At 36.5% G+C, this 72,089-nt stretch overlaps 3 protein-coding genes across 7 annotated transcripts; 1 reads left to right on the top strand and 2 right to left on the bottom strand.

Moving 5' to 3' along the window:
• Positions 1-11,887: 11,887 nt before the first annotated feature.
• On the top strand, positions 11,888-15,051 carry LOC113114297 (D(1) dopamine receptor-like). Its single transcript, XM_026281196.1, has 2 exons — positions 11,888-12,385; positions 12,466-15,051. The coding sequence occupies exon 2, from the start codon at positions 12,762-12,764 to the stop codon at positions 13,851-13,853; it is 1,092 nt and encodes a 363-aa protein (XP_026136981.1). The 5' UTR covers positions 11,888-12,385; positions 12,466-12,761; the 3' UTR covers positions 13,854-15,051.
• Positions 15,052-29,522: 14,471 nt separating this feature from the next.
• Positions 29,523-33,340, bottom strand: LOC113114296 (homeobox protein MSH-A-like). The gene is made up of 2 exons (XM_026281195.1): positions 32,636-33,340; positions 29,523-31,023 (listed from the first exon to the last, which is right to left on the bottom strand). Exons 1-2 carry the CDS (start codon positions 32,931-32,933, stop codon positions 30,569-30,571), a joined length of 753 nt encoding a protein of 250 aa, XP_026136980.1. The 5' UTR covers positions 32,934-33,340; the 3' UTR covers positions 29,523-30,568.
• Positions 33,341-42,375: 9,035 nt separating this feature from the next.
• Positions 42,376-54,597, bottom strand: cpeb4a (cytoplasmic polyadenylation element binding protein 4a). 5 transcript variants are annotated; one of them, XM_026281189.1, is made up of 10 exons: positions 54,358-54,597; positions 52,387-53,562; positions 51,116-51,206; positions 47,886-47,909; positions 47,459-47,635; positions 47,285-47,374; positions 46,935-47,053; positions 46,630-46,744; positions 46,240-46,421; positions 42,376-45,287 (listed from the first exon to the last, which is right to left on the bottom strand). In XM_026281189.1, exons 2-10 carry the CDS (start codon positions 53,497-53,499, stop codon positions 45,060-45,062), a joined length of 2,139 nt encoding a protein of 712 aa, XP_026136974.1. In that variant the 5' UTR covers positions 53,500-53,562; positions 54,358-54,597; the 3' UTR covers positions 42,376-45,059. The 5 variants fall into 5 exon arrangements, with proteins under 5 accessions (XP_026136974.1, XP_026136977.1, XP_026136976.1 ...); XM_026281192.1 differs by lacking the exon at positions 54,358-54,597 and adding an exon at positions 53,951-54,349; XM_026281191.1 differs by lacking the exon at positions 54,358-54,597 and adding an exon at positions 53,955-54,349.
• Between the last annotated feature and the right edge of the window lie 17,492 nt (positions 54,598-72,089).

Genomic DNA, 72,089 nt, shown 5'->3' with positions numbered 1-72,089 from the left:
GCTGATCAGCCCTGCACAACAACTTGTTGGAATTTTAGCCCATTCCTCAGTACCTCCTATGAACTGCTTGCTTCAGGCACTTCTACAACATTTCAATTGGATAAAGGTCTGGAATTTGACTCCGTGATTACAAAACATTAACTTTGTTCTTCTTTAACCATTCTTTGATAGAACGTCTTGTGTGCTTGAGGTCGTTGCCTTGCTGCATGACACTATTTTCTTGAGATTCAGTTCTCAGATAGATGACCTGACATTTTCCTTCAGAATTGTCTGGTATAATTCAGAATTCATTGTTCCATCAGTGATGGCAAGCCGTTCTTGACAACATGCAGCAAAACAGACTGAAACCATGATACTAGCAACACAATGTTTCACAGATGGCTCCTTAGGCTTTTCTTAAGGTAAGGTTCTAAGAATGGAATGCAGTGTTTTCTTTCTCCAAACATAACACTGCTTATTTAAAATTAATATTTTGGTTACATATGATCTTCAGCAAACTCCAAATGGACAGCAATGTTGTTTTTGGAAAGCAGTGGCTTTCTTCTTGCAAATCTGCCATGGACACCATGGTTGTTCAGTGTTCTCCTCATGATGGACTCGTAAACATTAACATTAACCAATGTGAGAAAGGCCTTTAGTTGATAAGAAGCTAGACTGCAGTCCTTTGAAATCTATTGGACTTTTACACGTCTTGCTTTTAGTGACCTTTGTTGGTGGACTCCTCCTGTGGAGGGTAACAATGGTCTTGAATTTCCTCCATTTGTACACAATCTGTCTGACTGTGAATTGGTGGATTCCAAACTCGTTAGAGATGGCTTTGAAACCTTTTCTAGCCTGATGAACAATACCAACTAATTTTCTGAGATCCTCAGAGATCTTAATTGTTTTTGTGCAATGATACAACTCTTAGGAAAATCTGGTGATTTTTTTTTTGGGTTATATTTATGCAGAAATATAGACAATAGATGTAGTAAATAGAATGGAATAAAAGTACATTGGAATGCCCACGATGTCGTTGAACTTCTGAACGTCTGAAATGTGAGTCATATTTTATCGTTCACATTAGGGGTTTGTTCTCTGGTAAGCTTTTTTTTCTCCCTTGCGGAGAAGAATCGCAATGGTACAACCTGGGGTTGAAATTAACACGCTTCTCGTATCACTCACCATCTCTCTTATACATGCAGAAATGCATGCCCTTCCTCAGAATTCACAAACACAGTGTCAACCGCTGCCATCAGTGACATGCACACTTATGTACCCACAAAGTGTCCTGGGACTAGAGCAAGTTAAGCTGGGGATGTTCGGCTGGTACGGATGAGTCGGATTCTTCCTTTTTTAATTGAATGATCTATAGGCTTCACAGACCACATCCACACTGACCACTACATCACAACTCATGAGTCATGAAGCCCACTGACTTAACATCACATTTTTAATGAAAAATTATGAAATGGTAGTGACAAATCATAAGACGATAATGCTTAACAATGGAACTCTGAGAAACGTCTTTATAAAAATATAACGTCTATATATAGATATGAATATAAAATATACATTTGTTAGTAACCATAAGCAGTTCTAAGTCACGTTACAAGAGCAAAACCACACAAGGTGAATTCCACGAATTATAGACTGTGGGCAGACTACATTTAAATATTTTCTTCTTTTTTTTTTTTAAGCACCTGATGGTGTTAAGAGACAAGACAAGTAGTGAAATGTAGACTCATCATGCTGATCACCTGAAATGAGTCACTCTTTTTTTCTCAGATTCATGTGAAGCCCATAAAAATGCAACTTTGCAAAATAACAAAAATGTGATGACACATAGCTATTTTTAACTTCAAGAAAATGTTTATTTTAGTTTGATGATGTTTTTATTTAATTTTTTTTTATTTTTTTTAGATTTTGGTACTAAATGACATTTTTTAAATAGATATGACCTATTTATTACCTGTTTACCAGTTTTTGAGCATAGACCTGAAAATGAAATTTCTAACTTAAACCGTCGTAAATCTTGAATGCTTTGGAGCACTGACTTAAGTTTGGTCTATATATATATTTTTTTTTTTTGAAAGACGACGACACTTGGCAGATTATTGCAGAAGTGAAAAAAGTAACATAAATGTATGTTTATTATTATGAAAAAGGCAAAAAAAAAATTTTTTTAAATAAAAATAAATATGCAGTGTGGTCAATAGGAGCAAATGCAAATGCATTTTACACTGTTGATTGTGTTGTCGCATGCACAAAAATGTAATGTCCCGAAAGACTATATTATAAGCTAATTTGACAATACATGATCCTGAATATTAAATAGCTACTTAATAAATAATTCATAAAAGTACCTGACATATTTATTTGAGCTGAATTTGTTTTAATACAAAGAGACTGAAGAGTAATACAGTATGTCATGAAACTACACTCTCAGACTAAAAGGTACAAGGCTGTCACTGGGGCAGTATCCTAAGCTAAAAGGTCCATCTTTGTACCTTATTTACCCTTAAATGATACAGATTAGTACCTTAGTCCATTACCAGTCCACTGACAGATTTGTGCCTTTTCTTCTAAATGTGATGGAAAACAGTTCTTTGGAAAATAAGCCAGTTATACAGATTAGTGCTCATGATTCATAATGAGTGTGTAATAATTGTGATTACCATAGAAATTAATTTCGATTTTCGTCACTTGTTCCAGTTTCTGAAAACAATATCATTGAGATTTGCACTTACAGTGGAAGTTTGTTTTTCATCTTAAGCCCAAAGAATATTTTACTTATCACAAGTATTCGAGGGTCAGCGTACAGTGCACATAATGCAAATTTAATCATCAGAATAGTACAAATCGCACACACATGCACATTGAATTTGTTTTGCAGTAATCAGTTTTTCCACGAGGTGTCAAAATTTTCCTGGGCTACATTTTTGGATTACTATAGATCCTGGCACTTAAAAGTGTTTACAAATGCCTCAATTTACAATCATTTGTTGTTGTTGTTTCACAAGAGTTTCCCAAAAATGCACTTAACGTAATCACATGTAGCTGTGCTTTAAGTGCTAAACTATTGACTAGAATAACTCTAGTAACTCTAATAACTAATAATTGTAGTACATGATCGTTTATTGAAATGTTAACCTAACGCTGCATTCCAGAGAACTTTGATATAATAGCTATAATAGATTATATTATAATACTTAATAATATGTAATATATTTTATATATACATATATTATAATTAGTGCTGTCAAACGATAAAACCGCGATTAATCGTATCCAAAATAAACGTTTTTGTTCACATATGTTTGTGTACTCTGTATATTTATTATGTATATATATAAATTCACACACACACACACACACACACGCATATATTTCAGAAAAATATTCTATATTTATATATTAAATATATTTATATATAATATCAATTATATGAATATAAATATATATATGTATGTAAATACATGTAAATATTTTCAAAATATATACTGTACGTGTATATTTATACATAATAAATATACATAGTACACACACATATATTATGTAAACAAAAACTTTTATTTTGGATGCCTTTCATTGCGATTACTCATTTGACAGCACTAATTATGGTGTATATAATATCTATATAGAGGCGTTATCTCCGGGTCCAATACTTGGTTGGTCTCCTGCACGTTTTACAAACTTTTTAGACTCACAAAGCTTTTGGGAAATGCTGCTTTGGGCAGTTGTTTCACAGTAGAAAATGTAACTAAAGAGAAGGAACAACAAATACAAAATAGCGGAAACTTCAACAATAACACATTGACAAGCACTTTTGAGCGAGATGGAATGGGATAGACCACTTTTGGTTTAAAAGAGTTAAAAAAAAAACTTTACCTTATGAAACTATTGAAGATGGGTTTCAAAGTGCAAGCTGTTGAAAACAATATCATTACAGTCTACATGTAAACTACAAAAAAACATGAATTTGTGAAAATGGTGACGACTTATGCAAGCTTACTTTCACCATCTTGGGTGTTTTTTTTTGTCATCACTGCAGAAAAATACTTGTGTGCAGGCGTGTGGTGTTTTTCATCGCCAACTACTGGCCTGGCATGGATAATACAGCGTATTAAAGGCTGATCCGGGTGATTGTTTTGCCAATACTGTTGTCTGAAGAAAAAACTTTTATTTCAAAAATTTATTTCCTTTTTATGTATCAACATGAGGTGCACATAAATGTAAATGAAGCCAATAAACTGTGGCATGTTTATTGGCCCTCCACCCCGGAGATTAGGTTACTTTTGGTATGAAACAAAGACTCAGCTTTAAAACATTTTTAAGAAATTCAAACAATAAATACCGTTCTGCGGCTCTTTAAATGCAAGCAGCACATGAACCGATTATCTATTCCTCTTTACGATTTGTAACATGAAATAAACATGAATGAACATCAGAAGGTATTTTGTTCCAAATACATCAATACACATCATTTCCAAGTTGAAGTCCACAGATGTTTATCTACTCTCCTGTTTGGTTTGTTTGTCACACAAAAAATGGCAGATTCAGCATTATGATTGGTCAGATCGCCTGTCAATCAAACTCCCCACAAAGGGTCAATTACATTGATCTTTTAATAGAATGTATTCAAAATTCTACACCTCTTTCCTTAATATTGAAGAAACATTAAGCACAATGAATTTTTCTATTCATTAATTGGCCGTTGAATGTTTTGCACATGAGTTTTCAGAAAGAAGGTTAAGAGTTCAGATATCACTGATGACACAGTGATGAGTCATTCATTTGCACCAGTGTAAGCTGCTATCATTTACAGCTTGTGAAGTTGGGCCCTACTTTATATTAATTATTATTTCATCATCAATGGATTTCCCTCAGTGCATCTCACCTCTTCCTGATTAGATTTGAAATGCAGTGTGAAAGCACCCAGCTGAACTAGCTCATCATGATACAGTGTATTAATATCTCTACTATGACCTTTTGCATACTAATGTAAACTGTGTCTGTACCACAAAAAAGTCTACAGAAACCTCTGACACCCACAAGTCAAGAGATATTGTACATACCCAAGGACTAGTTTACACACAAGAACTGTCATTATTTATTCACAAAAATATAAAATATGAAAGCCATGGCCACACATCAGTTAGAATACTTTTCAGTGCACAAATGCATTTGTACAATGGATTTACTGTAGTAACACTAAACTTACAATTAATACATTATTATTAAACATCACTATAGTTGGGCAATTGATTTCCACTTTTCTTATGTGAAATGTGATGAGAAAAGGAAGAAAAAAAAGTTTGGTAAAAGATTATTTGAATCTTTTACCAAAAGATCCAATGTGATGAAACTAACCTGACACCAGTGTTTATTTACTTCATCCAAATGTAAAAATAATTATAAAATTTTGACTTTTTTTTTTATTTAACGCAACATTTTATTGCTTTTTTCCCCTCTAAATTTAACGAGTTTTTTCACATAATTTAAATAGTTTATTCTCAATATTTTATTTAGACTATTTTTCTCAAAATTAAAAAAAAAAATTCTCAAAATTTTACTTTTTATCGTAATTTAACAAGTTTATCTCAACATTTTACTGCTTTTATCCCCTCTAAATTTAACACCTTTTTTTAACATAATTTACAAGTTTTTTCTCAACATTTTGTTTAAACTTTTTTTTTCTAAAATGTAATTTTTGTTCTCGTAATTTAATGAGTTTATTCTCAACATTTTATTTCTACTTTTTTCTCGAAATTCTACACATTTTTTCCTCATAATTTAATGAGTTTATTCTCAACATTTGATTTCGACTTTTTTTCTCACAATTTTATAATCCTCTTTCTGTACATCTTCATGTGCACAGTATAATTATATAACAAGAAAAATACTTTTACTATAATAAAATGTACCTTTCATAGTTCATATACAGTATGCAGTAACAGTATTAAATATTTCACCCCTTTAACCAATTTATTCAAAATTAGAGGCACAAATCCTTTCTTGTGAAACATAAAATGAATTTTGCATAAAATTAGCTAGTTTTAAACATTAACTGCACGAATCCACCTTAAATAATGATTTTATCCCATTTTGTACCCTGACCCTATTCTTGAACTTTCCAACATTTAAAATCATGCAACCATTATTATTATTTTTTTAAATCACAATTTTTCCATTTCTGAAGACTAAAAAAAATCTAAAACTAAATAAATCAATACAAATGAATGAATGAATAACTTTGTAGTTTGTCCTTCTGAGGTTGATTATTAACGTTTATAGCTCTTACTAAAATACAATTAACCTCATCATAGATTGTGTACTGTACATTGCAACACAGTTTTCCTCTGTGGGCAGTAACAGTCTTAAGTATTTTCCCCCTTTAACCAATTTAGAAACTAGGTTTACATCACGGATATATTTAAGGTGTAAGCGTATGTGGTATTAGTTTCCTGCGTTATGGTGTATATAAAGGGTTAGGGTGCAGAATGCGATCATTATCTCTAGAAAGCATCCCTGCGAACATGAACATGAAACTGCTACGTCTTCTGGTCGTACTGTTTGCTCTGAGCTATGCAAACTCAAATAAGACTGTTAAAACCTTCTCTGAACTTCAGCACAAGCTTGAACATCTTGAGAAGCATCAGTTCAATGTAAGTGAAATATTTTGCTTTTAAAGCATGAGAGAGAAAGACTTGGCACCACTGCTTTGGTAGTGGTTGCATGTCATATTGAAACTTATGGACTAATGGACTATGGACTAATTAGGGTTAATATGTTGCATATATTCTCTGATATCATCTGACTTGTGTTTGGATTTCTAGGAGATCAATATAACAGAAAGTATCCAAACACCTCGAGATGTAAAGGATGCAGTGAGTATTTTTTTGCCATTTTCTCTGTATTAGGCCTACAGAACATTGAAACAATTGCAAAAACAAATATAATAATATATTGCATGTATGTATTCTTACGGGGATTGTTTTGTTTGTTTGTTTTTTAACCACAGTGTGGGTGCAAGGATTTTTTTGCAGAACGCCTGAAGCACTTTCTGAAGACAGTTCAAACCGTTTTACCCATGGCCAACTTAATGAACATTTTGGACAACCTGAAGCATTTCTCTCATCCTGGAGTCAACGTAAGATGTTTGTTTTGAATTATTTGACTAGACTATAGACTATAACCTCTGACCTCACCATGAATTCTTGATAAATAAACGTTTTCATCATTTAACATCTGTTCAATTATAGAAAGTATTCTGTGTCTGAAAGACAATGCAGTTGCGCAGCATAAAAAGATGAGCTAGTTTAAATGACAAGTTTAAATAATGCAATGCTTATGTTTTATCTTTTGGTTTTTCCAGGCGAAAGACCACTGTAAATTCGCAGTGCATAAACCAAAAACACTGACATCAGACGATTTGAAGAAGCTGATTCAGCATTACATTTCTTTCATCCAAAACTGGAATTCACACTGCAAAACAAATCATAAATAACGCAAGTCACAAAAGCAGAACGGACTGGAAATCCTTTAGGGATGGAAATTGACATACTCAATATCCATGTATTTATTTATTCTATTTATTTATTTATTTTGACCAGTCTGTGTTGGTTGTTCTCTATCCTCAAATTTGTTTAGAAAGTTAAATTTATCTAATTCCAAAAAAGTTTGTGACTGCCTTCAAACATAGGAAGAAAAACGACCAGTATACTTTATATTTTTAAAGTTTCGACTTGTATTGTAACAATACGAACATCATGTTACATTTTGATCCACAGATTTTATATGGAATTGATTTCTAAATAAAGGGGATATTGTGTAGATCAACGTTTTTCTGTCTTGATTTCCATGCCAGCTGTCAGAAACAAAATCGATAGAAAAATGCAAAAGATAATTTACAGTTGTGTTTTTAGTTTTTTTTTTACCTTCCATCACATTTACGGACATTTCCTTTAAACCTACTGTACATCACAATGCATGAGTCAAAAACATGCATTTTTCAATCACCTATGACAAATCAATATGGAAAATGTATAAGACTTCAATATCGATCAGTTCATTGGTTTTCCAGGGAATAAGCTGCACTTTTGTGTCCTATTAGTTGTTTTTATTCAAACAGTTTTAAACATTAACTGCACGAATCCACCTTAAATAACGATTTTATCCCATTTCGCACCCTGACCCTAATCTTGAACTTGCTGAATGTTTCCAACATTTAAAATCATGCAACCTTTAACTTTTTTTTTATTAACTCTGCCGACTGTCAGAAACAAAATCGATAAACTGGAAAAGGTAATTTACAGTTTTGTGTCGTTTTTTTTTTTTTTAACCTTCCGTCACATTTACGGACATTTCCTTTAAACCATACATCATAATGCATGAGTCAAAAACATGCATTTTTTAATCACCTATGACAAATCAATATGGAAAATGTCCTTCAAGTAAAAAGTACACTGGACCATACTCACATTAAGTTGCAAATGTAACATATACACTTAGCAAGTCTGTATTTCTGCGGTAGTGATGTAGTCAATTAAACTGACACATCTGTGTCCTGTTCATCTTCTCTTGGCTGTACTGATGGGATGTGGTGCATCTTGAAGGAGGCTGTGTATACAATATTAAGCCTGATGGATAGAAACAGACAGTCCTGCAGCTGCTGGGAGCGTCCTGACGAGAAGGAGCATCCCTAACATCACAGGAATGGAATATTTAGGAGACCGATGGCGAAAAAACACCCAGCTTCCCGAGAGCGCTGCAAGACTGTTCTGCCAGACATTGGACTTCCTGTATATGAAGACTTCAAGATCGATTAGCTCATGGGTTTTTCCCGTGAATAAGCTGCACTTTTGTCTCCTATTGCTTGTTTGTATTCAAAATTAGAGGCACAAATCCTTTCTTGCGGCTAGAACTATTAGACATGTTAAACTAATATCGAAACATAAAATGAATGTTGCATAAAATTAGCAGTAACACTTTAGAATAAGGTTCCATTAGTTAATGTTAGTTAGCTACTTTAGTTAACATGATATAAGCAAGAACATGATCCTTAGTTAATTTCTTCATTTACGAATGCATTATTCAAATTAAAAGTTGTGCTTGTTAACATTAGTTAATGCACTGTGAATAAGCATGAACATTAACTAATGGACCATTATTCTAAAATGTTACCAAAGTAGCTAGTTTTAAATATTTACTGCACAAATCCGCCTTAAATAATGATTCTGTCCCATTTTGTACCCCGACCCTAATCTTGAACTTGTTGACTGTTTCCAACATTTAAAATCATGCAACCATTAAAAAATAAACATAAATAAAAATAATAATAATAATTTCACAATTTGTGAAGACTAAAAAATGTAATCTAAAAAATAGTCAAAAACAAAAAATCTAAAACTAAATAACTAAATACAAAGGAATGGATGAACGAGTGAATAACTTTGTATTTTGTCCTTCTTGAGCTTGATTATTAACATTTTCTGTAGGCTATGCACCTCCTTACACTGACATTCTTTACATTTGCTAAAAAAATAAAATGAGTTTCAGACCATATTTTGCACCCTGTCTGTGGTAAGTGCCTTCACGGCTTTATCTGGACTCTAACATTATGTAGACTTAAACATACAGGCACCTTATCTGGACTCTGTTCACTACCACAGAGAGAGCCATCAGCTGCACTGCAATTACTTTATTTATAAACCCCATCTGGTTAGAACCGGACTAGACAGAGACATGGACAAGACATGCTGCAGTCACACAATTCACTATATACAACACATAGACGCGTTAACTGTAAAATCCATGAATTCCACAATTTAGCTGATCGCTTCCCTATGTTTGTGTGTGTGTGTGTGTGTGTGTGTGTGTGTCTCATTCATACTTGGTAAGTCACAGATGTGATTTAAGGTTATTAGGTTTTTAAAACAGACAAAAAGTCCCATATAAAAGTAGCAAACGATTTGATAAGATGCTACTGTATCTTGACACTCAAGTCAAGAGTGTGGAGAAGAGATGGGTTCTGCTGGTTTCCTGCCCGCCAAAAATGTGTCCTCTACCAATACTTTCATATCTGATGCTTGAGATAAACAGAGTTAGACAGTGATGACTGAAAGAATTCATACATGTTAGATGATGATTTTGAGACTGACTGCAGGAGCAAAAGCAGCTGGAGCTTGTGTAAAAGCTCTCAACTCAGGCCTCGGCGACTCCAGACAGATCGTCTGCTCTGAAGCTGTGATTAATGAGCTGCTGGTGGCCAAATCTAAACTCACAGATCATTGTGTCTTTGAGGATTCTTCAAGTGTCCAGCTTCATCAATCCAACCTGAGAAACCAGTAGAAATGTCTGCATTGGATCTGATCTTGAAACAGACTGACCTTAATCAGGAAAGAGATGTGTGCCAGCACACCTTATCTGTGTCCCTGGAGCACAAAACCAGTCTTAAGTCACTCAAGTATATTAGCAGTAGCCAAAAAACATTATAAGGATCAAAATGATAGATTTTTCTTTTATGCCAAAAATCATTAGGATATTAAGTAAAGATCATGTTCCATGGAGATATTTTGTACTATTCATTCCATTAATATATAAAAACTTAATTTTTGATCAGTAACATGCATTGCTTAGAATTCATTTGGACAATTTAAAGGTGATTTTCTCAATATTTAGATTTTTTTTGCACAATCACATTCCAGATTTTCAAATAGTTGCATCTCAACCATTGTCCGATCCTAACAAAGCATGCATCAATGGAAATATTATTTATTCTGCTTTCAGATGATGCATAAATCTCAATTTCGAAAAAAAAAAAGTGAGTTTTGTGGTCCAGGCCACTTATGGTCAGCTTATACTGATGCATTACCAATCACATTTCTTAATTTATATATCAGTATTTCTATTAAGAAACATATTTTCCTATATTTTCCTCATGTTTTCTTACTGAGTCTAATAATCAGCATTCAGAAACACAAAACACTACAAATCAAGTACATTTGGTTCTTAGGAAATAGATCCTTTCCAGGTTTCAGTGACAGATGTGATTATATAATAATACATTTAAGCATTCAGTGATGGTGCACATCATGCGACTACAAATGAATGTGATATGCACAAGGATCAATATTTAAAATTATGCATGTATGCTTTTAAAAATGTTAAACCTTTTACAATTTATTGTAGAATGTGGCATCAAAAATGCATTGTCACAATAAAAAAAATCACTTTTAGGAAAAACAATATTTATTGGAAAAGAATGTATGTTTTCTTCTGGTAACTGATGCTTACAGGACATTTGAACTCAGTGAACATTTCCCACTATTGCGTGCAAACTGCATTACATAATCATAATAAATCAATACGATCATAACTACATTAGGGACAATAACAGCGCAAACTAATCTAGAAAATAATAAACACTGAATACATTCAGGTCTTCAGTATGACTCACTAGTTAATCATTCAAAGTCGTTTCACTGTAACAAATGACTAATTAGGTGATACAATCTGAATATTATCAGATAAGCTCATTAGTTCAATATATTGCATGCATCGTAATATAAAGGAAATATGCTGTACTGGCTTTTACTCTTGCTACAATCATTTTGCAAACATTTAGTAACCTAATATGCAGAAATTAACATTTTAATAACAGTCTTTGAGGAGAACCCCTAACAAGTGCACATATATTAAATATGTAAAAGCATGGAGAAACGCATTTGGTTAGTATGGCACTCCCCATTAGGTGGCCTCGTTGACTTGATTTTTAAGTTGTAATACCTGTGTTACGACATATTTCCTTATTTCAGGTATTTCAGATATTGGTTAACATCAGTAAATCTGCAGAACTCACGTGAATGAATCATTGATTTAGAAATTCATTCAAGCAATAGCCGACTGTAGAGAGAGAAAAAAGTACAACAGCGATGATCAAACGCAGTCATGCAGTTCATAGCCTGAGTATAAAATAAAGATTTAATTAAAAGCATGGATCATGAATCGTCCAAGTGTGATCGTAGAGCGCGCATCGCGCACGTGCGCTGAGCTCCACTGGGACTCGGTGTTTGTCTCCTTTTTTTTTTTTAAACCGGACCAACTGAGTAATTTCTCAAGCCCCTGGGGGTCTGGCTCGATGCATGTCGGTGTGAAGTGTGTTGGTCATGTCTCTCGGCGTCGGGTCTCACCGATCTCGACGCGCGTTCGTCGCGTTGAGCGCATCCCGAAGGAATAACACCGTCATTTCGACAATTCCGAGGTGCGCGAGAGTCATTCACCGAGGACGCTCACGAAACAAGTTTCCTTTCTTGTTTTTTACGGAGAAGACTGTTCATTATAAGAAACAGTGCAACGGTATTCGCATAACTGCAAAAAGAAGCGCTTCAGTGTCATCTAACAGGTGAGTTTAAATCGATCTGGTTGTTATTATAAGCAGGAATTTGTTCTCTTAATATTAGTTTTGTCTCTTTGTTGACACAGAAATGCAGGAACAGGTTTTTCCACATTGCACTCTGAAAAGTGTCTCACATGATATCATGATATCAATATACAAGGGAACTCTGGATGGATGAGTAAAGACTTTGTATGGATGGATGCAGGATGATATGCTACCACAATATAATTCTGTCAGTATAACTGAACTGAACCTGAACGACTTCAGTGGCACCGGAATGCAATGGAATATGAACTGGAAATATGTATTTTGGTGTGAAAAATGCCCTTTCTTGTGGTGTGACTCAAACACGTCTAGTTCTCATGATGCAGTGAGATATTAGATGGCAGGGATGGCTTTGAACTCGACGACGGTCATTGACAGCGGCTTGGTGGAAACTGACCGCTCCACGCGGGTTCTGACCGGTTGCTTTCTGTCCGTTCTAATCCTCTCCACTTTGCTCGGGAACACACTGGTTTGTGCAGCTGTCACAAAGTTTCGCCACCTGCGCTCTAAAGTCACCAACTTTTTTGTCATCTCGCTGGCCGTGTCAGATCTGCTGGTGGCTGTTCTGGTCATGCCCTGGAAGGCTGTGACAGAGGTTGCCGGCTTCTGGCCCTTTGGTGCGTTTTGTGACATTTGGGTGGCTTTCGATATCATGTGCTCCACGGCGTCTATCCTGAACCTGTGTGTTATTAGCGTGGACCGATACTGGGCCATTTCCAGCCCGTTCCGCTATGAGAGGAAGATGACTCCTAGAGTGGCCTTTGTGATGATCAGCGGGGCTTGGACTCTATCCGTGCTCATCTCCTTCATCCCGGTGCAGCTCAAATGGCACAAGGCTCAGCCGATTGGCTTTTTGGAGGTCAATGCATCTCGCAGGGACCTGCCGACCGACAACTGCGACTCCAGCCTCAACCGAACGTACGCCATTTCGTCCTCCCTCATCAGCTTCTACATTCCCGTCGCCGTCATGATCGTAACATACACTCAGATTTACCGGATCGCCCAGAAGCAGATCCGACGGATCTCGGCTCTGGAAAGGGCCGCGGAGAGCGCCCAGATCCGCCATGACAGCATGGGCAGCAGCTCCAACATGGACTCGGAGAGCTCCTTCAAACTGTCCTTCAAAAGAGAGACGAAAGTCTTAAAAACGCTGTCTGTTATAATGGGGGTTTTCGTTTGCTGCTGGTTGCCCTTCTTCGTTCTGAACTGCATGGTGCCGTTTTGTAAGCGCACGTCGACCAGTCTCCCCTGCATCAGTCCAACAACATTTGATGTTTTTGTCTGGTTCGGATGGGCCAATTCGTCTCTCAACCCCATCATATACGCTTTCAACGCCGACTTTCGCCGAGCTTTTGCCATCCTTTTAGGATGCCAGAGACTCTGTCCGGGAAGCATTAGCATGGAGACACCTAGCTTGAATAAGAACTAAAAAGCAATGTCACACCAATCCTTTGCCGAGGAAGGCTGGAGGGAAAAGGGTTTGGGATTAAGACTTCGGGAAGAAAGCCCTCCTGCTGTGCTGGAGAGCAGGGGAAGCGGCTGCGACGTCCCTTAAGCAAAGCTAATCGCTATAAAAAGCTATACTTCCCCAAAGAATGACACAAGGGAGGTCTGTGCGTTCTTTAACAGATTATTGAATCCACAAGTGACTTGCAGTGTTTTATCAGAGGAAATATAGATGTTTATAGATTGTTTATTCTAATGAAGCTGTACTTTAATAATGTTGAAGTGCTGGGCACAACTGCAATACAGTGGAACAAACGTTGTGTATTAAGTCACTGCAAATGAATGGTGAATATTTTCCTCATTCCATAAATATCACTTAATAATAAAATTCATTGTAATCTGAATCTAATACATCACTGCTTGATACATATCTAGCTCATCCTCTCCACTCTCATTACATTTCATTTACATCTTTCCTTATTCATGAGACTTCACGTTTTTTTTTTTCCAAAACAAGAGGGCAGATGGTCAATCATGAGATGGCTGTCCCATTAATGAACATGTATATTGTTCTGTGGTACTTGTTCTCTTCAAAGCCTCTGATTCATTATTAAACTGTGAAAGCTAAACACCACGACTAGCAGAACAGATGGCTGTGAAATCAAAATGCAGATGTGGCAGAGCATTAATTTACGGTCATCAAGTAATAGATACGTTATTGTTGAGATTGTAATTATGTTCTGAAAGCGTATGGGATTATCGGTCCTGGTACAAAATAACACTGGATGTGATGCAATGTGTCATGTGATAATGTGGAAAATGAAACATTGAGAACCTCTGCGGCGAACTGAATGTAATTAATTGTGATCAGTCTAATTATTTGGTCAGTTTTATGTGCTTTCGCAACACATTATTTGGTGCTGTTACTTGTATTTCAAAGTACTGCATTTATTGTAGTGTTTAGAGAGAGACACTGATTCAGCGATATAGCATTACAATGTTGAAGTAGAATTAAGTGATGTTTAACTTATTTGCCAACTGATGACAAAGTACATATGTAAAGCAAACATTATGGTGTTAAAGTTCTTAACACAAATTAAAAATGTGCTTGTTCTTTCTTTGTGAACATTGTGTTTGTTATATGCAAAACCCGCTCTAGAAAATACATCTCTGGATGATTAACTCCCCAGCACTCCAGCTCTTATTCTTCACTTGATGAAACTTGAATAAGAGACAATAACAGACGGCAGGAACCGTGGCTCTCAACCTCTTAAACTTTCATTTGTTACCGTCAAGCTGTCTTGACACTGTGCAAAGCTGGCATAAATAGAGATAATAAGCTCAGAGGAACTGGGGAGTCAAATTGTTTTTGTTTGCCAGCCTCTGTGAATGTGTAAGAGTCAAGCTCTCACAGCAGGGCCCTCAAAACTGACATCCAATACAACACTCTCAAATCAGACACAAAGGGAAGCATATTGGATGAGTTATTAAACAGTAGACGCTGTGCTTAAGATCCAGAAACAACAGTGCATGAGTAATCACTGTCATTTGTTTCAGTTGTGTTTGGTCTATGTCAGCTGACAGGAAACAGAGGGGTCACTGTGAAATTAGTGTAATGAAGAGCATTAGTACTGTATATCATAATTATTCATACTTAATTAAGATACCATAGGTGTGTACATATATTCAGTTTAACAACCTCAGAAATAAATCCACATATGGGTTTTTTCTCTTTCTTGTACAACTTGTACAACCCTTATATAACCATTCTTTAATCTAACCCTTAAATTAAGGTGTGACATATTGATTAGAGTATTTTAATATTCCTTAATTTATTAATAATAATTGTGACTTGGATAAATTCAATTTAGATGCTACCACTCAAGAGGAAACCATAATAAATATAGTAAAATTATATTTTTGACTTAAAATCAGTTCATTGAGATGTTACCACATGAATGTTTTTTTTATTTTATTTTTTAGACTGGATAAAAATACTGCAGGTGGTCACATTTCATTATTTGATTTAATTAGTCAAAATATTATATAAAAAAATACTAATTCTTAAGTCGAGCCTAATTCAATTGACAACATGCATCATTTCAAAGCATACTTACAGAAAATTGTTTTAGAATGTAGGTTTTAAGAGAGTTTAGTAGCTGTTTAGACTTCAAATATGCAGATTATTAATATAAATAGCGCATATTTAAATTGACACATTAGGAGATGTGAGCTTCAGGACATCAGCATCCATTCAGCACTCAACAGAACACCTCACCTCTAGTTCTGAAATCTGTCGCTGTCTCCGATGTGTCTATAGCGATTAAATATGAGGTGTAATTAGTTTGGGTAAATTTAACCAGCAGTGTTTGGTCTCATGAATTTATTATTTGTTCTAGAGCAAATCTTTTAGTATGCAGTATTGAGAAATGGAGTGTGTGCCAGTGACAGTGATTTTAGTTACATTGTTTCGCCATTAGGTGGTGACAAGAGACTTTTAATGAGTGAGTTATACTTTTATATTGAAAGACCCTGAAACAAGGTTGTAAACTAGGATGTTATTTTACATTCAACCATGCCTTGTAAGATGCAGATAACAAACACACTAAGCAGCACTGTCATCGGAAACTTGAAAGGATAATGCGACAAAGATATCGCTTTCCTCAGCAGACATTCAAACTACTGTTTTATTGTGAATATGAGACTGAATGCTGTATCAGATGCAGGTAATCAAACTCACTCACTCCATCTCCCTCATAAGACTCTGCTCTACATAACACAGTAATAACAATGAAGTAACTAAGCATTCACAACGTTTTCAGATTAGTAACAGAGGTTTGTGCTCATCTGTTAACTTGAGATTTGAATTGGTGGCTGAAGGAAGTATTTCCCGCAAACAAAAGTGTTTTTCAGACACTGCGTGGTTGTTTCTTGTTTATTTACATAAATGTGCATCGATCTGTTGCATAAAGGTGATACTGCTCCTATCTAAAAATAGTATTTCTATGTTGCATAAAATCAAGAGTAAATATCTCAAAAGTATTTATAAAAATTATATAGCTGTTCTAAAAAGTCAGGCACTCATTACATTATCATTAATATATTAGGTTACACCGGACCATACTAAATCTATCGGTCAGCTTAACATCGTTTGTAATCTTAAGAAGTGCAGCAATCTGGACACTTAGGCCACACTGAAAAATGTATGAATGTCACTACATTAGAGATACATCATCAAAGATACAGTGTCTGGAAATAATGCAAAAAAATTAGACTAGACATTTTCTCAGACTGACTTAAATCTTGACTGAAATCAACAGGTTGTTTGTAAAGGGTGTGTGAAGTAATTTCTCCTCAAGTTAACACAGGTGTCCTAACAGAGATGTAGAGAATCATGTTAACTATAATCACGATCCACTAACCCTTCACAGCCAAGAAGTGTCAGAATATGTTACTGAATTAACTTTGAACACTACATTCATTGTTTCAAATGTAACTATCGGTATTTTAAAAGTTTAAATACTTATCTAAAGTGTGTTTGAGCTTTATTTCTCTCTTTAAGAAAAATTCCACTTGCTTTTGTCATCTAATGCCACAACATTCATACATTTTTAAATGTAACCCAAGTGTCCAAATTCTGCTGTGGTCACTGTAGTAGCCTTCAGAAGTAACTGGTTACCAATGACCTCAGAGAGAGAGACAGAGAGACAGAAAGAGACTTGCATAAGCAATCTATTACCACAACTTTCCAACAGTGTCAGATTTTGGGGAAAAAAGGGGAGAATCATAACTGTTTCTCCATGTCCCTGAAGAATGTCCCACAATTTAAAATTGCCGTGCACATGCTGCCTATGTTCACATTCTCATCTGAATGATGGAAGTGCAATCAGTACATTCGATTAATTCTATCCTCTCTCATTTAAAATGTATAGGCTGAATCACAGCTGCTACTGTATGCATTACCAGAACTAATGCATTTCTAATAGCTTGCATACTATTGCTGTGACAGATTAATAAGTAAAGGGTCGCAACCGTATGGCAATACGTTAACAGATCATCATGACGAACGACAGATCTGCATGTTTGATGTCAGAGGCTACGGTGACTGCTGTTCATGCTGATGTCTTAATGCTAGCACACGCCACGAGTGAGTGATGTTTTGTTTTCGCACAGCCGTTTAACCTGTCGCTCAACCTCCACCTTGTTAAATGAGGAGCACTGGATTTGTTAGATAGAAGCAGCGGCCAAGTTCTTATCCAATCTTATCACAAAGTAAAGATGGGTGGGTGTGGCCTATTTATTTTGTACCGCTAACATAAATCTCAGCAGCCATCAGGCAAACTCTATTTTAATCCATCCTAATCCTAGCAGTTCATTCACATGTCATGCCCAAATGGTGCACCCATTTTGTAAAAGAAGCCCCTGACTGGGACTTAAGAGTGTGTAAATTCCTCTTCAAACATGAAAACATGCTTAAGTTGTGTTAGAGACATTATGCAAAATCAACTGACAGAAGACAATAGCTGTAAAAAGTGTGTTGAAAACTGATGAAACTCCACTACATATTACAGTGACTGTTTTTTTTTGGGAGTTTTTTTTTTTTGTCATGAATTAAATAATGGTTTTAAAGATTTACATGATTATTTTTGTTTGTTTACATGAACTCCAGAGTTCAACCAACAAAAATGACTACAATATATAATGTTCAACAAGGAATTTTGCTACAGTTACAATAAATATGATATTGTACATCACAAGATTAGTACATATCATTTTTAATTATATACATGGGGATTATCTCTTAAGGTGAAGACTTAATTTAATAATCTTCATTAAACAGCTAAAGACAGATCTCCTTCATCTACATTTGACCCTTTAACACTTGCACTCTCTATTCTATTTCTATTCTATCTTCTTGTTTTCTTTTTCTTTATTATAACAAACAGTAACTTGACCCTCAAACGCTCTCTTGTTTGAAAATATATTTTATTTTTCCATTCTTGCATATAATATTTTTTTTATTGACCTAAAGAGTTCGAAAAGTACTAGCTTTAAGTTTTTTTTTTTACTTAATTTTTGACCTGAATAGTACATTTTTGATGTTTCATCAAATGTTGCAGTGAGATTTCGTGCCATATAGAGGTTTAGAGAAAAAAGTATTAATAAATAAATGCACATTTTATCACGGCGTTCCTTTAATGCAATAGTTCACTCAAAAATAGAAGAAAATTGCTGAAAATGTACTTAACCTCAGGCCATCCCAGATGTAGAGGAGTTTGTTTCTTCTTTGCAAAATAGAGATCTCATATTTTAACCGTAACCAGCAGTTTCGGTTAAAACCATCTTAATGATGAATTTGTTACAAACACAGTTTTTCACTTCACAGGACGTTAACTGATGGACTGGAGTGGTGTGGATTATTGTGATGTCTTTATCAGCTGTTTGGACTCTCATTCTGACGGCACCCATTCACTGCAGAGCATCCATCGATGGCTAAGTGATGCTAAATCTCTCCAAATCCAATGACGAAACAAACTCATCTTAGATGGCCTGGGGGTCAGTGCATTTTCAGCTAATTTCGTTTTTGGGTGAACTTTTGCTCTAACCCCATTATCTGCTGTGATTTTGTGAGTTAAACCAAAAAACTTAAATGGTATTTTTTTTTTATTATCCCTTGTTGAACTGTGACCTACTTGATACGGCTTGTGCCCAGCAACATGTTAAGTGTGAGAAATGCAGAATGAAGCCAGGCATAATGAACGTAATGTGGATTAGAGGTTGATGGTTTGGCCTTTCCGAAATAGGATTGCCCATTGAAGGACGGAGTCAGGGGAAGCTGTGTCATGTTTGAATGGATGCAATGCTAATGCACAACCCTTTAGGCCTGTTTTTGAAGTGCGGCCTGTCCAATCTGACTAATCTCATCACATCACTGCCATCCGCGGACAGATGCCCTCTATCAACAGAACAAGACTCCCGCCTCACGCTGACAGGATGAGAGACTGAAGGACTTTAGTTGATAAAAGTGAGTGAGAAAATTAGTTTTCTTTGCATTTCCTTCATAAAAACACAAAGTGTCAACATACAGGCAGAACTGAAGTGAAGCAATGCAGTGGTGAATGGTGCTAATTTCCTGATCGTGAAAGACGACGTTACCTCTGGAGCGGTTTGGATGCCATTCAAAAGAGCAGGGCACAATTAAACATGACTGAAATTTCCACTCGCTGCCAACAATTAGACCTCCAACAAGGGCATCCAGCTCTCAAACGATGCTGTGACACGTCCTACTCAACTAAGAGAGCACCTGAAATCCACAGCTGCATGAGTCATGCACAACAAAACACTGATGCAAGTAACAAAGCAACAACACAGATCTGAAAAATATGGCAGATCAAGAAAGATATCACATGCTTACAGAGTTAAACAATTCCCCTCCCCTGCGTTGGGACTTTCCACTTCCATCCAGAAGACTAAAGCTGAGATTTGAGTCTGGCATTCAACAAAACAGATTTAAATAATATTATTGCACTGGTTCCCACGTTGAAGTAGAAATTCTAGATTCACAAAGGAAATGGCAAATAGCGGGCTAAATATGGCCCTGCTAGAAAAATACTCGTGTCAAATGAATTCCTGGGAGCCGGCCGACCCCCGCTGAAAATAAATGTGTAGGGTTTTTACATCCTGAATATTTCATATACAGTGTAATCCAGAAAATGACTTCGTGAACAACAAGGGCTTTTCGTCTTCTTCAGTTTTCCCCTTTTAGATACACTTTTTTTTTTCATGGTTATTTTAAGCAAGTCTAAAAATCTAAAGGTTGCACTTTATTTTAGGGCAACCTTGATACAGTGTGATTATACAGTTAATTACCAAGCAATATTAATTAACAGGCTTTACTTTAAGCATAGGACTAGGGTTTGATTTAATGTTATTTATTTAATTATGAATAATTTACTGTTATCAGTATAGTAAGTGTAAAAAAACACTGTAAAATTAAGTGTCATCTCCTTTAATTATGAATGTCTTTGAGTCATTTTTGTATTATTTGTATTATGTTTTTATTAATACTTTGATTTAGTCTTCACTTTGATATTTCCTGTTTTGATTTTAAATCTTAAGATGACTTTTTTGTACTTTTGTTATGTGCTCTTGTCAGTTTTTATATTGTTTTTGGATTGTTTTCTTTTTTAAATATTACTATAGAGATTTCATGTATTTATATTTCAGTTTTTTATTTTAATTTAGTTAGTAAGTGCTTCAAATTAAACTTATTTCAGTAAGTGTCCATGGCAGCATTTCTCATTTAGCTATTCATCTAATATTTATATTTTATATCAGCTGTATTCCAGTTAACAAAGATGTTTTCAATAGTTTTAGTTATGGATAATAACCATGTTTAATGCACTGGAAGTTGCTGACATACTGAACATTAGAGCGTAAACTTAATGATACATAAAATAGTAATATATCAGAGAGGTGTTTTATCGTGGTTTACCGTCAAAACGGTAATCGTTTCATCCTTAAAATCATGATAAAATGTATTTTTTTTTGACAGATGTAAACTTAAACAGCTAAAATCTAGCCAAACCCCCTTTATTACAAAATCACCACTAACCTAAATCTTATAATGTGCTGTTTTCTGCTATTACATAACCTCGTGTTAAAAGCCATCGGGTCTCTGAACTTGTAACACAGATTAAGTGATCTGCTTTAAAAGTCTAGTCTTCATCCTCAACTTTTAGCTTTTGTTCAACAAGCTTAGAAGCCTTTCCTTTTTGATAAAAGCAAGAAAATAGGATATATCTTCACGTCACATGCACTCTGGCTGAGAAATTGATGACTCACTCGAAACAAGAGCAACAGCTTCCACAGGAGAATTGTTTTTTATATAAAACTGAAAACAGCTGCATGAACCTCTTTCAGTTCAGGCAAGAACAAAGCACACATCTATGCAATTTGTTCTTACAATTTACAAATGATCAAGATGCAGAAACGATCCAACCTGATCTCATGAAAGTTCATATATATATATAGTACACCATAATAAAAACAAAAACTTGTGGTACTGATACGCAAAAAAAAAATTACTTTGGCATGTATGTGCTATGTAATGATTGATGATCATATGAAGGTGAAAACATGCACATGCACTCTAATAAATTTCGTATCATGCACGCGAAAACTGTGTATTAAATGCATGCAAAACACTTTTTGCATATCAATACCACAAGTTTTTGTTTTAATTTGGCGAACCATTTATATGCATTTTCATGAGTCCACACCATTTCCTCAATACTATTCACTGGTCTGATAAATCCAGTTTATCCCATCAGTCAAAGAGAATCAGTATTCAGTATTCTGTCACTTCTCCAACCCTAATACACACACAGAAGCAGATTCTGCAGCGTACAAAATCTCCTCCAGCATTCCCACCATCATCACATTCATCGTGCTGTACAAACACTCCCTCACAGAGAGGACAAAACACACTGTACTTGTTATTCTGACCTTAAAACATACACAACACGCTGCCTTTGGGAACACAGTTTGTATACATTAAATCTCACCCTAAAAATAGTGTTTCGTTGAACCTTTGTCATTTATACAGATGACTTGTTCTCGCAGTGCTGAGGTGTGCACTAAACTAAATTCACCAGTCGCGCTATTTAAAGCTGCTGTATTTTTAGTTCACTGGCTTTTTTTTTTTTCTTCTAGCACTTTTGCATTGCAAGTGAAATATTTATAAGTGGCCCAACCTCTAAGCTAAGACCTCTCAACAACCTTGCACATGAGAAAAAAAAGAAAAGTAAAAAAAAGCTCCACTTCCAGCCGGAGATCAAAGTCACCGAAGTGCAAGCTCTCGTTCAGCCAAACAATGTCCACACCATTGGCATCAGAGGACCGTAACTGGGTTGTACATCCTGTGATGGAGAGTCGTAGGGACGGAGATATAACATTCTCAGACAGTAATAGCCAAGGGGAGAGAGCTGTGATCCACAAAGAGTTGGATGGGAGGATGTTTCTCTCTCTGTGTGTGATTGTCTTCAAATCTGACACACTTCAGCCTAAGGCGACGGTTCTTAACTGGTTTGGCTTCAAGCCCCGGTTTTACATTGGACATTGAGTGATGGTGACCCAACACGGTAACAAAACTGCTTAACAAAAAAAAATGAAGTGCTGTTCAAAAACAAGTTACCTTTAATAGTTGGCTGGAACTAGTGGTAGTTCACTATTAGCTAATCTTTAACTACTTTTAAATACTTCCCCAAGAACTACAGTGTATACAGATTCATAATAATACGTATAATGTAGGGCTGCACGTTCTCAAGTTTTTCATTAACCGTTAACCGAGGCCCTTAGCGGTTAATACTCGGTTAACCATAGAGTGCCATAGTAACCATAACCATAGTAATTTCCGGACATTGGCCGAAAAAAAAAAAGGAATGTCCGACAAAATGTAATCTCTCCGGTCAAATTGTCCTATTAAAACTGCCTAATAATGCCGCCCATTAACACAATCTGAATTTGAGAATAAGCCTAAAATGTATAAGGCAAAAGGTAACAAGCAGACTCCGCGGCCGCCTCGCTAAGGCTATGACTATGACTATGTTTGACACGTACAATATTTGAAAAGCGATAATTATTTATTTATTTATTTAAATTACATTTATATCTGAATTTATGTCAACCTATAGACTTTCAAATATCAAAATGTCATGAATTAATATGTATTTTTGTACAAAATGACATATAAACATATTTTCCTATTATACTTTGCCTGGAAACGCTTCCAACAAGGCGTCGGTTCTATTTCTAGCATGCACGCGTCGAGCCGCGCGTCTCACGCAGGCAGTCGGCAAGCTCTAACCTGTTAACATGGGAACCGAATTAAAAACAGACACGCTACGCAGCTGAGATGCTTTCGCCACGCATCCAGTGTGTCCTGACCGGCCTAATGATGCCCGGGTGTTGGCTGTTGAGATTACAACAACGAGGTTGTACTTGAAGTATATCTAAGCACTGTATTGCAATACTTGCATTTTGCCCCGTCACTCGTATTAGCCCGCTTCATATTAGAAAAATGACTTCTTCTTGTGGACATTACAAATGTCTGGGAGCGCTCTGGCGGTCTCTGGTGGTGCAAAAATGTATTACAACTAAATTCAATGCACGCCATTGACGTCACTTAACCGAGCAAAATGTTTCACTCGGTTACACAATTTTTAACGGTTAATCGGTTAACCGGTTAACCATGGACACCCCTAGTATAATGTGTTCCTGTAGCTCAAGTGGTAGAGCATTGGATTAACAAGCGCAATATTGGGTGTTGGAATCCTGGGGAATGCATGATAGGAGAAAATTGTTAGCCTGAATGCAATGAAAGCGTCTGCTAAATGCACAAATTAAAATTTAATAATGCATAATGTATAAATATATTCTTAAGTGGATGTCATGTTAACCACTAGTAATAACTCAAGTATTACCAATTTCTACAGGAGTTACTTATTTTTGGTCTCAACGTCTATGACTCTGATCAATGCTCCTCAAGGTCTGATGCTAGTAAACTTATCAAACTTGTGCCACCTTTTAGAGCAGCGGAAGTTGATGCTTATTTTGTAGCTTTGGAGCATTTAGCATGCAAGTTAAAATGGCCTAAAGACATGGGCTTTATTATTGCAGTGCAGTCTTATTGTTAAGGCACTGTTTGCTAGTCTCTTGACTATGACGTGTTGAAGTCCACAGTCTTACGTGCGTACGAGGTGACCCCTGAGGCTTACCAACAAAAATTAAGTTTGCGTTCAAAAACAGTCAAACAGACGCACAAGGAGTTTGCAAGAGATCAAATAACACTTTTTGAGAAGTGGTGTATTTCCAACAAGATTGAACGTTTTGAGCAACTTCGAGAGTTGCTCTTGCTGGAAGACTTTAAAAAAATTGCATACCAGAAAGTTTGTAGTCCATCTGAATGAACAAAAAGTCACTTCGCTGGCAAACTCGGCAGTTTCGATTGATGGGTTTGTCCTGACTCGCCAAAATGCTTTTGGTTTCGATCATCGAGATCCTTATCTCTACCCTGCCTCCTGCCAGTGCTGTGGTTTCACACTTGACTAAACGTGCCACTTACTCAGATACCACCTTTATATGTACAGTGTCTGCCTCAGATGACTGATGTTGAAGTGGCAGCTTTTCAACCTTTTATTCTCTCTGGTTTTGCATCTCAGTCTAACTTGAGACCCGTTTCGATTTTAAGAGATACAGGATCTGCTCAATCATTTACTGTATATTGAGCAGTATCCTGCCATTCTTGCCAACTCCTGTGCTAGCACTGATGTGTTGTTGCACAGCATTAAGATGGCATGGTTAAATGTTTGTAGAGACGTTTTCTGCTAATGTGAACCTGCAGAGAAACATCCTTGTGACCTTTGTGGCATCTCTGCTCCTCATTGCATTTCGCCATTTAAATCTTCATCACTGAACCATATCAATTTGCAAGTGTCAATAATTAACTTTTACTATATTTATTGGGCAGTGCAACATTTTTAGACTTAGGGGTTTCAATGCAAATTTGTTTGTTTACATCTGGTGGATTGTAAACTTTAATGGTTAGGGCTGTCACATCCCAGGACGTAATGTTTGTGTGTTATGTTTGGGGAAGGTAATAAGTACTAATAGTATTATAACTACTTCTGTTACCTCTTTGTTCTTACTTAAAATAAAGGTCTACTTTGTTTTATTTTGGTTAATTAAGTGTCTTGGTTAGATTGGATGAAACTGGAGATTGGATGTCCTCCTTGTTTCTCACAAATAATTGAACTTTGTGTTCACCCGTTCCTTATACCAATAGACTAGGAACGTACGACTGGACACACTGCCCTTGATATTCTCTCTCTTAAAGGAGCAGTAAGGGATTTCTAAGCAAAACAGCTGAAAGGCACTTCTAGCCAATCACCAGTAAGGGGCGTGTCCACTGGGGCGTGTCCACTCGTGATAGGGGAGGTGCCTGTGTTGCATTGTAGGTTTGTTAATTTGGAACAAAGTTAAGCAAAAGACATAAAATGTTCAGTTAATGATTTTAACAGCATTTGCACTTAACACTTAAACTAAAATTAGCTGAATAATGACACAATTGTCATCTGTGGAGCTGTTTTACAGCTGAATCGTGAATTATGAATTTTGCAGCATCAACACTGATTTGAATTAACATTAAATTGACTCGAGCTAAATGACGATTCTGTAGCCTTCTGTAGAGCTGCTTATAGCTGAATGTAATAATCGATCAACTATAGTATTGAACTGGAATGAACCAACACTGAACTGCCTTGAGCGAAATTATGTATGTCAAAGAATTTCAATATGTTTTCATCGATTCTGATATTTTCCTGTTTATGTGAAGCTGCTTTGAAGCAATCTGTAGCCTATTGTATAAAGAACTATACAGTATAAATAAAAGTGACTTGACTATTAAAAAGCTACACTACTGTTTAAAAGATTTCTGAAAGAAGTCTCTAATGCTCATATATATATATATATATATATATATATATATATATATATATATATATATATATATATATATTATTTTTTATTTTTTTAGCATGCTTTGGTTAAAAAAAAAGTACCGTTTCTTGATAAATGTATTGCAACCTTGCTGAATAAAAGTATTAATTTCATTTAAAAAATTGAAATATTTGAAAAGCAGATTTTTATGCTGTTTAAATATCAGTATGTAGCATTTTGCTTGGTGTATATAGAAACAGATGCTTGACACAAATCATAAATAGAAGTAATATGTTATTTGTACTAAAGGTAAACTATCTGAGCAATGGTGGGCAGAGTAAATGAAAACAGTCTTCACCAGAAAGGATCATTATTCACACTGAGTGTAAACAGACACTGCCCTACTATTTGCATTAGCATCATTTTCCCCTTCGGCCTGCAATTCAATCAGAACACACCTATGACCCATTTTTGATTCCCAACCCACTGACTAAGAACAATGGATGATAAAGGATGTTAAAATGAACATCTTTAGCCACCTGAGTTTGTGTTTGCAGTGTTTAATGATTGTTATAATGAGCTCAAAATGCAAATAAAGCCAAGCATCGGCGTAACTAGAGAAAGACATAGAGAGAGAGAGAGATCTTCCTGGAGGACTGTTTTCCTTTCAGACAGCCTCATTCCCCTGCCGTTAAGAGGCTGAATAAAGTGATTGTTTCATGAAACACACCTGCTCAAGGGCTTTGAAGCAAGATAAAGGGATTTCCCATAATGACACCATCTAAAATAAAAAGACTCTGGAGTACTGGAGTCACCGTGTGCTCAGATATGACTCTTTTTATGCTCTGCTGTAGCTGAAAGATGATTTCCATTGTGCAAATCTATCTTCCTCCATCTAAATGTGACATTTAATCTCACTGGGACGAAGTGAACTGTGTGTTTTTGCCACATTGATGTAAACAAAGAGTAGAAAAAAGGACGTGAACTGTGTGCACGTGCATTGGCTGCATTGCCTGTAAAACATTGAATCATTCCGTATTCTTGCAGGGAAACACAAAGTCTGAGGTTTGTTTCTCTCAGACTGGTTTTGCTGCATGCTCTGCTGAGCAGAGAGATGTTATGTTGGCAGGTGTGTGGAGCTCAGCACAGCAGCATCGGCTGGCATCTTTTCCTCCCCATCACAGCCATTGTGCTCTTTGTCAATCACTTGTGTGCTGCTTTGAGCAATTACCAGTTTATTCCACCCTGGACGCACCTCACATATTTTGTGTAAACATTGTTCAGAAATTATTTGATCTGAAGATGGAAGTTGGAATTGTGCGACTATAAAAAATGACTTGGTTTGTTCAAAGATGCAACCTTGAGAAGGTAAAACCTTTTACAGATTATACTGGTCACATAAAATATACCCGGGATCAGATGTTAGTGGCACTATGTCTCTCCATTTAGCTTTCTTTTTATCTTATCTTTTTATTACTCTTGTAAAAAAAAAAAATAAAAAAAAAAATACAAAATTCACTAAAATCGTATACGGTTACATATTGTCCAATCAATATAATATTATTATATAGAGATACATTGTGTTATAATTACTAAAACTGATTTTATTGTAAACATTTATATTACAATAATATATATATATAAAATATGTTTACAATAAAATCTGTATCTTTTTTTATTTCATGGACATTGTAAATGTCTTTATTTTATCAAAGAAATGGCTACACCTAGTGGCAAAATATAGTTAAAACACCAACGGCTGGTTAACAATCAGAATTATGCCATCTGGTGCATATCAGGAAATAATACAAATTAAAATCTGTATAGCAGCATATAGGAAGCCAGTCATGTTTTAAAAGCCACTGTTGTTGTTCTAATTTATTTTATTTTTTATGTGGGACTTTTAACCAAACTTGTGCTTTTTCAGTATTTAGTCAGATTTTTTAATTCTGTCAATAGCAGTAGTCCACAAAAGGAATTCCAACTTTTTTGAGAGCACTCAGGAAATGCTGTAGATGTGCCATGTAGTTACTTTATCTATTATAATAAATGAAAGCATTTTAATTATATTGTAGCATCAAGATTATGCAATAAGAGAATATATATATATATATATATACCAATTTTATCACTTTATTGATTAATTATACGTATTGCTCACTGTTCGTTAATGCATTTACCAACTTAAACAAAAGCGTATTATAAAATGTTACAAAGTAAAAGTAATGCTCAGTTTCAGGTTCAGTGGGAGGCTGTTATGTAGTAAACTGTTTTATTTTCTCACAGGCTCTGTGTTTAATAGTCTGAAGTTCTACATTTGCATGAATTATAATAAAAATAAAAACAAATGGTCGACCTCCCTAGTCGTAGTCACTGAGGATCAAAGCTTTCCACTCAATGGCCTGAACAGACAGAAAAACTTGGCACAAAGATCTTTCAAACTTCAACCAAGGAGTGAAACTGCCCTCTCGGGCCAAAACTCAAGAGAGATCTGTTATCAAACTAATGTTGCAGCTTGTTTTAAAAACAAAGAACCAGAAGTGGACTGTGAAATGACTGCTAATTGTAACATGGTCATTCAGTAACGAGAAACACTTAGTCAGCGCCAGAAAACGCCACAGTTAAGTGAGCAAAAGAAGCTAATCATGTAATGCTTTCTCCTCTTTAATCTCTAATCTCTTAGCATACACCATTTCACACCGGTGGAGTTAAACTTGGAGGGTAAGGACAATTAATAAAGGGTCTGGTTGATGTAGAGCTCGGCATTCACCATCAGTTAAAGCTCAACATCAGATCACAATACAAAGGTTTCAGAAGTGTAGACCAGACGGAGAAGACCTATCATGCTGAGACACGGTTGGTGTCTGGAAAATAAGCAGTTGTGTTCAATTCCCTCCAGCTCAGTGACCGTGACTGAAAGGGGCTATAATATCAGGCTATTTTTACTGTCTAGATACCCCATGAATATCTAATTACACCAGCAGAAGATTACTGATTATTTAATGGAAAGTCAGCTGTAAAACAAAGCCAATTAATCTGTCATAAATCACATCTGAAAAGCATCAGGTCGACACATTCCTCTGTTGCACGATTTACGAACTGAAATACTTAGTGCGTCATGTAATGACAGCGTTTAATTAACTTTTCTGGGACCACCGGCATGAAAAGAGCTGCACAGGTCAGCCGACATTTCCACTGATTATGAGCATGAACGCTTAAAAGCCTCTTTTCAGCAGCTCAATTTAAAAAGCATTAGCAATCCTGTGGATTTAAGGCTGAGCTGATCTCCATCTCCAAATTTTCACTAAAACACTAACACAGTAATATGTATATGGGAAATGGGTAACACTTTATTTTAAGGACCAGTTTTCACTCTTAGCTATGCATATTACCAGCATGTGGGTTGTTTACTAGTGCTTATTAACACATGACCATATTTTAGGTCCCTCACCCAATCCTAAACTTAATAACTACCTTACTATTAATAAGCAAAAATCATTTCTATTAAAGTTTACTGAGGCAAAGACCAGTTAATAGAGAGAATTGGTGCTTCAAGTGTGACCATATATTAGGTTGCTTTTTCTTTACATAAACACATTCGAAATTAGGATTTTTCATACAAATATACTTTGTTTATGTGGGACAATAATTAATGTACTTTGACATTTTCTTTAATGTGACTCAAAATCACATAAGAGCAATATTTTAATGCAAAATATTGGGTGATATAATATCCTACAGTGCCCTGGAAGTTAAGAGAAGACTTACAAGAATTGAATTACATTTTGTGACACTTATGTAAAAAAAAAAAAAAAAAACTGCAAATCTACATTTCATTTATTCTTTGCGGCTTCCAAAGTAGATTACACTCTTACAAATGAAGATTCTTTTTTGGAATCTTTGGTTCTGTGAAGAATCTTTAACATCCATGGAACTTTAACATGGTATAAAAGGGTCTTTCCATGTTATTTACACCAAGAAAAAGGTTCTTTTATTAAACTGTTCACTGGAAGGTTCTTTGGTGAACCCAGAATGCTTCTATTTCATCAGAAAACCTCTTTTAGGATCCTTAATTTTTAAGAGTGTAAAGTAACATTTAACAATGATAATTAAAGTAATCCTAAGCATACATACAATTGTATAATGTCAGTATGTCCAGCAGATAAGCCAGAAGTGTTTCCAGGAATAGATAGATATCCTCTAGACTGGCTCCACAGAGAAGCCGTCTTTGGAGAGAGGACACACTCTGTAAGCCATCGGTGTGGAGTATATTCCTGGAGGTGCAAAGGGCAGCATGTGTCTGCTGAAGTGGAAAGACTGTCCGCACAAGAGAGCTGCTGTCTGGGTCTGCGTACAGAGTGGAAACGGCAGACTGAGGCCGGGATGTAAGATGAGTTTGCTGGTCATTTTGATCCTCTCCAGCTCTGCCTCCTGCAGCCGCTTGGCCTTCGCTCTTCGGTTCTGGAACCAGATCTTCACCTGGGTCTCGGTCAGGCTGAGAGAGCTGGAGAATTCGCCGCGTTCGGCGATAGACAGGTATTGCTTCTGACGAAACTTCCTCTCAAGGGCCAAGAGTTGAGCTGTGGTGAAAGGGGTTCGGGGTTTACGGTTCGTCTTGTGCTTTCGGAGAGTGCATGTCGCGGGACTCTGCGCTCCTGTAAAATTAGTTCATAAATTAGCTCGTAAACTACTTACTCGGTAATAAACAGCTCGGGCTGATGACTAATTTGTTTTAACACTGGAAAAACTCAAAGTACACACACCAGGTCATATCTGCTCTTTTTGTCTTGATTAAGCTGTGTTTATCACTTGGATTACGATTTTATGTAATGACTAATCATTTAAAAAAAATTGATAATGATAGAATAGTAACACATAATACACTGCCCTCCAAAAATGTGTATGTATATATATATACACCGTTTACATATATATATAGTATACAGGTGCATCTAAAAAAATTAGAATATCATAGAAAAGGTCTTTATTTTTTGTTTCTTAAAGTTTCTTTAATTCTAGATTCATTGCACACAAACTGAAATTTTTCAACTTTCATTGCTGAAAGGGCTGGCTGTTCACAGAGTGCTGTATCAAAATATATTCATAGAAAGTTGACTGGAAGAAAAAAGTGTGTTCTGCTGGTGTTGCTGAATTGTGTTTTATCAAGTCCAGAGTCAATGCAGCCATCTACCAGGAGATCATGCAGCACATTATGCTTCCATCTGCTGACAAGCTTTATGGAGATGCTGGTTTAATTTTGCAGCAGGACTTTAGCACCTGCCCACAGTGGCAAAACCACTTCAAGGGGGTTTGCTGACCGTGATATTACTATGTGTGTTTGGCCAGCCAACTCACCTGACCTGAACTCCACAGGGACTCTACGGGGTATTGTGAAGAGGAAGATCAGTAACATCTGACAAACAATACAGAGGAGCTGAAGGACGCTATCAAAGCAACCTGGGCTTCAGTAACACCTCAGCAGTGCCACAGACTGATCGCCTTCATACCACACCTCACTGAAGCAGTAATTCATGCAAAAAGAGCCCCAATCAAGTATTGAGTGCATAATTAAACCTTTTTGATTGATCTTTGAAAAAAATGTTTTTTTCCTTAAGCTGTAAGTTGTGACCATCAGAATTAAAACAAAAAATCTTGAAATATTTGAGTTTGTGTGCAATGAATCTAGAATAAAGCATTTTTTCTTTTTCTTTTTTTAAATAAAATAACAAAAAATAAAAGCCCTTTTCCATTATATTCAAAATTTTTAGATGCACCTGTGTATATATGTCTCTCTCTCTCTCTCTCTCTCTCTCTCTCTCTCTCTCTCTCTCTCTCTCTATATATATATATAGATCAAGTCTTTATTGTTTTTAATTAATTTGTAGACTTCATATGCTAAAAGTTCATATCAGATTTTTTCTTATATGAGCATTTTTAATCATGCTTCTGTTCAGTAATTTCACTTTAATGGCAAAGAAAAGATTAGTCAGTTACTGAATACCTTTTTTTCCTTCATAGGAGCCTGATAAAATGCTAATTTAAAAGAAAAATCTTCATATATACAATTTAAAATAAAGTCCCCTGGTTATTCTCTTGGAACCACTCACTAAAAATGAAACTGACACCAATTGGTTGCAAGTGTCTCAGAAAAGTTCGTTTTGAGGAAGTCACTCACAGGCTGTTGTTTACAAATGCCACGTTATTTAATAACTAATGCTGTAGCAACCATTGAAACTTTAGTAATTTAGTATCCAAATAGTATCTTACGTGGTGATAATCTGGGTTTATTGATCCAGGAAGAGTCCTCTTTGACAGATTGACAGCGTTTGGGGAAATCCACCGACTCTGGATAGATCAGTGATCGATCGTCCGGATTTATAAAGCAGGGCTTCGGACTCGGTTCGTGTGAAGATGATTCACTCCGTCCTTTCTTCGACACAAGGGCTTCGACGCTGAACGACAGACTTTGCGCCTGGAGTGAACGCTCCGACGGAGATGACCGTGAACCCTGATCATCACCTTCTTCATCGGAGGAAGTTTTACCTTTATAATTAGCTGAAATCATTCCGGGAAAATAAATAAATTACTAACTACAACAAAATTCCACATGGAAATTGAGAAAGAAGCTGAAGTCGCGCTTGCTCTTGCTTAACTTTTACATGACTACTAACTTAACAATAACTTGACAAACGTTACAAGACCATCCAAAGTTTGAACCAATCATCTTTCACTCAGAGGCTGCGTCTCAAATCCTAGAGATCCGCCTACGACCTGCAGTGAAGCTCCTGAGCCCTTAAATGATCCACTTCACGGATTAACAGGTTATATTTAGAGCACAATGTGGTGTTTAGTGGGGAAATATATATGCTAAAATTAGTTTTCCTTCAAATTGCTCTCACATCAGTAATTTGTTCATTTTAAGATGCACAATCAAGCTAAAATATAGCCACTTCGCCACATTGTGTTTACAATAACCATTTAAAAACAATCTTATAGGCTGAGAACACACTTGACTCGATCCAAAGTTGCCTAGTAGTGTTTTAGAAAAAAATACATATGCAGCAAATAGCAAAAAAATTTAATATGATCACATTTGTGACATGCATTTGGAAGGGAATAAAGGTTTCAGGCTATTGTGTGAATTATAGTAATTTTATTGTTGTCGCTATTAACACCTTGTAATTAGGCTCCTGGAATCCGGTTCTTTTTTACCAGGATTTAACGTAATACCAGAAAATTGCTACCTTCTCAAGGTGCATGGCGCCCACTTATATAGCCCCTGTCTGTCAATTTAAAGGCTGTGAACTCTACTCGTCACAGTTCACGAGTAATATACCATGAAATGCACTGAAATGAAAAAGGTTTGTTAGAAAAACAAATGTGCAACTCTCTTTGCACAATTCAGGCTCCTTGGTGAGATTTATCAGAGGAAGCTTAACATGCAACTCCTTTTTCCCACTGCAGGATTTGCATTGCACTGTGGTAATTATTTGATTTCTAGAGAATGCAGAAGTACAAGTCAGTCCTGTCAAAACTAACACTTAAGTGTCTCCACCAAGTCTGGGCTCCTGCGCCATTATTACAGCTCTCCAGAGGAGTCATACTCTGTAATCGTGACAGGTTTAATTCTGTGGCAAAGGCATTGGCTTATGGCTTCATTAAGCTTTGTGAATAACTGTTCTCACATCACTTGCGTTCTACGCTTAAATCATTTTAGCATTCACCTTTACATATTCCCCTCAGTAATAGCAGTGGGTGCACTCCTGAGGTTAAAGGTGGCGTCTTTAAATCATTTAGATTGATAAACTAGAGCATCAAGTTGAAGATAAAGATGTCAGGGAGAGCAGCGTATTGTGCTCACAAAAGAGAAAACATCAGGAAGTTCACTTCAGTCAATACAGACACATAATATGCAATACAAACTATGTACAGGGTCAACACTGGAGGGAGGTTTTAACAGATAATCCTTGACAAGGATTTGGCTGCTGTGGCCTGTGGCGCTCTAGACAAGGAATGATTGCTACAGAGAGCATGGGAAGGAAAGCTGTTCAGATATCAGATTACTATATTTTCATTCAAGTGGAAGACCTAATTATGTAAAGATACATTTTCTGTAAAAAAAGAAAGAAATGCAAAATTTGACACATTGGCATTGCTGTGTTTTTAATTCGGAAGCAATACTCACAGAGTTTGTTTTAATTATTTTTGTGTAAAAACATGATAGAGGATAAAAGCTTGACACAAACTATACAGTTAGCATGCCAAATAAATGTTAAACATCAAGTTTAAATGTCTACTGATCGGTTCTTTCTAACAGCATGCTTTACAGTGCATTTGCTTTTTTAATTGTTTGACCCAAATTGCTTTTGAGGGCAAGCAAAACCATAAACAAACTCAAACAGCTATTTCAGTCTGAGGATGGGAAAATGAGGAGAAATGAAGAGTAACAAAGCTCTGTATTATTTTAGAGAATTCATGGGATAATGTAGTGTACTAAAACCACTTTAGCCTTAATTTTCTGTTGCTTGCTTTGGCTCGTAATTCAAAACGGATATGAATCTGGTCCAAGATAAAAACATCATTTGATCTGCAATTGCATCATTTTGAGGACTACATAGTTTAGATGGATTAAGAAAACGTCGTACCTCTTAAGGTAGACAGCAAAAAAAAAAAAAAAAAAAAAAAAAATATATATATATATATATATATATATATATATATATATATTATTTTTATTTTTATTTTTTTTTCCAAAATAGCCCCCCAAAAAATTGGCCAAAATATATTTGTGTAAATATATTTTCTAGCAATGTATTATTTATATATATTTTTTGACATTTTTTGTATATTTTTGCAAATATATATTAAAAATAAAATACATTTTGAAAGATATGTTGGTATATGAGGGTTTTAAAAAATATTTCAAAAATACAATTCATTGAGCTGCACTGTTTACAAAATATATTTGGTTTATATGTAAACAGTTTTTTTTTTGTCCTAGTTTGAATAGTGTGTGAATTAAGAAACAATAAATTTTATAAATGAGCATAAACACAAAAGTAATCCTGTTAGTTGTACTGATTAACCATTTAAGGCTAATTTTATACTAGACTGCTGAATTCAAAATGCTTGGGAACATAATTTGCAGTTCAGCAAATTTGTGTTTAACCACCACAAGCCATTTCTTAGAAAGAGTGCAATTTCTTAAAATAAATAGATCCTAAAAAAGCAAGAAGCCAAGAAATTCATTATTCCATGCCATTATTCAGTTTGAAATTCTGTAAATATACAAAATTAAATATTTTAATTTGGACCTCATGACAATTTCGCCGTTCATTGCCTTTAAACAGCTCATTTCTCTTGATTAAGAAATGTAAGCAGACCATTATGCACAATTCGTGTCCCTAGAGGCGAAGTATTTGATGCACTCCTAGGGCTGAACTGCATGCACTTACGGGAACATTCAGTTCATAAATGCAGCACAATATCAAACTTGACCCCATTTTTCAGATTACGTAAAAATACACCAGATGAGGCTCTTCACATGGATAGGAAGAATGCCGTTCAGCACAACTGCACCCAGATAGTTTTTGTTTGATAGACCCCATGCAATGAAATATGCAGTGCCAGTCAAAGAAGGAAGCCAATACTGTGATTGAACTTGGAAGTAGCTCTCTTACTAAATGAAACATGCACAGTGAGCCTAATGTTTCTGGACTGCCTGTCTGTGTCCCTCTTGGCTTTATGGATCCAGCTTCTTATTACACCCTCATCAGCGCTTGCACAATGTAAAGCGCTTAAAGGCTTCTTCCTGACACCGTTCAATTTCCTCATGGCAATATGCAATTATACCTGTGCGCTGGCAGTTAAGATGACAAAACCATTTCTGGGAAAAGTAAGATTCCTGAGAATCAATTTCAGGTGTGGCTTCTAAGCATCACATTTTGAGGATTTTTTTATGGATTTGAGGTATTGATTGTGTAATCTAGTCTAGATTATCTAACATGTTTTTCAGGTGGTGTTGAACTTGTGCAATATTTTTACAGGTCTGTACATTTTCAGCAGTCAGTTATCGGTTATATTAACGGTGTTACAGAAGCAACTACAAAGTGCCTATGCTTTCACAATAACTCCTCTCCCATGTGCCTCAAACAGAGAGCTTTTTAGCCTCAGAACTAATTCCAGCTGTTCAAGAGCTGATATTTCATTAATTATGGATGCTGTCGTTAAAAGGAAATAAGCTGTGAGGGAAAAGATGTGCAAATGTAACCAGTGGCATAAGGTGTTTGTGTGTGTGGAAGCATAAAACTGAGTCACTGTCATTGTCTTTGTGCTGCTTTGTGTGCGTCAAACCACATCAAGCCAGTGCAAAGTTGAGAGCGGAAAACAGAGAACCGAGGAGATTACATCTGTTTACTGGAGCTAAATATGATATAATGTGTCATGTGACAGAATATATTAAATCTGAATGGCAAAGATGAAGTGGAAAGAATGATGCATAGCTTGACGGTGATGACAGGAGAAAATAAAATTCAACCAACTAATATGAAAAACTGTATTGTATTAAAGTTCAATGAGCTCTTTGAAGCTAAATTCAAAGGAAACATAAAGCAGGGCTGGTCACAAAAGGTATATCTAATGCACAAGCAATACACTCATTGATTTATGACAGAGTAGGTCGAATAAATAAAATAGACACTGAGAGAAAACAGAAAAAGTGCTGGTAAATTTCTGCCAGTATATTATCTATTAAGTTCACGGATGTTTCATTTAACCCTAAAACACGACATGATTCAAAATCACCTACAGAAAATTCCTCCACATTAACTCTTAAAAATAAAGGTGCTTGAAAGGTTCTTTACAAGCGATGCCATAGAACCATTTTTGTCAAAGGCTCTGTAAAGAACCATCTCTTTCTTACCTTTCAGAATCTGAAGAATCCTCTTTCGCCACGAAGAATCTTTTTTCAAACAGAAAGGTTCTTCAGATGTTAAAGGTTCTTTATGGAACCATTAAGACAAAAAGGTTCTTCTATGGCATCGTGAAGCACCTTTAATTTAAAGAGTGATGCTATTTTTACAGACTTTTCTTAAGAGTGGACATATCCACTACACGTGTGCATTAAAAAGAGTTGTATGTGTCTGGAAATTGTGTACCGTATTTTTCAGACTATAAGTCGCATCAGTCCAACAATACGTCATGATAAGGAAAAAAAAACATACGTTGCACTGGACTATAAATCGCATTTATTTAGAAACCAAGAGAAAACATTACAGTCTCCAGCTGCTAGAGGGCGCTCTATGTCTTCAGTGTAGACTACAGGAGAACTGAGCAGCATAGAGCGCCCTCTCGCGGCTGGAGATGGTAATGTTTTCTCTTGGTTCATGTCTCTCAGTTCATTTCTCTTGGTTCATGTCAAATTAATTTTGATAAATAAGTCGCACCTGACTGTAAGTTGCAGGACCAGCCAAACTATGAAAAAAAGTGCGACTTATAGCCTGGAAAATATGGTACATTGATGTGTTGTGGTCTAATATTGCTGTCTTATCCTGTTCAAGATAATTTGTGTTTTCCCTGTACATCATTATAAAAATAAAAAAATGACATTAGGCAACCCCTGCTTGTGGCTAAGGACTCGTAAAAGTGCAAAAGAAAAGGTGTGGCTCCATTTGTTTAACGTGTTTCAACACATGAACCTAAATGAGCCTGGTGGTGAAAATAATTACAGCTTAATTGAGTGTTGGAATCCGTATCAAATGTGCAAGGCACAACTGCAGCTCACTGTTCTGGGCTTTCCACTTTGTTAGACGTTTGTTTAACAGTTTATGGCAGTTTGATTCAGTTTTTACATGCTCATATGCTTATTCATTTTTGAGATACTTAATTACAAGAACCAAACACTATATAATCTTTCATGAAATACATGTTTAGCTGGTTACTGTCAGATCTAAACATCCCCAAGCAACTATTCCTTTTCTTACTCTAGTTCTATAATTTACTCTGATCTACAACAAACATTTACAGAAGTTGCATTTAACCTGGATTTAATCTTAGAGACCTACCCACTGCCATTTAGCCGATGCTTGAGGAAAACACATAATCATCACCGGCGCCCAGGAGAGGAAACTATAAGCATGGCCTGGGTTTATCGGTTCATTATAAAGACATGACTTGACAGAATGATTAATCTATCTAAATTTAAAAGTCTGAGATCATGTTCTCAACAATAGCTTTTGTATTTGATGATTTCTGCCACGAAACCACAACCTGCGTAAGCAAGATGTTGAGCTCCTTTGACACTGGGAATGTAATGCAGTTTTGTTGTGGGCAAAACATTTACCGTCAGCTTAAGTCTGCTTTTTGAAACATCTAGTAGCAGTTAAAATAGAATAGAGTAGAACAGAGATAAGATACATGTAATCAGTGATGAAAGATTTAATAAACATTTCTGTCACTTGACGTACAATAACAAACCTTTCTCTAATACCTTTTGTGGTTGTTTTTTTTAATCAGTTAAATAAATAAATAAATATAATCAGCGATGTTAATTCAGTGTTTCTTTTTTCATTAATAACAACCTGACATGCAATAAAAAAATACAATCTGTCACTAGAAAGCTTAAATAGTACAACTACAGCTGACAATGGAACAAAACTATGTGAAGAGAAACAGTTTTAACGATGGAAGAAGTCCTATAAAATGAACACATTTAGAAGGTCATTCTCCTTATAAATTAAAAAAAAAGTAATAACAAAAACAGCAACTAATACATACAGTATAATTTAAATGGAAAGTGTGGAAGTAAGAGCCCTAAGACTCGTTATATATTTGTTCTTAATTTTGGTAATGTCACCATCTAGTGGTCATCTGTAAGTCATGCTCATGTCCTCCGTAAATGTGTAATTTTTTAAAGCCCTAAGAATTTAGATTTTAGATTCTAATAGTAACATATATGGAGGTATATAATAAACAGCATTGTGACATCTGAACATTCCTCTTGAAAATCTGCTGAATGTAGTACCACCTGAAACTGAAATGAAAATTTTGCATTATAAAGACACGTTTTCCCATAACAGTAAAACGTATGTCCTTATTATTATCCCTGTAATGTTCTTCACACAGCTCTTTCTCATACATAATTTCAGTCTGTTCCTAACACCATAATAATGCGGCTTAAAAAGACTTGTAGACTAGTCACAGTATGTGCACAGAGTCATATAGACTACTTTTATGGCTATTTTAAAGTTTTTTTTTTCTTTTTTCGAAGATTCTTTAAAAATTCTCTTTTTGTGTTCCATGAAAAAAAAAATAATAATAATATTGGTGTAAAACAGAGGTGTCCAAACCTTCAACTTTAATTGAATGAACCAAAAGTAATCAAGGGCCCACTAGAAACTTAAATTTGTTGGAGCAGGTTACTTACTGCATCTCATAAAGGGGTGAACAAATAATGACAGAATTTTCTATTTTGTGGTGAACTATTTACCCTTTTAACTGTGCAAACCTCATTGTCTTCGGCTCTGCTGCCTCAAGGCGAGTAACCGCTCTCTGATGACCCTGTTCTCCTCCACCATTCTCTTGATTGTCCTCAATACATCCTGTTTCGTTCGGGATCGGGACTGACACAGCCATAAAGAAAAAGATAGGTCATGCATGATGAATGAAATGAAATGCCATAAAATGCTAAAACTGTACCGAACTCACCATTTCATCTGCCTTAACATCTCTTGGTGGGAATCCAAAAGCATCAGATGAGTCCCCTTTAAAAAAATTAAATAAAAAATAAAAAAAAAGTGAAAGTGATGTGACATTCAGCCAAGTATGGTGACCCATACTCAGAATTCGTGCTCTGCTTTTAACCCATCCAAAGTGCACACACACAGCAGTGAACACACACACCGTGAACACACACCCGGAGCAGTGGGGGGTTCAGCACCTTGCTCAAGGGCACCTAGGTCGTGGTATTGAGGGTAGAGAGAGCACTGTACATGCACTCCCCCCACCTACAATTCCTGCCGGTGTAGCAGTCGATTCTGTTCCACTCGGAATGTCTGTTTCCCCTCGGGTTGCCAGGTCCGTGTAATAACCCCAACCAAATAGTTAATCAAACATTTTCCCAAAGTAGCCTAAATTCCGCGGATTTGGCAACATTTCCGCATGCAAATACACCAAACACACCTGGATGTAAGGAAAGCAAAAAGGGACAAATTTCTTGCTACACTGCAGCATAGTAAAATTATTCTCACACTCCCGTTTATGTTCTTTTTTTATTATTCATCTTGCAGTTGTTCCGTTATTTTTGTCTTATGTTTTTACATTTCAAGTTGAAAAACCTCTCGTCTTAAATTTATTTTAAGTTTAAGATTTTGGACGGTATTTTGAACTATTTAACTTGCCTTACATCCAGTCACGCTTCTTGCGCACGCTAGTTCTGGTCGTACGTATATTAACTCGGCAACTACGCAAGAATTGTAGTATGTTTGCGTAAAGGGGAACAGACATTCAGAGGGGAACAGAATCGACTGCTACATCGGTCCGAGACTCGAACTCACAACCCCTTCGATTGCGAGTCCGACTCTCTAACCATTAGGCCACGACTTCCCCAAAAGGCAAAGGAAAGCACAGAGAAAATATGCATTATACATACATACACACACACACACACACACACACACACACGTGCATTTTGAATCACTTACCTTGTGACTGTTCGCCTACACCTTCGTCGTAAGTGACGCGTTTGGTGCGCCGTAATTTCCCGCCTTTAGATCCCCTCAGATTAACAGTTGATCTCAAATTGGCGTACAACCTCAAAAGCTGGTTTGTTTTCACCGTTTTCGAAAAACATGGTGTTATTTCGGGACTTGTAACGTCGAGGAAGAGTAAGGGAGTCGCCTCTTGAGGAAACTCGTTCAGTTTGTGCTGTTTGTTGTTTTCGCCGTTATATAGCGATTCCTTGTCGGTTTGAGGCGACTGAGTGTCGAAGCGCGGTACGTAGAGTAATTTACGGAAAGCTGCCATAATTAACAGCCTCAACAAAATTTAAGAGCTTGCTTAGGTTATTAAAACAAAGTTTTGTTTCTTTATTGTAAAACTTAACTAAAATGTAACTTTGTAAATGTAACTTAACTATTATCACCGGAAGAGGATGAGCTCATCAACTGCTACGTCATAAGGCACGCACAAAAGGAGGAGGAGCTAGGCTTTTAACGAACATTTTGATGAATAAACAAACAAATAAATGAATGAATAGGCAGTTATTATTATTATTATTATTCTAATATTAGTTTTTCAAACACGTCTCTATGTAATTTCTGGAAGACAAAACTCAGAATCTTTATATATATATATATATATATATATATATATATATATATATATATATATATATACACACACACACACACACATCACATATATATTTTCAAAATGATTTGCACACTGAAATTCTTTCAAATGTCAGATTTTATGTGAGATATAAATGAATGCATGAAATACCGTTTCAGTTTTATTATAATACACATATATTTTCTTAAGATGTACACACCTTTGCCGCCAGATGGTGTTGTTGTGTGCACTGTTCAGACCTGATCAAATGATACAATGCATTTAAATGATTCACAGATAATAAACATTGCAGCATGACGGTCTTCAAGAAATGCAATTGCATGTATGAGTTAAGATGCACTTCTGTGCATGTATTCTGAGGCCTGCTCAACCTTACAGTAATCAATCAATCAACAGTAATTAATCTAGGTAATTCCAGAATAATCAAAAAATATCATAACACTCTTTTGGAAAGCTAAAAATAGAGATTTGACCCCATTCTCAGACAGCATGCCAGAAGCTTCCTGCATTATATTGTGCTCTATCAAAAGATGATGCCTTGCACTTTGATTTTTATAAAGGTAGACTGAAATGAAACACATGAAGATTTTAAATTTCCTTTCCAAAATTTCATTGATAACTTAGATTCCTATTCACAGTTAAAGACGAAAACCACGGCATTTCCTCCAATCGAGTTTATTCATTCAACATTTCACATTACAAATACTTTAAGCATTCTGTTATAAATATTTAACTGCAAATAATCAAGACTCAACTACCAAAGCACATGTATGACTAACCCAACTATAAAATGATATTTTTCTTTACACAACTCCATATGGATTTAAAATATAAAAATGAAAACTTAGAAATGACATAGCAAAAAAAAAAATATTCCTCTTATAAAAATCTATTGATAAATACACCTTCCCATACACAGTTATAAACTATGTAAATTTAAATAAGCAGTTACATAGAGAATTTTCTTGTATTTATGATTTTTTTTCTTATCCTTCTCTAGACATGAAGCACAATATAGTGATTATTAAAACTAGAAAATCTAATAAGTGTACTGGTCAAAAACTATAATCGAAATGACAGTCATTACATTCCAATTAAAAATATATCAGTAAATTGTTAAAACATTATTCACTTAATATTTACATCGTTTGTAATCACAGTAGCATGAACTCAAGTAGGAAAATGTGAATACATAAAAGTGAAAACACCTATGATTTCATATATATATTAATCAGAGAATGATAAATGTTATAATGGCTGAAGGAGAGTTTGTGAGGTGAGACACGTTGCAAGTAATGGTTATTATATTAGACGTTAACTGTAAAGGTCTCTGGGAAAAAAGTATTGCACAGATCTCACTGTCAATATTTTGAAAGCGTATTCAAGAAAACCCTGAATCAATATGCGATTAATCGCTCTCTCGTATGCTTCTTTTTGTCAACTAGTAAACACAGTAAAGTGTGGTTTGCACACTTAGTGCATGGAAAAGGTACAACTGAAAGTGTGGGAAAAGGGTTGAAATAAAATAATAGAAAATAACTAAACCCTAACTTATTAATTTAGCTCATGCATACCTAATGAATACATGAACCTTGTTACCTCTCAGAATTATACATAACAGTAAACATTGATATTTTAATATGGAACATTCATCATTGTGATGCAAGATGCATCCTAACATTAATTTACAGTGTTAATTATTTTCTACAGCCAATAATGAGGGAGGTATCATCATTCTCGTAATTGATAGTGGGTAGGTATAAACTTCTACAAGTACCATACATTTTAACGAATCTGTGTCATGCTAGATTCAATATTTACTTTCTCCATCAAGACAGAATAGAACACTGTTTTGCACTCATTTTGCAAATATTAGTCTCAATAATACAGTCACTTAAATATATATATATGTGACAATCTAGGGATTTCTGCACATGAATACATAAAAACCTAAACAAAATTATATTAACATTTCTTTTTCTTTTCATTAAAAGGTATGCTTGCGTTATAACCAGATCTTTCAGTAACAAAAGGTACAAAATATATATCCAACAAGTGAAAAAAACAGAAAGGTTATCACAAAAGGACTTTCCATTGGTGGAAAAAAAGTGACTTGAAAAACAATATTTAGAAAAGTAGTGCATAATGGTTTTACGTCCATGACAAAATAATTAGCTATAAAACACAGTACAAAAATCAGCAGACCATGTAAAAAATTATATTTGTTTTTCAAATTCTTTGAAATGTGCTCCGCTACCGCAATGCTCTGTTAGAACACCGTGGCAAAAACCCATGCAGAAAAACACTATCAATGCAACACATGGTCATTTCTCATTAGCAAATACTACAACACTGAGTTAGCTTTTAGCACAAAATCCCTGACAAATGAGCCAAAGTTACTGCCATAACCATTACAAGAATCATAAATACTCAAGTTAATAGATTTCATCATTTTCTAACCCATCAAACCAATTAAATTTAAGCTTTCCATCATATATATAATCTTCATTGTATCACAGACAGTGGGATATCTCGAAGGCTCAACTTTGGTTTGCCTGACCTAAAAACTGTGCATCACATCCTGCATCACTGTTGTTCAACTTCTCAGTAGTTGTCCGTTAGCCTTGTCTCAGATCTTACGCTTGATTAAGTTAGAAGTAACTTGGAAGCAGTTTAATAGTAAGCCTACAGTGTCTGAGCATGGTTAAGATGAGAAACTCTAAAGGATTTCAATATTATAAATCTTTTTCCACTTAATCACAAATATGTTAGAAACCAGTCCATATAATCCATTCCATAATGAACCCCTTAAAATGTCATTCATACAATAGCTTGTGGTCTCTTGTTAGTGGTTACTGTGCATTATGTTAAAGGAGTAACTGTGAATCCATATTTGCCATGCAATCATTTAAGATTAGCCTGTGAAATAGGAAACTTGATATTGAAGTCATATGAGCGAGGCTCCAACTCTTACGTCTACATCCTCTTTTGTGTGTAGCCTCCAACAGTTTAAAGTGAAAATGTGACCCATTACAAACAAAAAGACACGGTTCAGAGATTATAAAGATAGAACAGTAATTCAGAGTCAAGTCAGGCTAAACATCTATATTTTTTTTTTTAAATCCAATGCATTCAAGTCTTCATGCGCACCAATGTAGCTTTTCAACAAAAATCAGGATTACACCATTTTCTTTTAACATTCTCTTCTGCAAAAAAAAAAAAAATAAAATTAAAAACTTAAGAATAAATACAATTTCAGACTTAAAAAAAGAACTGTAAATAAAAAGGACTTAGCGAAATGAAAAGTGCATGTAAATGAATAGCACAGCCGTGATCTCCCGGATCAGTTCCAGCGGAAGGAGATGTGGCGAGGCCGGTCTCCTCCCTCCTTCACTAGAGGCTTGTGAAACTCCCGTCCGGCACGCGAGTGAATGGCTGCCCAGCAGTATTCACAGTAGTACTGAAGACAAGTGACGTTAGCACAGAAGAACGGAGCGAACTTTCCCCCACAACGTGTGCCCTGACACTCATCACACAGCTGGTCATCCAGTACATATGGCTTCACTTCCACCTGGGAAAAGTAGACTCTTTTAGTTCAGTACCTTAAGGCAGGCAGACCATGAAGAACAAGGGCCAGAAACAAACAATTTAGTCTGACATTGATCAATATAAAAACATTATATTGAGTATTTATTCAATATCTGGTTTCACTGGAAGCAACACATCAACATGAAACAAGGGTTCCAGCAGGACTTAGAGTCTTCAATTTATAAAAAGGCAATAAAGTCATAGGTTAGCATTTTTTTTTTTTTTTTTTTTAAATAAACATGAGTGATGCACGTTTAAAAAAAAAAAAAAAAAAAAAAAAATCAATACGCGGGACAATTATACAAATACAATAAATAAACAATTCTGGTCCCCGAGTTAATGTCTTCTGCCATTTGGGAGAGTACACCAGAATGAAATCAGCATTGTTTACATTCAGGATAAAGATTAAGCGCGTGCAAGCTCTCATAAATCATCAAGTTTTGAAGTTGAACAAATGTCTTCCAGGTTGGAATGACATGAAGGCGAGTAATTAATGATAATTTTCATTTGGGGTGAACTAATCCTTAAAAAAAAAAAAAAAAAAAAAAAAGACTACAAAAGCCACACACCATGTGAAACACAAGCAGTGTTTATTTATATATATATATATAAAAAATAAATAATAATAATAATTCTAAGTTTAAAGCCCAGACTCCTCCAAAAAGGAACTGGCTATTATTATTATTTTTTTTATAATAAAATAAAAATAGTTTCAATTATTAAACTGCAAAAAAACTAGACCGTTTACACGAACAATCAAGCAATGCAAATATTAATTCAGTCAGAGGGACATATAAAAATTACTGCTGCTAATATTGCATATATGGAAATCTAAAATAACTTTGTCTGGCAAAGCACAGAAAAAAATAAAATAAAATGTCACTATATCAGTTTGCATATACCGAACAGCTCAAAGATCCAAGCACCACTCTCACCCGTTTATCGATCTCTCCGTGCTGCAGTTGCACAAAGCGAGCGCTGATAGCAGCAATGTAGCTCTGCTGATTGGAGAAGGCCACACGTCCAGCCCCTTTAGGATACTTCAGCTCAGGGTCCGTGTCAATGCCAGCATAGCACACCCCGCCGTACAGTCGGTCCATAATCATGGCGAGCTCCACTGTCATGGGGTAACACGTCAATAAAACTAAATATATAAGAATAACTTTAAAATGGCTTTCAGAAACATTCACTGCATCATGCAACCACCTTACTACAATGAGCATTTATTTCAGAGAAAATGTACTGGATGATTGTTACTACACACTGTTAATAATGTCCAAAAAATTATAATTTTGATCATGGTCATATCTGAAAGCCAAACAAACCAGCTCTTAGAGGTCGTGGAACTCCCCCAACAAAGATAGTTTTTCTGGGGTCAAGGGGCTGAGATCCATCCATCACAAAGTCACTGTCGTTCAAATTCCAGGGTCGTATCTGGACCTGAAGACACATCGTGAACAGAAGAGAATCACTAGCTTGTCATGTCCCATTCAGCAAACACAGGTGGAAATAACAGAAACCGTGTTTCTACTTTCAGGTTTATATTTAATTTTAAAATGCTCTACTGCTTTCTCACAACGACTCTCCAAAGTCACAGAAACAGCAGACCTGAGGCCTTTGAAAAGCTTACTGGCTTATCTTTGATTGTAGGGCTAGAGACACAGAGATAGAGCTTCCCATCCTCTTCCATACAAGCGTCTATCAGCGCCTGGACCGAGCTCTCGTCTTGAAACAGAAGGAACGCATAACCTGCAGGACAACGGGTGCATTGCATTTTAAGAATCACTTTCAATAACCTTGACCTGTAGCCTTCGCTCAGGCCTGATTGATGATATTCATCTGGAGCTCAGCTTTAAACTATGGGCATGCCGTATACGCACCTATGCAGGAATGCAAAATATATCCGCTGAAATGAGAGAAGCTGATATCTGCATGACTCATTTCTTAATAAACGTACGTGAAAATGACTTTCAAACTCACCTTTCGGTGGAAAATAGGATTTGCTTTCTGCTTTGTGAGGCCAGTCCACAAACAAATGTCCAAAGCGTCGGAAACTGGCGGTGATCTCGTCTGAAATTGTATATGAATGTATTATGGTTGGTGCACATTTAAAAAAAGAAACCTGGAAAGAAACGCCTGTTTATGCTTTAGTACCTTCATCTATGTCCGGAGGTAGACCACCAACAAAGACCTTGCGAGAATAGCGCTCAATGCATTCACCATTTTGGTGAGGGAAACTGTGTGGTGAGCCCAGTCCACTCAGACTCTGATCAGACCGGTCATCATCTCCGTATGTCCGCTCATCATCCATGGGAAACAACGATGAGTGACCTGTCACACAATAGCCACAAAGGCCATTTAGTGCCACTGATGCTGAAGTCACCAATTTATATGCAATGAAACGTAGCTATAGATTTTGTAGAGTATCAATTAACATCATTCTTCATTTGAATACAATGAGTGCACAAAGTTTCTAAACACAGTGTTCAAAATCCCTAGCCAAGCAACCAACACGACTGAACACAAAAGCATGTTGTAACTTGAAATGACATGAACCGAAAGACACTTCGGAGATCTTTACCTCGTCGCCTCCCGTAATTCCTCGCTGCATGTGAAATAAGACAGAAGAAACTTAAGCAAGGCGTTAGAAAATTGATTAAACCATTTAAAACACTACTGGCAAAATGGATGATTTTTGAATTAAATGCACAATTACACAGATACAAGTCTACAGCTATTGGAGAGCATAACGTGACCCACTTCACACAGAACAAGCAAACCATGAAATCATCTGGTTTACAACATTTGTGCTTTTCAAACATATCATTTATTCCTATATTAAGCATTATTAATTTCAAATTATTATTATTTTTTTGCATAGTGTACATTAAGCAATTATAGTATGTGAAAACCAAACCAGGTCTGTGCAGAAACTTCATGTCCAACTCTCAGTGTTTGTCCTAGATTAGCCTTCAAATCCTGAAGGGAGCTTAGGTGATATATTGGGAAAGCACTTCCATGCTCCTTCTTTCTACTTATTCCATGGCTGTGCTTTCTGAAACCCTCATCCTGAGCCACCTATAAATCACTGAGCTGTAACGGATGCTTATAAAACCAAAACTTATAAAGCAGGGTTGTATTAGTACGGGGCACAGTATGGATATTTTCGGCATATTTTTGAATTTGGGGGAAAGTTGGTTTAGTTTTATTAAGTTGTTTTGAATTGGCCCGAATAAAACCATGATTTTTGACACAAAGTTCTCTGACACAAAGTTGCTTTTTTTGAGTCACATGGTCTTCAATATGCTCTCTGGATAAAAATAACAAGGCAAACACACTGAATAATCACTTTATGATTCAATTAAAATGTTCCGATATAGGCTTGTTGGCAGTCAGCCACCCTTAGAAAGAGAACAAGATAACCAATTTAATTATGGAAGAACTACAGTAGATTGTATTTGAATTGTATATTTATTGGGTGTTTTATAATTTTGGGATTTTTGTTATCTAGGCTGATGGAATGTCGTTTTAATGGAAAGCCAACTCTTAAATGTGCTATGCAAATTAGCTAAATATAGCTGCAAGCAGCGATTACCGGGTTCAAGCACTTAAAATGTTAGAACACTGATTTTATAATGTCTAAGCATGAATCCATAAGCTAACCTAAGAACAAATCATGTTTGTGTGAGTTGAATAAGCCCATTAGTGGTCTTCAGTTGCCATCTAGTTGTTATAATTGAAATTTATGCAATTTCTCATACAAAAGGTATTTACATACAATTTAAAGCATGTGACACTTCCCGTTCACTTATTTAACGTTTATTTATTTTTTTACATTCACAAATAGTTTCTCAATGTTTGCACATAATAACCAATCTTTTATTTTTAAATATTTATCTTTGAATTAATTAGTTTTTTTAACAGTAGAATTAATATTGATCTATTGATGGATAAATACACACATAAACCGCTGTGCCGTGCAGCTCATTTATCATGCAGTAAAAATGCCCCTCGCTGCGCCCAAAACAGGTTGCCTGTGGATGAGAATCCCAAACAAGGACTGGTGGGAGGTTATGCTGCTTCACTTCACAGTTGCCGAGTGACAGGACACACATTCATACAACACTATTTAAAAGGAAGAACCGCATGTTCCATGTGTCATGCATTTGATTGATATGATTGAGCTGTCAATCCAATTACAAATGGATTTTGTGGTTGCATGTAAACATAGCCACTGTGTTTAACCTTTATGACTATTATAGTGTTTTTCTTTTTTTTGCCCAATCTCTCTTGAATTTTGTATGCTTGTTTAGAAATAAATTATGCATCATTTTACGCAGTAATTAGAAGTTGAGGACTTTAAAAAAAAAAAAAAAAAAAAGGATTTACAGGCCTTTGGGTTTACACTATGTAAATAATATTATAAAAAGACCATGTTACCGACCATGAATTTATTTATTTATTTTTTGATAATTATGGACCTAGAGAGTATAGAGAATAGTACTGCACTGATTGAGTTAGAAACCTAGGACTAATTCAGAATAGTTTTTTTTTTTTATACATAATCTCAAATCATTAAAAACTGGTTTGACAGCACGGAGGCAAAGTTTATTTAACATTATGTGAAAATCTAGTGTAAATGAATTTGACACTAGAACATTTTATTTCAATTTGAGGATATTTACTGTAAAAAAAAAATAGTGTAACAGTTATGGGACCACCTATGGTCCGATCTCATTGAAACTTTGCATGATTGTTAAGTTTCATAAAGTTTTGAGTTTTCATTTAGGTTTTTTAGGCTTTTAGGTATATTTGGCCACACCCCTTTCAAAATAACCATGTTATAGCTACCCATTTTTTTGATAATTATTGACCTGGAGAGTCCAGAGAATTGTGCTGCAGTGGTTTGATCGAGATGGAGCGAAAAACCAAGTAGAATTTTAACATAATATGAACATAAGCTCATACAGACCATTAGACCATGAGACGAACATGACCCAAAGAGTTTTGTTGACCTCCATTAACCTTGTCTAATAGATGCTTAGACTTGTTTGGCCAATGTCGGCCATGTGTTTTGAGATACGTGAATGTCCTCATAGACACTTGTGCCACTTTAGTAAAATTGGCCCCACCCCTTCAAACGTTTTGGCTCCCAATGCTACGGAGTGTCGAAATTTCGCCTAATGTCTAATACTGACTTAAGGAATTCTGCCTCCTGAGCAAGACAGATGACTTTTCTTTATAACAAAATCAAGCATTATAATTCAACAAATACAATATAAAAATTGCATATTGCAGATCTGATGCAACATATGCACTGAGGCAACAAAGACTGCAAATGATACACAACCTTCTGTATGATGTTGAGATTACAACATACTGGTCAGTGAATCCAGATTTTAATATCCAATTCAACAGAGATATCAAAGCAGCATAAAATACAATGACAAAGACGTTGCATGGATTATTTGTAGTGCAACAAACATAAGAAGCTTCAAAGCAAAATAAACCAATATTATTATTTTGGCATTTCAGGTTATTTTGTTAAAAGCACCATATTTTTTCTCTTAATATAATACATTTAAATTCATATCCACACAATTAAATATGCTATATTAAACATTTCCTTGCAAAACATGGAGCTATAAACTCATTAGCAGAGAACATGTTATAATTGAAAATGCCTTGTCTACAATTTCTAAATTAGCTTTAATACTCCAATTTGGTGATTTTTACTTGTAAAAGATAGTTAATATATTATTTAATACTGATGTGAGGTAGGATTTGTAATGGTGGCAGTGAATAATGTACCTTTTAAGGAATCCTGCTCGGCTCTCATGATGTCGATCAGAGAGTTCTCTAGAGAGTGCATGCTAAAACCATCAAAGGACCGACTGCGCTCCTGCAAAAACATCAAGGGATATGTGATTAGACACTGTCATTCTGGCTTAAATGGGTTTCATCAAGCAATGCATGCATAGGTGATATCAACAGTTTTGGAAACTGTTCGCATGCACAAAATTTTGTTTTGAATTTGAATATCAGCAACAGTAAAAAAAAAAGCAGATGATACCGGTCACCCTACCCTTACAAACTTGCAATTAGGGCACACATTAAAATACAGAGGCTCACACAGTTGGGCATTTGATATGTACAACACCAATAACTGAATACATCAAGGCTCTCTAACGCTACAGACCTTAAGAAAGGTCATTATCTGTGTCTGTTTTCTTGCAAAGGGACCCCTTGCTTAGCAATCCTGAGTGCCTTCATAGCCTTCATCCATTACCCTTGGGTGTTGCAGCACAACAGGCCTCTGCTTACCAAGAGGAAAAAGCCTTGCAAACACAATACAAGGTTTGTTCTTGGTATTAGGCTACGAACCGAAGGGAGGACACACTGAGCATGTGAAACAGTGAGTGTTACCACTGCAGTTCAAACACGAACATAATCTCACTGTGCACCAAAGCACATAAAAATACAGTTCAGACTCGCTGGCAATAGGCAAATCAGAATCAAACCAAAATAATTACAGTACTACAAATATTGCCAGATATGACAACTGATAGTTGTTTATCAAATCATCTGTCAGTCTCCCACCGTTATTGAATCCATGATCGATACAGAATCAATAAGAATAGCCTGTGTGACTAAATTTGAAAAAGTCCCTAGTTTCAGTGAATACTAATATCTGGAATAAATGATAATCAGTGGTTATATCAGAGTATCAGACTTTCCAGTTCTCCTCCTGTTGCCGTGCCATCCCCTGATTTTGACTCACTCATCCATGTCTTTTTATATCAGTGGCATTCACAGCTTGCAGAAGTGGAGCGACAGCACCACATTACTCATCTGAGCTTTGATCCATCACATTTATCTAACAAACACACCACACGAGCGCCATCAGATTAGGTTAGGCCAAAGGCAAGCAAATGGAGAAAGAAAAAAAGCAATAGATTTGTTTTCATCTCATCCCCAATAAACACACACACACCTTTGCAACCGTATTACCTCTAAACAAACAAACAAACACACTCCTCTATTAAAATCATAAATAGCTAATAATTAGGAGTTTTAGTTACCTGAAAAGGAAAGATGCTATCGTTGCGGTTTATGGTATCCTCTATCCAGGGTTTAGTGTTGAAGCCAGAGTTATTGCGGGGATACTTCTGCATTTGGGTTTGGTTATTTGGGAAAGACTTCTTTAAAGGAGAGATCGAGTTGAGGGGATTGACCCCTCCGTTCAGCCCTCGGCGATACTCCCGTCCCTGAGAGCTTCCCCAGCCTCCGTATCCTCCACCTGGGCTCCATGAAGTAGAAGATGGGGTGGACGAGGGGCTCTGATAGCTCCCCCATGGGGAAGGAGGCTTGCTTAGGTTGTTCCCCAAATGGGGCAACTGGTTGAAAGCAGCATTGCGGTGGGAGAAGGGAGGTGGATGGGGGCTTGCCGTGGACCTGCGGGGCTGATTATGAGGGTGTTGGAAGTGTGGATGAGGAGATGGATGGTGCTGAGATAGAGGTCCTATCTGGTGGGAGAAGTTCCCCCCGAATCCTGAACTGGTGTGATGAGAGAAACTTTGAAATAGCAGCGGAGGAGGAGCATTGTTAGTAGTAGCAGCCTGATTGAAAAAGCCAACCTCTTCGATCAAGGTGGAAGGGTTGGGGGGCATAGCAGTGGACCAGCTGCTGAAGCCAGTAAGGGACGACGAAGACGAGCTACTAGACTGTGCTAAAGTACCAATACCAGACGTCTCCTGATAATCAAACCCTGATAACACTGGAGATTCCAGCCGCAGTGGCTCTTTACCGTTAGCGTTCTCCATGGTCCCTTTCTCCAGCTGGTTCTCGTCTGGCATGGTGTTGTCCAACTCTGATATGATTCCTGGAGCTTCCTGGTGACCTGGCGGAGAGAGCGTCTGCTTGTCTTGTCCTTCATAACTCTCTTGTTGCGGAGCCTTGGACGTCTCGGACTCCAAAATATCATCTTGCATGTTAGAGTGGGTCGTCACAGTTGGGAAAAGCCAAGCAGACCCAACACTTCCACCATTGATAGTAGTGTTGTTGCTGGTGAAAGCCGGGGGGCTTGGAGGTGTTGTCTGGTGGGGAAGCGGATGCTGCAGGTGTGGGTGAATTCTTACAGGAAAAACTGATTTGTTAGCAGCGTTGTTTTTAACCAGAAAGCCGTAATCCCCCATTTATGTAGCCTAATCGAGTAAATCTTCCAATTGTGTGTAATTCCCTCAGTTTCTTTGAATACCCTTGTGTGTGAGAGAGAGAAATAAAATATTAAAAACACCAAACAGCTATTGAATCAAAATCATACAACCATAATACCATAATGCATTCTCTATTAATTTGTACACGTACACCAGTCACGTAAAACGGTTCTATCGTGGATTCATGCACTTTGCTCTAAATCTGAATGAGAGGAAAATATGGTGCAACGAGAAACGCTACGCACCGTTGACTTTATCGACAATATGTTTCTTTCGAAGCAAAACGAGGTCGTATTTTAACATATCACGACAAGGCATCATGACACAGGCCACCTTATCTAATTATTCATCACGGCTGATGATGGAGGTTTTTCACGCACGTTATTTCAAAGCATTATTATCGCAAATGTTTCAAGAAAATGCAACTGACCTACCGGCGTTCTTCCTTATTTCAGCAATGACCTCCTCTCTTTCAACCATTTAAATACAGGAAAATGTTGATGACGTTTCATGTGCGATAGGGGTAGTGTTTACCATAAAACTCCTCAAATTTACATTGACGCGTCCTTTAAATCCTACGTCTGTGCGGCCGAACGCTACTCAGTGAATTTCTGATTCATTTGTTTCATATGCAACGCTGGATTATTTCAGATCAAAATCGTTCGTGTTCTGGTTGTTTAATGACAGCGTGCATCGCGCGGTGTTAGCCTATAATCAAGACAGTTAGTCAAAACGAGCACGCATCATCGTCGGATTACAATTTACGCGCGACGCGTTTTGGATGTTCTTGCTAAAGATTTTCTTTATCTACTCTGAGAATGACACAGGTTTTCTTACGTTTCCAAGTTGCAAGGACAGGCTGCAAATGACCATGGCTTGTGAGCGTTGCACTGGTTCGACCAATCCGGTTGGACTTCCGTCTTTAACCCCGCCCTTCTATAGCAGAATCTCCGCCCAGTTTTGCATCTACGCGGCATTTGATTGGACAAGAGAATCCGAACCACACCTCTTTCTCAACCAGTTACTTTCTGTCACACAGAGAAGGGTGACTGACTGTACCTGCCCAGAATGTCAATACTACCTTATACGACCGGTTTTGAGATGTTTAAATATTTACTGTCTACTCTACGTTTTTAGATCAGATTCCTCTAAACAATAAATATATTATAAATATAATAATAAATAGTATTTAGAACTAATAAAGCGAGTGCCTAATGAACCCACATGTGTATTCTACAATTGAAAACTTTGTAATGTTTAAATGTGTATTAAACAAATATATGAAATATGAGATGTTTATATGAACAGCATTTTCTTGGACTGGAAAATGCATGCTTTACAGTTTCCAATGAGAGTAGGTTATGAAAAAAAATCTAGTTTTATAGAGAAATATCTGATGATTGTCCACATATTCATGCCTGGTTTTTCTTCACATTCATTCTGTATGCATGCTGCTTTTACATATGGCCAGACACATCTATATCTTTTTAATGATGGGTTTGGAGTCTCAGGGATGCCTTCAGTAGGCCACCTCTAGTGCTCACTGCAGCCTGCAATCCCATTAAAGTAAGCTGCTACTATTTTCAGCCTGTAATCGAGTTTTAGCACTTGACTATTCATGCCTGGAGCAGATCAAAATCAATCAGTTTCTCTGCAGCACAAGGTTTAAAAACATGCATGACATGCACTGGACGAATCTGTTTTAAGCAATTCATTTTCCTCTAGTGTTTGTTGTACACTGACTAATGATTCATCTGAAGGAAATCTGATATATCTGATCTGTCTACCGAAATGGGAATAGATAAAATTAAGCTTTCCATGCTTTGTCCAAATTTAACCACCTGCATATATGTTAATACACAAAACATTTCAAATCGCACAAATTTCCCACAAATTATGCAACAGCATTGCAGTTAGTCTGATAAAATAATAATTGCTTTTGCATGCAAGCCTTTCATGCCGTGTATTTAAAGATGCAAATCAAAGCAGCCGTAAACAACCACAAATGAATCAGCTGTGTTTAAAACACATTCATCATTGACATCACTCACTTTCAGTTTCCCAGAAACCATGCAGAGCGGGGACCTGAATAACCATTTGTGGTCTTTTCTTTCATCAGTCTGTGTGTGGGTCTGTCACAAGATACCGCGTGCAAGGTCATCTTGCAGAAGGACAAGTGCTTCTCAGAGGATTAAAAGATAGCTATCTTCCCTTGTAGCTCACAATGTTGTTCCGTCAGACACATCTGCACTAGTTGCGTGCATTATTTCACATGCTGTTAAAGGATTGAAATAAAGGCTTGTGTCCTTAATTTTAGCTTTGACAAAGGACACTTAAGGTGCCACAAAAATGACTAATTTACACTTCCTTCATCTGCTACCGTAATGCTGCGCACCTCAATGCTTGCCGGCATGAATGTTTTTGAAACAAAGCAATTAATATCTCTCCATGGCCACAGAATGACTGACGCTGCTGTTTGAAATGTAGGCTGCAGAGAACAGCACGTTGTATTATGCAGTAGCCCTCAAGGTGAAAGATGTGAAAGGCGTGATTTCAGCAATCAACATTGTTTAATAAATTCCTTTCAATGCAACTCTATGAACAGCAAAAATGAGCTGTGGTAAATCAGAAGCCTGACTGCATTTAGAAGCTCTATTCTCAACCCAATTTCTAAAGTTCCCATGTGACCCCAGCAGATCTTTGCTACATTTTAGGCCCATGACGGGTGAACAGTGAGCAGTGTTAGGAGATGGATCGATCTATGCTTACTGCAGTGTCATAAACCATGTGCAAACACTGCAACAGCTGGGAAAGGACCCCTCCCTCTTGTCCCTGCACTGTTACACTGTCAAAACACACACGTACACACACACACACACAGTGTTCCCTCTCCCTCCCTCGCTTTTTGACTTGCCTGATGTGTGGCTCACAGCTAAGCCGATGTCAGTGTATGTTCAGGGACAGCTGGGAAGATGACCATGCAATTCAGCAGCTCTGCTACTCTCTCTCTCTCTCTCCTCCTTTGACCTTCCTCAGTTTCTCACATCGATTCGCCTGCACTCCTTTTTCAGGTTCTCGGTTTCAATTAAAATCTTCCAGCTCTTGGCCTCGGGTCTCCGTCTCTCTGCTGTTCTTTTTTTAAACCGTCCTTTATCTGTGTTAAAGGGGAGAAGCTTTAGTGTTGCTGCGCTTTGACTGCTAGTGCTATGTGGCACATGCCCAGGCCATGTGACTAAGGGCTTTGGCCATGTGAGAACTTCTGCTTTGGCCTGGCAGCAGAGAGGAGAGTCACAGCACAAGAGGATGAACAATAACACACATAGACACACACACCAAGCGCAATGCAACAAGACACACTGTGCTGGAGTACAATGACAGTTTTGTTCTCACAGTGAACATCCACTTCACGAGGCATGTTCCTCACAGAGCAACAAAGCTTTTCTAGTAAAAACTTTGAAGAGTATTTATACAAATGTATATATGAGTTTAGAATGCACCATAGTCATGATCAATCTTTTTGCAGATGGTGACGATGTCAATCTAGCAATTCTAGCAAATATATCTAATAATTTTATTGTACGTTTATGTTTTAGTATCTTGGCATTAAATTACATTTTAAAATGAGTTAATGTGGCTGTGCAAGTTCTTCTAATACAAAATCTGAAGGAGCGATTGCAAATTGGACTCTTACTCTTTTGACCATCATTGGAACCTCTTAGAAACACCGTTTTTTTCTCTCTCTCTTGCTAATGTGGCAACTATGATGACTTCTGCTTCTGAGAAACCTAGAAATGTGAAAATGGTCCAATTGATACAAAATGAAACAAGGCTGTGAGGATGTGGTTAGTGTTTGTTATTTAGCTTTCACTTTAGAAATTTTTGAATCATTCTAGTGGACAAAAATGTTCGGGTTATGAAAATTTGATGTGATTTAATTCCTTCAAAGCTTCATTTTTATTATATATATTGTTTATAGTTATATATAGTGTATAGTTTATTGACCTTTGATTCACTTCCTGTGCCTGTTAAACTAAAGTAATGCACCTAATTGTGCTGCCAATTTGTTATCTAACATCTGCTTGAAAATGTATCTGTTTTTCATTGGTTATTTCATTTTAAAACTAACATTCTTTCTGCAGTTGGAAGGGCTTATGATATCAATCAGCCTCGTCAGACCTGGAGTGTTTCTCCGTCCCTGTGGATGTGCTGTTTGAATCTGAGCACTCATTTCCTCTAGAAGCTCTAATCAATGGAGACAGGCCATTTTCCTATTCCTTACACCTGAGTGGGTCCCTCAGTCTTCAGGCTTTAAGCCAACACAGCAGTATTGTACATCTAAGTCCACATTAACCCTGGCCAAAGTATTAAACCCTGCCAAGACAGCATGTTGAGTCTAAGGCAGATGAGACAGCATAGTGAAAAAGCAATAATGCATCTGTCTGTGTGAATGTTTTAAGGAAGTGAAAAAGAAAGTGAGAGATATGTTTTACTGTTTCAGCCTGCCTCTGTACATGCTGATGTTGTCTAATTTCATTCAAGTGGAGCTCAATGATTTCCCAGAGTGTTCTCAGAGCCACACACCTAAGCCTGAGGCTCCAAAACTGGCTCACGTTCCTATGTTTTTCCAGTCTTGCTATGACTAGAGTGTGCTTGTGGCCTCCTTTGGCTGCTGGTAGGATGTAATGCAGAGAAAGCAAGAGTTGAAAACTGGGTTTAAATACATGCACATTCAGCAAATTGAATTGAAATGTAACATGGACATGATATTGCACATGATTGTTTAAAAAAAAAAAATTAAACCAAACTTTAATTTGGAAACTATATAAATATACACTCTTAAAAATAAAAGTTTTTTTTGCATTGATGCCATAGACGATGCATGTTGCATTTCCCCAAAGAACCATAAAGTGAACAGCTCTTAAAATAAAATAAAAATTCCTTAGTGTAAAGAAAAGTTTAAGAATCTTAAGAAACATCTGCCACTGTAAAGAACCTTTTGCACAAAGAGAAAGTTATTTTAGATGTTAAAGGATTTTCACAGAACAATCAACGCCAATAAAGAACCTTTATTTTTAGATCATTCTTAATTTATTTTTAAAAATACACTCTTAAAAATAAAGGTTATTTTCTGGCATCAATGGTTACATGAGGAACCCTTTAGTGTCCATGGAACATTTAAATTTCACAAAAGATTCTTTAAAGTTTAAAAAAGGCTCTTTAAATTATAAAAATTCTCTTCACACTAATATATACATAATATAAAATATTTTATTTTATTTATTTATTTATTTTTAAGAACTGTCCTATGAAAGGAGAAAAATGGTGCTTCTGTGGAATCACTGCAAACATCTCCCTTTTGAAACTTCTATTTCTAAGAGTGTATGCAGAAAACGTGGAGGAAAAATTTGCCATTTGATCAAGTCATTAGAGAACCCCATTGTATCATTTTTGAATAATTATTTTTTATATAAAATGTTTGTTATTCCTCAGCTGTTGATGGAAAACCAACACCCAAACACTCATGCACGTTTTTCTTAGCCGACGACATGCTTGAGCCAGACAGTGTGTGCTGTATTATCAGGGTTGGGTGCGTGAACAGAACAGAAATAGCTCAACGGAAGCAATGCTCTCTGCTTTGGTCTGCAGATTACACCTGCAGGAGCTCTCGCTCTGTGAGCTGAACACACACACACACACACACACACACACACACACTCACTAATGGACTGTGTATATTGCAGAAGTATGGCACATGTATAGCCATGTGGATTTATGGCTGCAAACACAAACAACAGTAAATCAAGATCCTATAAACCAGGATAAAGTCTGGACCTAGATTTAAGTATTTGTACTTGTATTTATAATTACATGAGTGTTTCTGCATAATCTATTTTGTTTAAGGGAATGGCTTGGTCAAAGGTCTTGGACTGATCTAGTCAAGAACTGGTTTTAGCTTGTTTAGGTCTGGCGTGGGATCTTTAAGTATAAAGCGGGTGGTGTGGTCAGGTTAATTCATGCACAAAATTAAGTAAACATACAATCTCAAATAGCTTGAGTAGTTCTGAACCTTTGACCCTCAGATCTGAGAACAGTAGATTTTAACAGCTATCTGCTTTATCTCCAAACCACTTTCATTATTCATCAGACTTTCCTGATCACTTATTCATGGCCCACGTAGATCCTGGAAGCTTTAGTTTCTCTCTCTAAAAAGCCTTTGTTTTATAACGCTTATCCTTTTTTAGTCCTCTGTGTGTTCCACTTAAAAACTGGTTTGCTTGATTGTGTTCTTTGAAGAGGAGCATGTGGGATGTTTTGTTTTGGAGCTAAAACAGTAAATAGTGGTGTGCAGGTGAAAATGTCACACCTGTTTTTATACAAATATTGTCATCATGAAAAATGTAATCCAGGAAAATGTTGATTTCTATAATAACATTTTTACATGTTAAAATTATTAAGAATGATTAAAACAATAACTAACCAGATAAATTAGTTACCAATTCTAAAATAGGCTACACTAAAATAAATTAATGAACTGCAGTTGTCATTAGGATTAGGATCGTGGAGTAGGAATCATTTGGTTCGGATCGGAACTTCGGATCGCGGAGTGCGATTCATTTGATTCGGATCGGAACTTTCGGATCGCGGAGCGCATATCATTTGGTTCGGATCGGAACTTCAGATCGCGGAGCGCGATTCATTTGTTTTCGATCGGAACTTCGGATCGCGGAGCGCGATTCATTTGTTTCGGATCGGAACTTCGGATGGCGGCGCGCGATTCATTTGATTCGGATCTCGGAGCAGGAATCATTTGGTTCGGATCGGAACTTCAGATCGCGGAGCATTAATCATTTGATTCAGATCGGAACTTCGGATCGCGGAGCAGGTATCATTTGATTCAGATCGGAACTTCAAAGACTTTCAGTGGGGTTGAGGTCAGGAACCTGCGGTGGCCGGTCTTCAACAATTCGAGCTTGATGAATCTTGACATTGTCATCCTGGAATATGCATATGGGTATGTCTTCTGATAAATGAAAGCTGTTCTGCATCTATTAGGGTTAAAATAATTGGTGCCAATTGTTTTTGTTGTTGTTGTTGTTGTTTGCCAGACAGTGTAATAACCAATATTTATTTATTTATTGATGTGTTTTACCACAATTTAACTTCAAAACAGCCTCCAATCTTCTTAGAATTCATTCATACTGCCCCCAGAGCTTCTTCTTCTCCCATTTACTCTTTTAACATCGGCTATCACTCTATATAGAGTAATAGAATAATAAAACAATTTCTCAGATATTTATTGTAATATATACTGATATAGTGTAATACTGATATACTGTAACCGAGCATTCACTGAATGAGATCACTGAATGCTTTTAGCTGATTTCCTATTGATATCACCAACTGAACTGCAGTTGTCAAACTATTTTAGAATATAGTGAATTAAGCTACAACTTCGAGCATCTGGTGCAGCTCCTCAGAACTTCGTATCGCAGAGCGCGAATCATTTGGTTCGGATCGGAACTTCGGATCGCGATTCATTTGATTCGGATCGGAACTTCGGATCGTGGAGCACGAATCATTTGATTCGGATCGTAACTTCGGATCGCGGAGCTCGTATTATTTGATTCGGATCGCGGAGCGGGAATCATTTGATTCGGATCGGAAGTTCGGATCGCGGAGCGGGAATCATTTGATACGGATCGGAACTTCGGATCGCGGAGCGCGATTCATTTGATTCGGATCGGAACTTCGGATCGCAGAGCGCGAATCATTTGATTCGGATTGGAACTTCGGATCGCGAATCATTTACACTTAAATAAATTAATAGCAACATTATGTGTGTGTGTGTGTGTGTGTGTTATCATGTCTAAATTTAGATTATACATGAATGTAATGGGTTATATTCTTATAAATGAAGGACAAAGCCAACACACACCAAGTTCCTTGTCTGGAGCTATAAAATTATTTCCTTGGAAATTATTTCCATGTTTATTATCATGAACCTGGTCTGCTTCCTTTTACTGTAGTGCCATTGAATGGTGGTATAACGCATATTATGTTCAGAATGGCATCGATGTATAATCTGCAGTGTAAATGAAGGGATATTTTGAGCAAATCAGGGCAAGTATTAAGCTGCTAGCTCTCTTGCAGGGAACATCTGTACTCTAAAATAGTATCCCATGTGTACTTCTTTTTACAGACGTACACAAGGGAGGAGCGTGCTTTGGAAAGCATGTTTTATTTCACAACTTCTGAAAGCACAGTTGCTCTGGAGGAATGAACCTGACCAGGCTCGAACAGTTTTTAGGTTTCCACTTTAGGTGTTTGGGTTGAAAAGACTAAAAACTAATAAAGACACAGTATCTAAAAAAAGTATCTAAAAACAGATCAGCTTGGTTGAATTCAGATTAATACCAGCCAAAGAGTGAGACGATTTATCTTTTATCTTTAGACAATATATTTATATTCTCAAAAACCATATCTCAGTTTTCACACAACCATCACGTTTAATTTCAAAATGTATACTATCCCATACCTTAGATAATAACCTGTATTGGAACTGTGAATCTGTCATGTCTGATGGGACTGTGGCTGCCGTTGCAACAGTGTCCCATCTTATCCAGAACAGTGACTGGAGACTAAGAATGATAAGAAGCCCAGCAGCTGGCAGCCCATAGAGCACACAGACCCTCAGTGTTGGCATGCAGCATTTGTCACTTTCTCACCCTACGCAGACGCAAAACAACTGTTACACCCGAGGAGACTCTCACAACACTCACATATTGGCAGTGATCAGATAACATAATGTTGTGATGTTGTATAATATTATCGAAACAGGAAAGCAAATTGTTGTCAGAGCTAAAGGCGCTCCAATGGAATAGTGGAGTCGTCTCCAGCACGTCCCAAAGACTTTCAGTGGGGTTGAGGTCAGGACCCTGCGGTGGCCAGTCTTTCACAATTTGAGCTTGATGAATCTTGACGTTGTTATCCTGGAATATGGATATGGGTACGTCTTCTGATAAATGAAAGCTGTTCTCTGCATCTATTAGGGTTAAAATAATTGGTGCAAATTGTTTTGTTGTTGTTGTTGTTTGCCAGACAGTGTAATAACCAATATTTATTTATTCATTAATGTGTTTTACCACAATTTACCTTCTAAACAGCCTCCAATCTTCTTAGAATACATTCATGCCCACAGAGCTTCTTATTCTCCCATTTACTCTTTTAATATCGGCTATCACTCTATATAGAATAATAGAATCAAACAACAATTTATCAGATATTTATTGTAATATACTGATATTGTTTAATACTGATATACTGGAACTGAGCACTGTATGAGATCACTGAATGCTTTTAACTGTTTTCCTATTGAATTAGTGTAGTGAATTAAGCTACAAGTTCGAGCATCTGGTGCAGCTCATCATTTTAAAATAGTATTTTAAAATAGAATCATTTGATTCAGATCGGAACTTCGGATCGCGGAGCGCGAATCATAATCATTTGATCCTTATCGGAACTTCGGATCGCGGAGCGCGAATCATTTGATTCGAATCGGAACTTCGGATCGCGGAGCGCGAATCATTTGTTTCGGATCGGAACTTCGGATCGCGGAGCGCAAATCATTTGTTTCGGATCGGAACTTCGGATCGCGGAGCGCGAATCATTTGTTTCGGATCGGAACTTCGGATCGCGGAGCGCGAATCATTTGTTTAGGATCGGAACTTCGGATCGCGGAGCGCGAATCATTTGTTTCGGATCGGAACTTCGGATCGCGGAGCGCGAATCATTTGTTTCGGATCGGAACTTCAGATCGCGGAGCGCGAATCATTTGTTTCGGATCGGAACTTCGGATCGCGGAGCGCGAATCATTTGTTTCGGATCGGAACTTCAGATCGCGGAGCGCGAATCATTTGTTTCAGATCGGAACTTCGGATCGCGGAGCGCGAATCATTTGTTTAGGATCGGAACTTCGGATCGCGGAGCACGAATCATTTGTTTCAGATCGGAACTTCGGATCGCGGAGCGCGAATCATTTGTTTCGGATCGGAACTTCAGATCGCGGAGCGCGAATCATTTGTTTCGGATCGGAACTTCGGATCGCGGAGCGCGAATCATTTGTTTCGGATCGGAACTTCAGATCGCGGAGCGCGAATCATTTGTTTCAGATCGGAACTTCGGATCGCGGAGCGCGAATCATTTGTTTAGGATCGGAACTTCGGATCACGGAGCACGAATCATTTGTTTCAGATCGGAACTTCGGATCGCGGAGCGCGAATCATTTGTTTAGGATCGGAACTTCGGATCGCGGAGCGCGAATCATTTGTTTCAGATCGGAACTTCGGATCGCGGAGCACGAATCATTTGATTCAGATTAGGACTTCGGAGAGGGTTCGCAGTTCTTCTGATAAGATCGCGACTTTGAAGCACATATCGCAAATCTTTTTTCTGATTTATTTTGTATTAAACATTAAACCATATCAAACCATTAAGGCAGACATAACAACAAATTTGTATTCTTTCATTATATGTTATTGAAAACAGTTGATGTCTGTATGTGTGTTTTGATATAAAACAACGAGCCACCTTTGAATCACTGTTAAAAAAGAAACACAAAGAGTCTGTTTTACTCTGTATTGTGAGTAAAGTGATTTAATATTACATTTCAAATGTGCAGTTGGTCTAAAAAAAACAATGTTTTTTTTTCATGGTCTCTCTCTGGCACACACTCGTTTAGAGAAGTTAACCTCTGTCACTGTTAAAAAGTAACAGGGCCTGGGCAATGCCGCAAACAATGTGCGTTCAAGTTAAATTGCCCCGTTGGCAATTTTCTGTGAAGAATATCAGCGGGAAAACATATAATCAATAGACAGTCATGTAGAGTCCTGTAGGCTGCAGGCCAGTATCATTAAAACTTTAACAACTTTACTGCAGTTTCACTCTATACTCATTCAGCTGCACAAAATACACTGCTGTAATTTCTCTGCCTGAGATTATTTTAAGTTAAGAAAAAAGGCTGGTGCAAAAGACACTACATCATCTATGAAACGCACAATTTTGTCTTAAACTTCAATCCAAACACACAATAAACTGTCATTTGGTTAAATATAAACCTGCATCTCAGGGCTTACATTATTCTGCCGATTTTGCGATCACATACTAACATACTGCTTTTATTGTTTCTGCCACATAAAGAGAAACAAATCGTAAGTGTAGTAATAGTATGCCATTTCAAATTCAGCCTAAGAATTATTAAGACACATAACATAAGTAAGACAGCATCCTCTAGTGGTACAGAAGATTATTACAATGCAAAATGTGTTGCTAAATATATATAATATACGTATAATTCGATTTTCTTCTTAATACTTTTAAATAATAATAATAATAAACATGTGGGAAAATTAACCAACATTTAGTCGTTTTAAAACATTGCAGGGGCAGCAAGTTCTAAAAAATATACTGAAAAATATATATAGCCTATATATATATTTTTGAAAGGTTAGGATGATCTCTGTGTGTGTGTGTGTGTGTATATGTCTGTGTGACTGTATATACTGTACATATATACACATGTATATTTCAGCACACTTAAATATGTTTAACCCACTTTAGTACATTGTACAAAAGTCTACATTGTAATAATGTCACATGAAATGTTTCACCATAGAGTAGAATTTAACTCATACAGTCATAGAAGTACACTTGTTTTAATGTGTTGACCAACATATTAAAGCACATATAAAGTACTTGATTATAATTTAGAGTACTAAATACTAAATACTAAAATGCAACTCAGTCATTACAGATTTGTAATAATCAATACATTCACCTACATGACATCAGTAGAAATTATATGAAAGTTTAGTTTACCATAAGTACTAGGCAGTACACATTAACCATGTTTGAAAGACAGTCAAATATTTAAAGATACATTTATTTAAGTGAGTGAAAAAAACATATCAAATAACTCCAAGTTCAACTAATTGCATTAAATATAAATTTAAGCTATAACACATTTTGTATTATCCTCTTTGAGTGCAGAGGATTGTGTTGCTTTTGATGTCAAATGCAATAAAAGTGGGTTTGCACAATAATGACCTCATCATCTTCTGTTTGCTCGTCCCAGTGCCACACGGACACCACAGGAAGCATACAATGGCAAAGTCCACCTCTCCAACAGTAATTCCCCCTTCATAATACTGCTGTAGACTTAGTCCAGACTGCTGGCAGGCCACTTACACGCTGACTTGTTTCCATGCAATTTGAGTTAAGCAAGAAATGAGGTAACGGCATGGCTAATGGGGGTAAATGATGAGCATTGTGACTGGGCTTGCCTTGAAGGTCTGATTACCACATTTGACTATAGATTATTCATAAGGAGACAAAAGCAGGCTCGGAGAGAGCACTGGACTTTGAGCACGTCTCTGTTTTGGGTCCCTAGCTGGCCTGCAGAGCAACACAGAGCATTGTTAACCACAACCCTGTCTCTGTGTGTGGACGTCAAGTCCTTGGCACTTTTATTTGAGTTCCTGTCCAAAGTTCTAGCGCTGTGGGTGACGCCAGCCTTGCCTCGGTCACACGGGTGTCCGGAGTTGCTCAGTTACGTTCTCTGTGAAAAATCCTGCTATGTACATGTCATCAAGGCTCGACTTTGTTGTGTTGGCTGCAGGGTAAAATAGGAGTAGTTGGACAAAAGAGAAATACAACAACAAAACTAATGTTTATGTGTCAAGGAATGTTGTGTTCAGCATATTCAGTATATCTATTAGGTTCAGGTGCATCTCTTTATAGCGCCATTAGGTAATTAAATAATTTATCTAGCATCCACAGTGAATTGAGATTCCATGATCTGATTTAAAAAATTGTGCTTGACAAAAAACAAAGGAAAAAAAGTAATTTTATAAACAAATCCACTTGTGTTAAGTGCATTTATGGATTGAGTATAAATGATGTATTTAATCTGATTTTCTAAATAAATAAATGAAAGTGTTTTCTTTTCATAACATCGTCAGATGATAGATCTGATGTAATTAATATCACTATTGGATAATTTATACACAAATACACAAGCTAAATTTATAAACAAAGCATCCACACTGAATTAATTTAAATTAAAATATGTGCATAAAAGTATGTCTCTGGGGCATATTTGTAGCAACAGCCAAAAAAATTTCAAAATTATAATTTTTTCTTTTATGTCAAAAATAAGATAATAAGTAAAGATCATGTTCCATGAAGACATTTTTTACATTTCCTGCCGTAAATATTTTAAAACTTCATTTATGATTAGTAATATGCATTGCTAAGAGTTTAATCTGGACCATTTTAAAGACGTTATTCTCAATATTAAGATTTTTTTTGCATCCTCAGATTCCAGATTTTCAAGTAGTTGTATCTCAGCCAAATATTGTCCGACCCTAAAGCTTATTTATTCAGCTTTCAGATGATGTCTTAATCTCAAGTTTTAACAATAATTGACACTTGTGGTCCAGGGTCTCACATGGTTTCAAAATGAATTTTAGCTAAGTAAAATGAAATCATAAAATAAAATGTTTTATATCAAGATCAGAAAAATAAAAAAATTAAACAAATCCACTTATATGAAGAAAGAATCAAGACTACAGGATGGGTTTAATCGGATTTTCAAAAAAACAAAAACAAATTAACGAATGAACTAATGAGTGAATGAATGAATGAAAGTGTTTTCTTTTCATATCACCATCAGATAAAAAAGAATATATACCAAATACTTTAAACAAATATAGTATATGTTTTAGTGGATTAATGCACTGAGATGATGGTTTCAAATGGAGTGTTAATATATAAATGAAAATCACGTTGGCAAAATAATTATAGCCTGCATAACACATGCATTAAATGCAGCAATTTTGAGCACAAATATTTAAAACACTAAAACATTGCAATTAAAATATTTGTATTAATATTGCAATTTTATTATAAAAATAAATTAAAGCTTGTGCAAACTCAACACATTTAAAAAATGCAAAGAGGGCTATGGTGACGAGAGAGATTTTGATATTACCTCTTAAATTATTTAAATGGTATCTCACGTTAATATATCAGGAATAACATTAAATCAAGCAACTATTTTGGCAGAAACTATGGTTATCATATTTTGTGGCAAACAAGAAATTTAGACGTACGTTTTTTTTTAAAGTGGAGAGAACAGAATGTGTGGTGACTGCTTGTGCCAAAAACAACCAAGATTAAGCACGCTAAATTCATTTGGCTAATAATAAACATAGAGGCTGACAGTATGCGTTGTGTGAGGTGAGTGCTGTGGAGTCACCGGGGCGTTTTGGGGTAGCACGTCCCGTACAGTAAAGTGTTGACCTCACAGGGATCCACAGGGGAGCTAGTGTCCCTGGATCCAACACTTCTCTCTAATGCAGCCTGACAGCATGAGAGCAGGGCTTGTGCTCCCTGTGCCGAACTTTCTAATTGCTACTGCGACAGAAGGGGCAGCACAGAGCGCTTCTGTGTTCCCAGCAGGTCAAGCATGCTGGAGACGCTCAGTTGAAGACAGATTCATCACTCAGGTGGTGCAGACCAGGCCTAGGCCACACATAGAGCACAGCATTCATCAGCTCGAGCCTTCTGTGGAAGAGGAGTAAGAGGAGGAGAGCTACTGTGATGCCTGGGTCTGTAAGCGAAAGCCAGAAAACCCCACACAGACTTTCGAGTGTCCTGAGGTTGCACATGCATACAGTAAATGTGTTTGACACTTCCTTCGGTTGACAGAGGCACGTGCCCCATCAGATTGGGCCAAGTGGATTTTAAAGTCAACTTCCAAAATAAATGTTTGAATATTTGACGATTAAGCGTGATTAGGTACAAAGTGTTTGTTTAAAACTCCGTGACAGAAATCGCACATTCACATTTCCAAATGTGTTCACTCCAGTCAAGTCACACCTTCTGCAGATCATTTGCTTAATCCTCGTGTTGTGTTGAGGTCGTTTTGACCTGGAGAGAATTTTCTTTCTCCTGAAATGATAGCAAATGTTATTGCATCGGATTGAAATTTACTGACTTACTGACACAGGGAGAATTTTGCTTATTTTTGTTACTTGTTAAGTTTCCCCCCTACCTTGTTACACTTGTGGTATTCCTGGTAAAAAAAATAAAAACACCTGCTTGTGAATCTCACATTATGCTATATTATCTTGGATTGGAAGCCAATCAAAGCAAAGCAAAGCAAAGCCAATCAAAGCAAAGCAAAGAAAAGTAAAGCAAATCCAATCCAGTCAAAGCAAGGCAAAGCAAAGTCAAACAAAGCCAAACAAAACAAAGCAAAGCCAATCAAAGCAAAGCAAAAAAAGCCAAACAAAACACCTTACATGCCAGGTAATAATTGAAACACCATCCACCTTTCACAAAATAAAACAAAAACACAAGAAATACACTGACAGACAAAGAGCAACTTTTGTTATGTAACAAATTTTCAACTTTCGGTCATTTTTGAGGAAATTTAAATAAATACTGTTTTGCTGTTCTTTAACGTGTCAGTCAGTTCGCTGTAGCACCTCAGCTCAAGCGGCACGTGAACCGGCCTCTTTTCCTCTTTACTGGTCATAGCACAAACTCAACATGACCGAACATCACAAGGTATCGTGCTTCAACCGTGGAAAGACGTCAATACACATAATTTTTCAAAGTCAAGTCCACCAACGTAAAACTACTCTCCTCTCTTGTTTATTTGTAGAACAAAATGACAGATTCAGGTTTATGATTGGTCAAATCGCCTGTCAATCAAACTCCCAGTGAAGGGTCAGTTGGTGATAACTATTTTTTTCTTAAATCACACATTTCACACCAAAACACACAACTACAAACAGCAAACACATACACACCCCTTTTAAAAAAATGATATCAGGGTTTTAGTCTTGGATAGTATACTTAAGGTGCTCAAGTTTAATATAAGACGTCACCTCTACTACCCATTGTTTGTGAAATTATGGCCTTGTCTTTTTCCAACTGAGAAGAATCAGGCGGCTAGTCAATAATGAGGAGAAGACAGTCATTTCTACCTGATTAGCTGATAGGTGCATTTATTTCGGCACTACACCGAAAATGGAAGTCAAGTGATTAGGTTCCACATCTTTGTCACATACAGATTAAAATGTTCCAGAAAACTTTTTAATCTGGGGCATCCCTAAAACATACGACTCGGGTCTGCTGGTTAGGTATCTGTACTTTTACTCAAGTTTGGTTTTAGATACTCTTTGGACCTCTGTATAAAGGTCATTTGTATACTGTTTAGCTGTTGTGGGGTATGTACACACACACACACAAAAAAGAGAAGGTAAAAATAGGACACAATATACAGTAAAATTTGAATTATTATTATTTTTATACAGGTGTTTTACCAGTATTTTGAATTTTACACTAGATCCAAGTATTGTTTTCTAATCCTTTAGATTTCCGATAGTATTTTGCTTAGAGAACTGATACTCGAATCCCTACAAAACAATAAGTACATAATGCCACTGTGGCAGAACACGGCCGTGTGTGTTTTTGTTTCATACTGATCTTTATGTTCCAGTGCAGAAGGGAACAGAGCGCTGGGCCCGTGGCAAAAGGTGTCCTCCAAATCCTCCAAGTTATGAAATCCTCGGCTACTGCCAAGGTGTAAAAACTATCCTGTTGACAGACTGACAACGCATTCCTCTGGCCTGTGCTGTGCGCCACCCCAGTGTTTGGAGGAGAGGCTTGCGTTTTTGCACATACATGCCTCTTTTCTGTGAGTGGCCACTGAACACGTACACCTACTAAAGGGCCATTTCGTTTCCAGAGGTAGAGCGCAGAATCAGGCTCAGCTATGTGAAATATGCTCAGCAGGGACAAGGATTGATGGCTGCAGGCTGAAGGGTGTTGGATCCTCACCTTTCCGCCATACACAACATTTTCCACAGCCAGGCGAGTGAAATGCCAGCTTGACAGCGCTAGCCTCAGAGTGACCAGTTGTTCATACGCTAACTGGGTCATACACGTAATCACATATACTCAAATAATGTATATCACTCTGACAAACCTATGATTTAAAACACTAAGTGTACTCAGGGGGAAAAGTTGCATGAAAATTAGCATTGTCTTACAATCACCAAAATGTCCACTGGACCACAAAACCAGTCATAGGAGTCCATTTTTAGAAATTGAGATTTATACATTATCTGAAAGATTAATAAATAATCTTTCCATTCATGTATGGTTTGTTAGGATATGACAATATTACAATTATTTGAAAATCTGGAATCTGATGGTGATAACAAATCTAAATACTGAGAAAATCACCTTTAAAGTTGTCCAAATTAATTCTTAGCAATGCATATTACTAATCAAAAACTAAGCTTTGATATATTTACAGTATGAAATTTACAAAATAACTTCATGGAAAATTATCTTTACTTAATATACTAATGATTTTTGGCATAAAATAAATATCTTTAATTTTGAGCCATACAATGTATTGTTGTCTATTGCTACAAATACACCCCAGAGACTTAAGACTGCTTTTGTGCTCCAGGGTCACATTTATTGAACGTATAGACCAAAAATAAATAAATAAAATTATTTGGAGACCCAAAATGAGCAAAAAAATTTAAATATTACATTTGATGCAGTTGCAAGCCAAAAAAAAAAAAAAAAGGTGAAATTATGATGACTTTTAAAGTAAATCAACAGTATAGCAGTCTACTCACAAAAATACTTATAACTATCAGTTGTCACTCTTTATCTACCAATAATGTTCTAGTAAGATGTCTGGATGCTCTTTTTTTATGATCAAAGCTTGTTTTCATAGTGGTGGCAAAACATATAATGCAATGAATACAATGATCCTGAGAGACGAACAGATAAATATTTGCTAAAAGCCTGATTTGCATATCTGATGCTTATTTTTTAATGGTGCACGTATAATCAAGTAAACTTAAGTTAGTGTAGTTGCTTCAATCCAGTAAGCGTTCATCTCGAAATATTACAAAAAATATAAAAGTAAAAAATTTGATTGCACAGTAAAAAGACCATAAGTGGACCATAAACAGAAGGGTTATATGTTTACTATTATACTAATAGGACTAAAAGTCTAAACTATCAACAGGTTTTTCAGCATAATTTTAATTATGTTAATAATTTAGAGGCATTAGAAATGTTATAAATATGGTACAGTAGGCTTTATATGGTTAATATATATATAGTATAGATAATAGATAGTATATTTTGACTCATTATGTTACAAAAAAAAAAGTGTCAACATACAAAAAGATGATGATTATAAACAAAACCGATAATAAATTAGGGAAAAAAATAATAATTTCACTTTAAAACCACATTTATTAAACAAAATCAGATTTGCAGTGCTCTCGGGGGGGTCTCAGTGGTTTTCTGGCTGATTGAGTACTTATCTATGATTCTGTGATGCTGCACTTAAGAAGGTCAAAGGTCATGACCAGGCTGACAGAGAGGTCGTTGTGTGCGAGAAGCAGGCGCTAATTAGTTCCTCTCTGCTCTGTTTGTGAGATCATGGCATTTTATGTGAAAACGGACAA

The sequence above is a fragment of the Carassius auratus genome, chromosome 14, assembly GCF_003368295.1.
Source record: "Carassius auratus strain Wakin chromosome 14, ASM336829v1, whole genome shotgun sequence".
Classification (NCBI taxonomy): Eukaryota; Metazoa; Chordata; class Actinopteri; order Cypriniformes; family Cyprinidae; genus Carassius; species Carassius auratus.
The sequence above is the reverse complement of the archived record's forward strand: the minus strand, read 5'-3'. Positions and strand labels throughout refer to the sequence as shown.

What these genes read in the sequence shown, in the direction of transcription:
- LOC113114297 (XM_026281196.1), top strand. Translation starts at nt 12,762, where the DNA reads ATGGCAGGGATGGCTTTGAACTCGACGACGGTCATTGACAGCGGCTTG.
- LOC113114296 (XM_026281195.1), bottom strand. Translation starts at nt 32,933, where the DNA reads ATGATTTCAGCTAATTATAAAGGTAAAACTTCCTCCGATGAAGAAGGT. An exon ending in TAAACCCAGATTATCACCAC is followed by an intron (nt 31,024 to 32,635) that starts GTAAGATACTAT and finishes CTAATTTTACAG; the next exon opens with GAGCGCAGAGTCCCGCGACA.
- cpeb4a (XM_026281189.1), bottom strand. Translation starts at nt 53,499, where the DNA reads ATGGGGGATTACGGCTTTCTGGTTAAAAACAACGCTGCTAACAAATCA. An exon ending in ATCCTATTTTCCACCGAAAG is followed by an intron (nt 47,054 to 47,284) that starts GTGAGTTTGAAA and finishes GTTGTCCTGCAG; the next exon opens with GTTATGCGTTCCTTCTGTTT. An exon ending in CTACAATCAAAGATAAGCCA is followed by an intron (nt 46,745 to 46,934) that starts GTAAGCTTTTCA and finishes ATGTGTCTTCAG; the next exon opens with GTCCAGATACGACCCTGGAA.